This window comes from Bidens hawaiensis, unplaced genomic scaffold, assembly GCF_021521415.1.
Source record: "Bidens hawaiensis isolate Kalapana, Puna unplaced genomic scaffold, B.hawaiensis_p1.1 tig00012728_1, whole genome shotgun sequence".
Classification (NCBI taxonomy): domain Eukaryota; kingdom Viridiplantae; phylum Streptophyta; class Magnoliopsida; order Asterales; family Asteraceae; genus Bidens; species Bidens hawaiensis.
This window is the reverse complement of record NW_027492053.1, coordinates 203,171-274,869: the sequence shown is the minus strand read 5'-3', so window position 1 is coordinate 274,869 and position 71,699 is coordinate 203,171. Positions and strand designations below refer to the sequence as shown.

Sequence of the window (71,699 nt, the reverse complement as noted above, 5' to 3'; positions counted from 1 at the left end):
TCAGACGGTGTACGATGCCCCCAAAGGCAAGATAGGGGTATATGCTGCATTCTTCGTCTATGGGAATCTCAGGTTCCCATTGACGAAGTTTGTATACCGTGTTTTGGAGAGACACGGTGTGCACCTGACGGAGGTACACCCAATGGCGATCGCCAAGATCCGCCATTTTGAATGGGTGTGTCTCATTCTGGGTGTGGAGCCCCATGTCGACCGCCTGATGACCTTCTACTCCTGGAGGTGCATCCAAGGCTGGTACACCTTGGTCACCCGGATCAAGGGTTTGAAGATCTGTGCTACCGAGCGCAGTCTTCGGTCTTGGAAGCGGGAGTTCTACTACATCTCTGCCCGTGTCGTCCCTATTGCGATGACATTCAAGAACGGGAGAGCACTCCCCAACCTTCACGCCTCCAACTACCAGGAGGCGGAATGGTTTGCCAAGATCTCCCGGATCCAGACTCCGGTTTACCGCTTTGCGGAGTCTGGGATGGTGATGCTCGGTATGAGCCGGGTGTGGAAAGATGCTGGGGCGGAGGCGCCACAGATTCCCATCGTCCTCGAATACGGTTTGAACTCTATCCCTTACGGTATGCTTCATATTATTTGCTCATTTAGGGTTTTTGTTCTAACCATCTTTTTCTTTTATTTTCAGAGGAAAACAACTTGCAGTCTCTTCTGCAGCCGCGGGAAAGCGGTGGTCCCGCTCGGATGGGTACTCGTGCTCTTGATGAGAACGAGTTGCCCATCCTTGAGCAAACGACGGATCGGTTTGTGGAGGCCTACCCGCCAGGCCACGAGATACTGAGCGCCACGCGGCCAGGTAAAAGATTATTTAACCTTCGCCCTCTCAATGCTCAAACCTCTGCTGGAATTCCTCTAATTTTGTCATCTTCTGATGAGGAATCCGCAGATGGTCCTTTCTTCGCGAGGAAGAAGAAGGCTGCTGGCGGGAAGGGCAAGGCGAAGGTTGCCTCCACTGCCGATCAGGGGAATCGGTCTGAGTCGAAGAACGAAAGTAAAGAGGCGGCGGGGAACCTTGGTGATGGTGAGACCACTGCTCCGGAGGTTGAGACAGCTGTCACCTCCGAGCAGCCTAGGACGACGACGGTGACTGGCGTGAAGAGGCCGGCTCCATCGGGTTCGTCCCCGCCTGTCCGCACCTTCAAGCTCAAGAAAACTCGTAAGTATAAATTTCATTTACTTAAACTGCATACCTTTCCGCCATTATATTTAAATATGTTGTCTTCATGCAGGCGTGGATGCAACCGCATTCCAGAGTGGAGCGGGAAGGAGCAGCTCTGGACCCATGACGGTAGGTTTGGTCAACCTACCCGAGGCGATGACCCAGGCGGCTACGCCTGTTTGCAGTATTGGTTCAGTTGCTCATCCTGTTGAGGCAACTGTTCCAACTGTAACATCATCCCCCCCCGCTGTCAGTGCCATCTTCACGGAATCCTTCACTGAGCCGGCGGTGGTTTCTTCTGCGGGTTCTTCCGCAGCGACGGCCACGGTTGTGAGTTCACCACCATTGGTTTCCACCGCGGCGGCCTCCACCATGCCTCCTCCGGCGCCGGCGACTACGGCCGGTCCTTCAGGTATGTTTGGGGTTGGGGCGTCTAGCCAATCCTTGCCTCCTTCCCGTCTCCCTGACCTTTTGGATGGATATCCCTTAGGTGCAGGTGATGGGTTTGGTGGCTATCGGCCTGTTGTCGACCCTATAGGTGCGTAGGGTTATTTTGGCCTATATCCCTTTTATCATTTATTTTTCTCTCTTTAACTGTTTTTTGTTTTATTGCAGTTCGTGATTCCAACGAGGTGTACGCTCCTCGGTGGAGTATCCGCCGGGGAACGACCCTCCGGACTGCTGCGGATTGCGTCGAATGGGCGTGCCACGCCGCCCCAAGCGGTGCGTTGGGGAGGCAATGGCTAGCTACCAGGAGGGTAGGCTAACCAATGAGCTTAGAATTCTCCTTGCCCGGATGCAGCTGCGCGTCGAGTTGCTTTGTCGTGAAAACGACAAGTTAAAGACGGCGCGTAGCCTGGAAGTGGCTCAGGCGCGGGCTATCCGGGAGGAGAATAAGAGGCTTGCCGCCGTTGCTGCAGAAAAGGATAAGGCCTTCAAGGCCCTCGAGGTTGAAGTTCAGGCACGGCTCGAGGCCCGTTCCAAGGCTGCCCAAGCTGTTAACGAACAGCTTCGATTGGCTAAGGAAACTGCACGGAACGCAACTGAGAGGGCCACCAAGGCTGAAGCTGTTGCTGAGCCTCTACGCATCGAGAATGAGGAGCTTAAAGCCAAATTAGAGAGGCTCCAGCAGGCTCATGATGCCTTGGCCATGGAAGACGACAAGAAGCTCCAAGAGATCTTGGACCAGAGGGGCATGCTTGACCACACTGAGCGTAAGCTAAAGGGCGTTGAAGAGGCTGCAGCTAAAGATGTGTTGCTTGCCAACCTTACTAAAAACGAAGCCGAACGCGCCCGTGATGAAGCTCAAGCTGCCCTCCAGGAGGCTCTGGTTACCAAGGAATGGCTTCTTCGAGAAGCGTTGTCTCAGGTATGCGCAGTTTCACAATTTCTTTTCGCTTTTCCTTACACTTAGAAGAGTTTTTGATATACTTCTGTTTGTAGGTTGTGCATCGGGTTCTTACAAACACATCTTATGATGATGCCATGAGCGCAGCCCTCAACGCTTCTCATGAGGATGGGGAAAAGGCTGGCTTCCTGCTTGGTCTAGGGTTTGTTGAGAAGGGCATCCCGCCTTCCAACTTCCCTCTATATGATGTGGATACTGAAGCTGCTTATGACCAAGCAGTGAACCAGTATGCTGCCTTCCCGCATCCGGTGGTGGAGAAGGTGAACGAGATTACTGCTGCTGATGATGGGCTAGCTATCCTCAAGGCTTTCCTTGAACCGCCACACTCGACTGATGGTGCGGGTTCAAGTGGGAGTGGTCCTGAAGCTTGACCCTTTAGATCCCTTCCCACTGTTAGAATAGATTTTTATTTTTGTATAGATTTATATTCTTGTACGCGGGTATGTGCCCCGCAATTCTTGTAATACTTGAATTTTTATGGAATATAAATCTTTTGTTAATGCCTTGCCTTGTAAACCTTATATGTTTTGCTCATGCATATTCTAGTTTAATTTGGCACTTGTTTTGCCTCATAAACAATATATGATTCGCTCATGCATACTTTAGTTTAACTTAGCAATTTTCCAAGAGTTTTGGATAAGTTAACCTTTCGACGCGTGGTTGTCAATAAGTTAGTGTTCAGTTTCCTCTATCATGAGTGTGCGGGTAGGACCGTCACTTTCATTTAGTGGGATGACCAATCTTCACCTATAACTGACCTGCGTGAAGGTTTTCCTCATCTTTTCGTTAGAAATTTTTGCCGTTTTTTGTGTTTATGCGGGTTTTGCCGCCTTCCACACGCAACGACTTACTTCCCCACTTATTTATGCGGTGAATACCGGCATATCAGTGTTTTGAATAAGTTAGCCTTTCGACGCGCGGTTGTCAAAAGGTTAATGTTCAGTTTCCTCTATCATGATTGTGCGGGTAGGACCGTCACTTCATTTAGTCGGATGACCAAACTTTACCTATAACTGACCTGTGTGAAGGTTTTCCTTATCTTTTCTTTAGAAATTTTTATCGTTTTTGTGTTTATGCGGGTTTTGCCGCCGTCCACACGCAACGACTTACTTTTCACACTTATGCGGTGAATACCGGCATATCAGTGTGGAAAGTTCATAAGTATAAATGTAAGACCATCGGCGTCAATGTGATAAGGAGAATCATTTCCATTAGAAGTGGCTTTGGGCCTTTTCTTTACAAGTTTGGAATTGATCTACATGCAGCCTGTGTAATTGAGCTCCCTTCCATGCTCTTGGGATGGGAGTGTCATCGAGCCTTTCGAGCCGATATGCACTTGGTTCGGAATCTCGTTGTTTACGCAGTATGTAGTCTCCAACATTGAAGCTGCAGTTTCATTCGTGTTTTCCCCAACTGGGGTTCTACACGCATTAGCCTGCTTAACGTCCATTACGCCACGAGGTGCGTGAGTTTCCCATCCCTGACAAATGCTTCGACGACGTCCTTCAAGTCTAAGCATTCCTCGGTGGTGTGGCCTCTTGTCCTGTGGAAGTCACAGGATTTGCTTTGATCAGCGTTTGGACGCTGTCGGATAATTGGGGCCTCTGGCCATGGGAGCCTCTCGGTGGCGAATATCTCGGTGACGCTTTTGGTGAGTGGCGTCCATCTGGATTTCCGGTTCGACGACTGCATGTTATCCTTTCCGCCTAACCGAGGGCGAAAGCTGGATGAGGTGTCAAAGTTTACCCTTGACTGCCAAATGCCTAGCTTCCTCTTTTTGTTTAGTCGGGCGGTAAGGACGTTGTTTTCTCTTGTTTTCTGAGTGTAGAGGTTTGTGCTCTGAGGAAGATCTCTACCCAGTTGCTTTTCCGTTTCCGCGAAGCGTTTAGCTGCTGTCATGATGACATCCCATGTGGATGGCATGCCGTCTTTACCCGTCAATGTGCGGATAAGCTTTGGGTATTCGGCGCCTTGGATGAAAGCTACGCGAACAAGATCCTCGCTTATGGTACCCAGACTCAGCTTCTTTGAGTTGAAGCGAGTGATGAAGTCTAGTAAAGACCCATCTTCCTCTCGGATGCAGTTGAGGATCGTCCATTGCTCTTCGGTATACTTTCTTTGTTGACTGAAGTGTTGGCTGAACTTCTGTTGGAAGTCCGCCCAATCGTAGATGTGGTGGACCGGTAGACGGTCAAACCACGCTCTAGCCGCTCCAACCAGCGTCATCTGGAACATATAACACCACGTGGGTTCCGTCCAGTTGCTGACGGTTGCCCCCGCTATGAATTTGTTCAAATGATTGTCTGGGTCGGATATACCATCATAAGTGCCGATGTTGGGCATCTGCTTGGCACTCTTCGGGGCGATTGCTTCCGCAATGTCCCATGCAAACTTGGACGTTTCCGCATTTGCAACAGTTGGTCTAAAGGCCTTGGAGAAGTCACGTGGGTTTCCGCCCGCGTTTTTTTGGTTTGAAGGTTTCTCCAAAATTCCTTCTCGGTTGGAAGTCCGTTTCCTTACGCTTCCCTTTCGCCCTATGGCGAGGGTTTGCGTCGCTGTCGGATTCCTCCGAATCATCGTCCCAGTACTCGCACTCATTGCTCATGTTGAGCTGTTGTCGAGTGCTTCCGAACTCGTCAGCCTGTTGGAGTGAACGTAAGCGTTCATCCAACTCAGCTTGGAATTCCCTCTGACGTGCCTCCGCCCACGCTTTAACTTGATCAAGTGTTTGGCGGGGGAACCTCGTCTGTCGTCTCTCCACCTGGGTATCAATGAATCCCAGGGGAGGATTGTTTACTGCACTTGTCCCTGCTCGGGTAGCCGGGGTAGTGTTCGTAAAATTTACTGCACTTGCCCCGGCTTGGGTAACCGGGGTAGTGTTCGTAAAATTTGTGTATTCGCCGGTGTTCCCCCCATTAGTTGGGGTTGTGGTTACCGGGGTTTCTTGGTCACTTGCTGGCCTTGGCACCGGAGTAACCTTAACCATCTTTCCAGAAGTTTTGAAAAAAACTGAAAAAGAATTAGTTCTAGCTTTTATGCACGGATGGCGCCAATGAAGAAACACTAAGTGACCCCGGCAGATTACGGATAATCTGGGGGTTAAATAGATGTTTCCCACGAGGGTTAGGTCCGGCAAAGATGGTTGTTCTTCGGATGACCTGCAAAACAGACACCGTGAGCTCGTCACTGAGAAGGGGGGGTACCTCCTTGTGACCACCCTCCGGCGTGAGAATCAGACCAGATTGCTCTTGAATATAAGTGTATATTAAGAGAAATGACTAGAGCAGATATATGAGAAGATATGATAATAAGATATGATACCGTTCCAAGGTGTTGGAGTATTTATAGCCGAAGGTAGGTGTCCAAGCAGGTACAACCAGCTGTATAATATTCCTTTTCTACCAACTGTGGGCTACGCACGTGCCATGCTGGTGGTTGGTGGGTAGGCAGCGGCTGATAGTGACCAGGCCGGCTGTATACTATTCATTTTCCACCAACTGCAGGCTATGTACGTGCCACGACAGGGGTTGGTGAGTAGGCAGCGGCTGATAGTGACATTAAGTACTAGAGCGTGCTCCTCGTCGTACTGTTGTCAGTGAGCTGTCGCTGCTTTGGTCAGATCTTTTGTCCATACCTTGGCAGGTACAGTACAAAAGATCCTCCCGTAGCGTACGGACTGGCTCATTTGGGCGGGAGTATTCCCGGCTTTGGGCGGGAGTATTCCCGGCTTGCTCATTCCTTCTTCAGGTGACATCACTGAATTATTTAAGAGTTAGTGCCTTGTGCGTGTAGCCTTGCTGTTAGTGCGGGTAGCCTTCCCTGATGGCTAGTATTCGCAGCTGCGGGAACAGGCGGAGTACGTCACCATTGGGCAGCTTGCGTACTGCGCTTAAGGACGTCATCTCTCTGAGCATGGTGGGTCCTGCGGATCCAGTTGGTCTTTGCGCAGACGTCCCTCTTTAAGGTGAGTCTTGCGGGTTCAACTGCGCAGACGTCCCTCTTCGAGGAGTCTTACGGGTTCAACTGCGCAGATGTCCCTCTTCGAGGTGAGTCTTGCGGGTCCAACTGGGCTCTGCTGGGACCTACCTCTTCAGATACCATGACTTTTATACAACATGTATATTAATGTGACATTGAAAACATATGAAGAAAATGCAAACATATTCATCGTTAGATATGAATGCTTGCTTTTAAGCACTACATATTGAAGTTTACTTATTGATATTTTAATTGTCCATGCATTATTAACAATAAATAATATTAAAAAACACATTAAAATGGTAGCCTAGAGCAGTGATTCAATCCGTACACCAAGCAGCAAACCACGGATGCTTTGTGTAGGCGAAAGGTGATCTAAGAGCAAGGTATATGTGTCCTTTATGTAATGTTAGAATCGGTTGAACATCTCTTAACTTCTTGTTTTGTGGCATCGGTCATATGGCCATTCGTTAGTGTGTGGTGTACATTATCTTAACAGCATGTTGGTGTATCAACCGAATGGTGACTTTAACAACATGTTAGAGTATATGGAAGGCAAGGAATGAGACGTTATTCGACCATACAATGAGACGTTTCTATCAACCAAATCAAAGAAGATATAAAAAAGTGTACATTTCTATGGGTTTAAAATTTGGGAAATGAGATGAACTTGATTGGGAAACAATGTGTAATTTTTCTATTGTAATCAAGTGTTGTGAACTGTTTTAATAAATTAAAATTGGCTGTTCAAAAATAAAAGTAATAATAAAGGTAGTACATAAAAAAGAGTTATGGGCAGGAGGCACTTGAATGAGTTCATAATAACAAGCCAGAGAGGGACATGAATATCTGATCAGAGTTTTCTTTTATGGTTGTGTTTGGTTGGCACATAGAAATGGATCTCTTAATGTGTGTTTAAATGCATTTGCATCTTAAATGTGAGGAGGTTGTGAGATTAATTTAGGTTTCATGAATGAAGTCACATATGAATTCATGACATTTGACCCTCCTCAATTCTTAGTATAAGAATGGCAATTTCTACCTTGTCCTATCATTTTATAATTGTATACCCTTCACAATATTATATCTATAGTTTTCACACAGACTTATAAAACCCTATAACAACATATTTGAAAAGATTTAAACTTTTAATTATCAAATTAATTAATATTTATTGGCAAATCCTTGTTGATTTATTAGCATAGGTTAGTTTAAAACAAAGACTTGATAAAATCACCACGAGTGATAGTTTGATACTTTGAAACAGGGCAGGTATTCGGGCAACATCAATATAGATGACAATAAGGCATTAAAGCTTTTTAAAGATATAGGTTCAAGATGGTCTATAAACCTATATATGTACATGGGTTCCAAGTCGTTGGTTTACTATATATGAAAATAAAAAATAAAAGAACAATATTTTGACCTTTCCTTAGAAATGTTAGTACTCACACAAACCAAACGAACACGAAAACAACATGCTTCCGTATGTGTGATTGTTCGTTTAACTTTAACCGAAAAAACAAAACAACACAAACAATTAAACAGATGACTTTTGTTCGTGTCCGTTCGTGAAAAAACAAACGTGCCTGTGTTTGTTTTTGTTCATTCATTAATATTGTAAACGAACGGGTAACGGTTAGTCGATTATAAACAAATACAGAGGAACAAAAACAAATACAAATAAGCATAAATAATAAAGCACAAACGAACATAAATTGTACAAACATAAACAAACAATGATTAAAATAAAACGTAAACGTCCAAACATTAAACGTCAGATATCTTGTCATGTGACGTAGTTTTTGATGAGACTACCTAACCTTTCACCTTCTGGAATGCACCCAGTCATTCCTTTCATTTATCGCCAAATTCAACCCCTAACGCGATCTCTCCCCAACAACACTCAATGACTACCCATTCCATGACAAGTCATTTGAATCTAATAACCAAGTTCAGTCTCCATTCCACTCTTTCCTTCATTCATATACCTCGTAACCCGTCTGAATCTGTCCTTAACCACGATAAGAAGAGAGTCGTGATTGAAGAGTGTTGTTCCATTACTAAAAATCAGAAATGAGAGTTAGTGTTCAGCTGCCCTAATATGAATATTATCATATGCCAGTCCTAACATCTGTGAACTTACTGCTTCGACTGTAGGGGTATAGTAAGGTATATTATATATGTTACTTATATTGTAAAATCAACTATAGATCAATTATGATTCTGATATCATACTCTAGGTCAATTGTATCACTTATATATATCTATTGAGGTTGTGAATGGCCATATCATATAAAAAGTGAGTGTTTCTATTTATCGGGACTAAAGATATGAACAAATGCTCTTTTTATAGCCCGATATTATAAAATCGATTTACATATCAGCCTTCTCATTAAATTTTTTTAATACATTTTTTAACGATTCGAACACTCCACCTTAAAAGAAATTTGTAATTACTAGATTTAATATTCAACCAAACACTTAAGGTGCGAGTTGCTTATTGGACCAAAAGTTTTGTGTTTAAAGAGATGAACCAAACAACTTAATGGTGTTATATAAAAAAGTTTATTGGTATTCAATATGCAATCAATCAGCTGATAATTTGGTTGCAATTAAAAGATTTAATATGCCATCAAACAACAAAATGATGTGTCGACTGGTTTTTAAGGCCTAGCCGACCGGATGAACAAGTTCACAATTTAGCTAAAAGTGTCTAGCGGTGTAGTTGCCTATTTACGTTCTATCTTGATGAAAACAGTACATAAGATGTATATTTTCAAAAAAAATATTTATAAATCTACCATTAGTCCATTATGTATGCATGTTAAATTAAATGCTATTTAATCTCAAACTAAATTTCCAATAAATCCAACCACACACTCTCTTCTTAAATTTTTTAGTAACTACATATTTAATTCTCATTTATGCATTTTGGGCTTATAAAAATATAATATTCTACAACATCGAAGTCCAAGCCACGTATGACTTAAATTTAAATCTTATTGATTTAACTACCATGCTCAATCAGTCAACCACCATCCTGCCACCCCAAAAACAACATATGGATTAGTCATCGATACAATTATACAAATACACCTAACACCAACTTCAACTATGTTATATATAGCATGCTTGAAATTTAATATGTCATACGCAATTAAGCTACCACGCATTAGCCGAAACCGAACCGAACTTTATAAGTTGATTCAAGGGTTAACATGTTTGAACTATACAGAAAAGTACCATTTAAGAAAAAGAAGAAGCATAATTTGGGTTACGATTGGAGTTGTGGGGCCTGTAAACAGCGGACTTACGTAAAGTATTTTGACGAGTCTTCATATGACCAACTGTCATACTTGAGTTCCATCGGCTAGGGTTCAATTTTGTCACCCAAGATCCCCCAAATTTAACATATTCGTATTATTTTCTTTTTTGTGTAAAATACGTAAATCACTTGTACTCTTAATTTACATGTTTAGTAAATTCTAGAGTTTGTAAATTCCAGTGGCGAAGCTTGGATTGAGGCACAGGGGGGACTCAAAATGTATGCAAAATTTCACAAACGAGGGGGCCGGACTCAAATTTTCGGCAAAAAAAGGCTAAACTTATACTACGCATAAAAATTTTTGGACGAAAACAGGTAAATTTACACTAATGCGTAAAAAAACAGGGGGGGCCACCTGGCCCTCAATGAAGCTTCGCCCCTGGTAAATTCTATATAAAAATGCACCTCTTGTAATATTTTGATTATTCAATAACATATCAACTTTTTTTTAATAAAAATCACTATTTATTTTCTTGTTTTCGTTCTACTTCATATTTAAAACTTTATTATAATTTAATAAGTGTCAAATTACAAGAAAACAACGTTAATAGGGACACCAGTACTGTAGTACCGCCTTAATGCTCCCACATCAATATTATTATACAACCGGTCTCCCTTAATTTTCCACCGATATTGGGATGTTTCCAACAATTAATTCATTTCCTACCTTCACTTGATATCTGTCTATTTAACTCTTATTTAAGTTGCTATATATACATGGCCTTTGAGCCTCCAATGTCCAAACCAACAACCACATATCTCTAGCTTTATATCTATATATCTTCTTGGTAAGCATACTATCATGACTCTTAAGCATCTATTGATGAAAACTTTTGTTTATAGCAAAATAGTTTTGATCAACACGTGTTTATCCATTATGCTTTTGATACATCTGGTTTTCTAGCCTTGGAGGTTATGGATTTCATGAATGGTTACTTTTCGGCTCCTAAGACCTTAAGGGGTTGCGTTGCAGCTTGTTGCCTGCTTACATGCCACTTTATTATAGTCATATGAAAAGGTTATACCCTTAATACGATCGTTAAGTTTGATTTGTTTTATGATTGATTTGCAGGAAAGTTAGCATCCACAAAGGCAAATATGAGTCGGAGAAATAGTAGTGGTGGTGGTAGAGGGTCGAAGCTTGACTTGAAGTTGCATCTTTCACCGCCAAGAGCTCAACGGGCGATGGTAGAACCACCAAACCAATCAATCACTATGTCACCGACAAGCTCTTGTCTGTCTTCAGAGCTCGGGTTTGATGAGACAGGCCTCAGGTACTCGTCGAGCCCTGAGGCCCCATCTATGATGTTGGTCGGATGTCCTCGGTGCCTTATGTATATCATGCTCGCCGAGGAGTACCCTAAGTGTCCTAGATGCAAAAGCACGGTTCTACTTGATGTTGTCCATGGAAATGTTAAGAAAACAAAGAGTTAGAATGAATTGAAAAGGAAAAGGGCTTTAAAAATATGTAGGGCTTTTTTTTTTTTTTTTTAATATTTATTGCAATGGGTACTTCAGTTGAAACTTTAAGTTAAATGGATGGATTAAAAAAAATTACTCTTACCCTTCAATATTATTACTATGTTATTGTTGGTAATAATATATTGTTAGGATGCCATGTCAATTAAGTTGACAAAGAGATGGTCTATGCTTTTGACTAATAAGTACAAGTAAACATCTAGTTTAAGATGTTACTTAAAACAAAAACAAAAAAAGGAAAATATTTTGTTGTTTCCTATTTCATGACCAACGCTAATAATACCATTCCACAATGGCTTCCACATCGGGTTGGTGAATCAGAAGTTCAACCCGATAGCGCTACCCAAAAGACTTGTGGTGATGTTCCACGCTGCCCTGACCACCTTTAGGTTCTGTATTGTCGTATAGGAATTCGTATGCCCCACGGCCACCACAATTGATTTCGTACAAGGAGCAAAAGGTTTGTGATGTATATACTAGAAATCCAAATGTAAAGTCTTTTATATCTATGTGGTAATGTGACCGTTTATTTGTTTATCACTACCACAATCGTGAATTTCTAGATTACCCAATCAACTCTTTTTAATAAAAGTTAATTACCGCATAAGCACTAAAAAAGCGTTGCAAACATGTAATTGTTTTTGAATCTTATACACCAATTTTCTCTTTTTGTGAGCGAATATATGAAATTCTAGTAATGTTTCAAACTTTTATTTCGTTTGGACCGTCAAAAAGATTTGAGGTGTCTTTCCACTATCAAACAAATCCCAACACCGCTTTGCTTAACCATCGCCGACCAACACCTCCCCTCCTCGTCTTTACAATCACAACTCACAAACGTTATAGTGTCTACTCTTGTCATTGCACCTCACATCCCAGAGGATTACGAACCTAAACATCACCAAAGTACTACCTAAAATTAATTTGGCAACTACATGTAAAAACCTAACCAAGCCCCAACATTTAGGAAGTTTGTGTAACCCATATTGTAATAGATAGTGGTACCGATTCATGTTATGGGTTGACAAGTTGAATTATTCAACCCAAACACAAGTTGTATACTTATTTATGTCAAAAACATAAACCCAACATTGCATACACTTAAAATGTGTAATATGAACACGATTTGTTTAACTCATATAAGCTATGGCTAAAGTACGGCGAGTTTTAAGCAGGATAATGGGTTATAAACGGGTTAACTGATAAGTTGTTTGATAGATAAGTATGAGTGTATGTCAATATGGTTTTAATAAAAAAATTACACTATTTTAGCATGTCCCCAAATGAAATTTATCACAATATAATATTCATTACCTATTATTAATACATGTCATTACTTCCAATAAATATATTGTCCACCCATAGATATTCACAAGCAAGCAAGCATCAATTTTGTATTAAACAAGGATAGTGATTGTATATGTTCCACCGATTATTTGGATCTACAAAAAGTTGTGAATTCTGAATTTTTACATTCAAGGCTGAAAACAAATTAGTAATACTAAGATTTATGTTGAAATAATATTTATCAAAAACAAAATTAAACGGGTCAACCTGTTTTTTTAAACAGATAATTCAAACACGATCCGCTTAATAAACAGATTAACTCAAACACAACCCATTTTTAAACATGATGCATTGTACAACCTAAAACCTCATTATTTGCTTATTAAAGTTTGAATCATATTTGTGTCTCATGAATTTTCACCCATAGTTCACTCGCAAGTTCGAGGTGAGCACATAACTCTTTAACTCAAATTGATGATTATGGTCATTTTGCCCATACACAATTCACAATTACACAAATAAAATTAAACTTGTAATAAATAAGAAAATAACGGCACCTTAAATCAACTTGTTGGTAAGTTAAGGGCCGAAATTTATGATAACAATCGAAAGTAGCTATCTTCTTTTAGCAAATTAAAGAAAGTGACGGTATCATGGTATATATCAGCTCACCTAGATACATACGAATTTAATTTTCCTTCAATGTATTAAAATTTTCATTTTCACATTTATTCTTGACAGAATAGCAAAATTGGTCCTTTAAGTTTATACACTTTTTCAATAGTAGTTATTTAACAAATTTACTGACAAAAGACATCCTTTATATTTAAGAACTCTATCACGTTATGTCTTTAATCCTAACTCAGTTAACCTTTCTCGTTAAATCCGGTCATATACAAGGCACATGAGAGTAGTATTTTAATTTTACATAATTATTTAATAATTGAAAATAAAAACATAAATATATTTTAAAAGTAAAATAAATTTTAAAATGCATTGTTAAACGTACCTCCCGTCCAACCATTTTTTCACTGTCACCCCCTCCCCACTTAGGGGGTGTTTGGCCTAGCTTCTATTTTTAAGCTTATGTTTATATATAAAATTAGCTTATAGCTTTGATTCTATTATTTGATAAGCTCTTTTTAAGTGTTTGGATTAACTTATATTCTATAAGTTAATTATGTGTCTTAATAAGTTGTTAAATCCAACATTTTTTAATTTGTTAGAGTAATAATTACTAATCCATCACCATTTGAGAACAAATGAGTAATTTACACCCTTAAACAAATAAGCGTCTAACAAATAAGCTAAAAAACCATATTCAAATAAGCTTCTTCAAATGGGCTTATATAAGCTAATAAGCATAAGCTTAAAAGGCTAAGCCAAACACCAAATTAAGCTTATTTTGTAAAAAAAAAGCTATAAGCTTGGTTAAAAAAGCTATGCCAAACACCCTCTTAACCAAAAGTCGAACCGAAACCAACAAAACCAAAAATAAGTTGGACCGAAACCAACAAGACCAAAAAAAGAAAAATTAAACCGAATAACCCGAAAACCTAAAACACGTATATTAGCCCGTTTGCCTTGGATTAGATCGTAAGACCAATTTGTGTGTTTACAGTGAGTCAACTCATGACGCTTGGCTCTGGAGGATCCAGTGTAGTCGGTGAGTCTTCGATCTCATCTGCTTAATTAGTTTCATCGAGTTTACCTTTTGGGTATTTATGTTGTGGGTATAAATAATCTTGAATCTTGATTTGTATTACTCTTTATGTCAAGACTTCACTAGGGTTTGATTGTGTATTATTGTTCTTGATTCTTGTTGGACCACAAAAGAATGAGCTTTACAGTTGATTTTGGATATCAGTTTGTTATAAAATGATCTCATATGCAGATTTTGATTAGATTACCTGTCTGTGGCTATCTTCATTGTGTTCGGTTAATCGTTTATTTGTTTACGGGTTACGGGTCATCAAATACTCCATTTGAATATGTGTTAATGGTGTTGAAGGAGTATTTGGGCACTTGGTTTATGTCATCAAATACTCCATTTGAATAATCCGTGTGACTTGTTTATCAAGTCCGAGTCTTTAGTCGGTTGTTATTTGTTTGCGTTACTTGGTTCTCTGTTTTCGAGTTGTTTTTCTTTTCTTAGTTGGAATTCGTTTAAAGTTAGTGAATACACAGAAACTCGTCTGAATTGTGTGTGTTTCGTGTGTGTGTTTGTGTTGCAACCATGGCCTGAACCAACACATTGATAGTGATGTGAGTTTAACATTTAAATAATATTTATGCTACGATATTTGTGAAAGGTTGTTATGGATTCACAAACATAAATACTTGCTAGGATTGACCAAAAATCATGCAGTCGATATTTTGTTTTGTTTAGCCGTTGGCCTACATCCACTACCGTTAGGATTTGAGACTTTGAGTTGTGTTTTATCTCATACGTGTCAGATAAAATCTTTTAGCTAAACGTAAAAACTAATCAAATGACTCCTAACCGGTTGAAAAGGTTAAAACTTGAAAGTCACACGCTGCGTACTGCCTCCTTAATTGCTTTTACTAAAGATTTGACTTAATACTGTGACGATATTGTTTTTGTAATCATAACTGGCGCACGTGTTATCTAAAAGCTTTCTAAACTAGACAAATCGCAGTAAAATGACTTGTTTTATGTATGGATCGTTGATTAAAATGTGTAACTTATTCCAAACACGTGAAGTAACAACAATTATAAACACGCTGGTTGCTCAAGTTGTTTTATTTTGTTGCAGTACCTCGAAATTTCAGATTATTGGAGGAACTTGAGCGTGGAGAAAAGGGTATTGGAGATGGTACCGTGAGTTATGGTATGGATGATGGTGATGACATATACATGCGTTCTTGGACCGGCACCATTATCGGGCCCCACAATGTAACTTCCATTTATTGTATCAATAATAATATAATTCTTTTAAAATGGTTGAGAGGAGATTTTAGGCATTACGTGTTTATACTTTTAGTATTTCTGATGATTTTTGTGGTGTTCTTCAGTCTGTACATGAAGGCCGGATTTATCAGCTGAAGCTATTTTGTGACAAAGATTACCCTGAGAAGCCTCCTACTGTCCGTTTTCATTCTCGGGTCAACATGACTTTTGTCAACCATGAGACTGGAGTGGTAAAAGAATATTTAAATTTGCATCTTATTATTTTTTATTACTCTGTTATCCTTAAAAATAGTCTGTTTTTGACTTTTAAGAGTCAAACATAGTACTTGTTGGCTCATAATCAAATAAAAACCTTTTACTCTTTCAAAATTCTTTGTGTGTGTAGTTATACATGTAGTTATATCTAAAAGGTCAGATGTTGACCTTTTTTTTTTTTGAACACATGATCACTCTTTAAAGTCCCTAAAACGGCTGTGTGTGTTTGCACTTGAACCTTGAAAACGCATTACAAAATGTTGCTTTCATGAGTTTTGTAGTTTTAAAGATTCCATTTTCGAGATAGATTCGGGTCAAAGATGGTCAAACAGCTTTAAAGATTCGATTTTGAGGTGGGTTCGGGTCAAAGTTGTTGTTTGACCAAACTGTTTTGCAGGTGGAGCCAAAGAAATTTGGGATACTGGCGAATTGGCAGAGAGAGTACACAATGGAAGATATATTGACACAACTGAAGAAAGAAATGTCGGCCCCACACAATCGGAAGCTCGCTCAGCCACCGGAAGGCACATGTTTCTAGGTTTTATGTTATATGGATATGATTATTGCATGTGTTTATATGCAAAATTAATGGTTTGGTTGTAGAGGATGATGCTTTGGTAACTCTCATGGCTGTTTCAGTGTTTCTGCATGATGTTTGATTCATGGGATTCGTGTTTGTGTCAACTGTTTAATATATATGCAATTTCGTTTACTAGTTTTATCTAGACTTTATTAGGCTTGTGTTTATTGTGTTGTGGTGGCAGGGTAGGCGAGCAGACGGTCGCCTATCGTCACCTGCACAAAACACCTCCGATCATCATGGCCACAAACAATTCCTTTTGTTAGCATGTAATCTCATTATACAAAAACGTTGCCCGAAATTGGTTTTTGGTAAAATCGGTTAGAATACCACACACACATCAACATTATGTCACGAAAGTTTAGATTGAAGCGATATATTGATTCTAGTTAAGAAGACTCCAAACAATATTAATGCACCATTCATCAGTGAAGTACATTTGAGATTGAAAGAACATAATCCAGCCTTGAATAAACTAAAGTGAACCCATTTTAACAGGGATTTTCGGGTTATAATCACATTCCAACAAAACTCTTTTCATATTGTTTTTTTTTTCTAAGGCTCTAAATTAAAAAGACTGTAGCTTATACAATACTCTTGGATTCTTGTTCAAGACACTGCTTTCTCTAGGGCGCTCCTAATGGCTTTTCTTCATCATTTTTAGTGAATATTTTGTTAGCTTGATTTTACTTATTGTATTCTCTCCTTTACTTTAGTAATTTTAATAAGAGTTGAAGTCACTCTGGTCCCATTGTCTAACCGTCATAACGAACTTGAAATCAACCTTTATTCTAGCCATGTTTTATTTTTATGTTTCGTGGGCCGGTTATTGTGTTGGGCCCAATACTCTTCTACCCACACACACTTGGGTTTTTTCTCACCCTTCAACCTAGAGGTGCAAAAAAAACCCGTATCCGGAACCGGACCCGAAAAAATACCCGGTACCGGTTTTTTTATACCCGGGTATTCTATACCCGAAACCAGAACCGACGGGTATGGATAGGGTATGCATTTTGAGGTCAATACATGTACCCATAACCGTACCCGATTTATACCCGGTCATACCCTATACCCGATACCCAATTATACTCGATACCAATTTTCTAATACCCGAAATAATACATGATTTTTAATTTTTATAGTATATTTTTATGTTTACTTAACAACTTTTATGTTTAAGTTTTTTGTAAAATGCATATTACTAAGTAAATAATTTGTAATTAAGTGGATTTATGGTTTTTGTAATATAGTTTAATTTTTTTATTAAATTACAAAGCAAATTTAAATTTTAAACAAACTAAAAAATGTATAAAAAAATTACAAATTCAAAACCGGGTATTAATACCCGGTCGTACCCGGTTCTAATACCCGAGCCCGATCATACCCTACCCGGGTATATAAGGTTGAGTTTTTCTCCTCAATACCCTACTCGAACCCTACCCGATTTCTCTCAATACCCGATTTCCCAATACTCGATCATACCAGAAACCGGTTTCATACCCGAACCCCGGGTATTAGAAAAAACCCGATTTGTGCACCTCTACTTCAACCCTCATTGATTTATATTTACTTGATTTCCATCCCAGAGGCGTAAGACCATGTTCCCGAGTTTCATTTAAAGGAGGTAAATGAAGGAAAATATGGGATATAAAATATATATTGTGTTCCCGAGTTTCGTTTAAGAAAGGATAAATGAAGGAAAAATTAAAAGAAGTGTTTCCGAGTTTCATTAAATGAAAGAAAAGTAGGGAGTGAAAAGAAAATAATGAATAAAATAAAAGAATTTGTATCTTTCTAAATTGAAGATTTGGAAGGAAAATAAATTAAAGAAAAAAAAGAAGATACCAAAAGAAAATATAAGAAAATAAAACTTTCTTTTCATAAATGAACTCGGGAACACATCGTAAATCTAAAATCTTAGCCACGCTTTTCTTTTAAAGATGCCTCTCTTCAAATTTTGGGATGTTACAATTTTTATTATTACTCCATCATTTGGAATGTATGATATAGCAAATACTAGTGTGCAAACTCAATTTGACATTATACGGCTCGTATGATAGTAAAAGGATTGTTTACAGATTTGGAGTTGAGTATTAACACCATTTCAAAAGAAAAAAAAAAAGAAAATTTTTTTAGATAGAGGGTAGATTTTAGAACATTATTTACTTTATCTCAATTAACAATATTTGATTAAGTGTTTGTACTTTACAGAGTACTTTTAGGGGTTTGAACAATCGAATTGCCCGCAAGCTACTTAGATCGGTTTGTGAAAAAGCTTAATCGAATCAGGTTTAAACGAGCCTAAGTATAAGCTCGAGCCTAAAAATAAACTCATTTAATAACAAGCCCAAGCTCAAGCTTCACATTTTGAGCTCAAAATGACTCACGAACTTAAATGAGTATGTCTTTTATGTTATTTTTATAATGTATATATATAATAATAATAGAATATTGATTGTTATATATAGTTATGAATATATATATATATATTGTATATAAAATTATAATTGAAAAAATATATAAAAAATATAAAAATAGTTCTAAATATAAAATAATTAATTAATAAGTAGTAAATGAGCCAAACTCAAGTTTAAAAGCTACTCATGAAACGAGCTTGAACTCTAAAAGTAGATATTAGCTCGGCCTGACTAGTTTACACCACTACATATTTTTCACTAATATTTATTAATTATTTAACGTATCATTTAATGCTATACATTTACTCTTTTTTACATCTTTTTTTGCTATACATATATTATTCTTCGGCCTTAACCGATATGATATATAAATGTGTATATATACAATTAGTATAATATTTAATTCATTAGTTGTTTTAAAAAATATGTATGTGTAAAAAATTAGTATAATATTTTTTCTTCCGTTTAACAGCCCTGTTAGTACACATGGATCCTAGATTGTGTGGTTCATTCATTCAAACCGTTCATTAGCTATTTTTTCGCAATTACGTTTCGCGTACGTGGTTCAACGTTTTAACGTCTACTTTTCATTCAGTTTTATTTTTTCGTTTTCTATTTCTGTTTTTTTCTTATACGAGTCTTTTCCACTGATATTTATTAATTATTTAACATATCATTAATGCTATACATTTACTCTTTTTTACATCTTTTTCTGCTGTACATTTATTATTCTCTGGCTTTAACTGATACAATATATAATTGTATACATATACAATTAGTATAATATTTTATTCGTTAATTGTTTTAAAAAAATATGTATGTTTAAAAAATTAGTATACTTTTTTTTCCTGTTTCACAAGCCCTGTTAAAAGTTAAAACGCGTGAATCCTAGATAGTGCGTGGCTCATTCATTCAAACTGTTCATTAGCCATTTTTTCCTGTTCATATTTCGCGTACGTTTCTTCATTTTTATGTTTACCTTTTGTCATGTTATATGTTTCTTATTTTCTATTTCTTTATAATACGTGTTTTTTCGGTGTCGGTAGTCGCTGGCGGTGGCGTGACAAGGGTGCTACTTGGTACGATTTCACGCCTCCGCCACAACACGATGTCTTAATATTATAATTAAATATTAAATAATTATTTTATACAACACAACATTACCTTAATTAAGATATCAAATAGAAATAAAAACCAACAAACATAAAATATTTCCATGATATGATATAAGATTTGTTCAAATTAAAAACACTAAATACAACAATAACTTTTTTCAAATACACATTTATTTCCGGTAGTAACTTTCGGACAAAGGAAGGTATACATACATACATACATACAAAGTATATATATACGTACAAACACATAAAGCGTATAATACAACACCACATATAATCCCATTTCTCCCCACTCACTCACCACGTCCTTTATTTATTTATTATAAATAAATTACCAACCAAGAACCCTAAATCCCCAAATCACCAATCTCACATAACCCATCAAAATTGATCAGATCTGGATCTCCGGTGGCTGTTATGACGTCGATTAAGCCACCGATTGTGATTCGATCCGTCTGGAATCATAACCTGGAATCAGAGTTTCGTCTAATTAACTCAATCGTTGATGACTTCCCCTACGTTTCAATGGACACTGAGTTTCCAGGTGTCGTGGTTCGTCCTAATTACGAGCTCGTTCGTCACCAAGACCCTAGCGAACACTACCTGCTGCTCAAATCGAATGTTGATGTCTTGAATTTGATTCAGGTCGGGTTAACTTTCACCGACGCTGATGGGAATCTGCCCGATCTGGGTTCGGGTTCGCGAACTGGGTTTATCTGGGAGTTTAATTTCAAGGACTTTGACCCGGCGCGTGACCAGCACGCGCCTGAGTCGGTTGAGCTGTTGAAGCGGCAAGGGATTGATTTCGTGAAGAATGTTGTTCATGGGATTGACAGTGTGAGGTTTGCCCAGCTGATGATGTCATCCGGGTTGATCTGTAACGATGTGGTGAACTGGGTGACGTTTCACAGCGCGTATGATTTCGGGTACTTGATTAAGATTTTAACCGGCCGGGTTTTGCCCGAGGAGCTGGGTCGGTTTGTGGAGCTTTTGAAGTGTTTGTTTGGGGAGAAGGTGTATGATGTGAAGTATCTGATGAAGTATTGTGAAGGTGTTTATGGCGGGTTGGACCGTGTGGCGAAGACGCTGGAGTTGGAGCGGGTGGTTGGGAACAGTCACCAGGCGGGTTCGGATAGCTTGTTGACGTGGCATGTGTTTGAGAAGATTAAGGATCTGTGCGCGGGTGGACCCGAGAAGTATGCGGGCGTGCTTTATGGACTAGAGGTTATGTGAAAGCTTTTAGTTATGGTAGATGGTAGTGTTTGTTCTTGTTGATCATCGTTGTAGCAAGTTAACAGCTGTAAATTGTGGGCAATTTAATATCAGCTTCGTTAATCTTTATCGCCTGTGTTATATATAAATAACTAAGCATGCTAAATATACTATACACACATATACTGCACATATACATGCTAAATTGTCTGCAACTCTGCAAGTCAGATTTATGTGCTTTCTGGTTGATATTTACTGAGTATCATTTTTTGGTTGGTAAATAACTCATCTTTATAGCTTATAAAGTTTCGATTTTTATAGGTTTTATTGATTGATTCTCTATTAGTATTTTGATTTGTTTTTAAAGATGTTTGATTAGAGTGTTTTAGGGCAAAGTTTGGTGTCTATATGAGGATGGCAGATTGTGCTAATTATTATTTGTTTCCTATTTGTCGTTTTGATTTTGTTAAACCGTATAGTTGAGCATTCAAAGTATGTTATTTTTCAGACTATGAGTGTTTCATTTTGTGAAGCATGAAAGTGGTTTCATGTTATACAGAGTTACGAGATAGTTTGTGAAACTGTATTGAAGTTGTTCGATTGGGCTTTTGCTGATGTGGTGATGACTGTATATATACATATAAAAGTAAAGCTTACAAATTGACTAAAATGTAAGGGTAATACCTTCTGTTACAAACTATAACAAGCAGTCATCTATAAATATTCTTAAGTCTTGATTGTGTAAATTGGTGGCATTCTTGGCTTACAAAAAGAATTCTTTATTGCTGTCACTATGCTTGCGTCTTTACTACTTGTAGGCTGCTAAAACCCCTATAAAACAAGCTTTCAAATCAAATATTCAGGCACAAATGTTCATCTTCATATTTTTCCTTCTGTCTTATTTCCACTAATTTGATCACCCCTGTTAGCATAGCAGTATATATCACCATGACATTGCTGAGATTCTAACAGGCAACGGTTGCCTGGAATATGCAGTCATGAAAAACATTTGTGGGCTTTTCAATATCTGTTTCCTATTGATATCTCATTTACCTTTGTTATATGTAACTAAGCATTCTAAGTATACTAATATATATAGATACACATATATGCAATGAGAGTTTTAAGATATTCTTAGCAGAGAAAATTGCCTGCGTAAGTTGTTACGTGTATGCTGTAAGGGTAAATGCTGTGCACAAGGCTCCTGCATGTGCGGGCCCGAGAGGGTGTCGGCCAACTTAGACCTGATGTATGCATCCTTACCTTGCATTTCTGCAAAAGGCTGGTTCCATGATTCGAACCGTGACCTTCAGGTCACATGGCTGCAATCTTACTGTTGCTCCAAGGTTCATCACCCCTATGTGCATGCTGTGAGATTTATATGCTTTCTTGTGGATGTTGAACATTGATGTTTACAGAGTATCATCTTTATGGTTGGTAAATAATTTATCTTTACAGCTTACAAAGTTTTGTGCTTTCTTTTTATGTTGGATGGAGGGGATATTAAGCTGTCATTATAACATCTTATATAGACTCTAGTAGGATTTCGGTTCATTACAAAAGATGATTGATTAGAGTGCGTGTTTTAGGGTAAAGTTTATACTCCATGTAATGAATTGCAGATTGTGTTTTTATTATTTTTTATTCTATTTGTTGTTCTGTAAAGCGTAATTGTTGAGCGTTCATGGTAGTAGCAATCAGGGTGGTTTTAGGGGTTACATACTTACATGTAATGATGTACATGAATGAACTGTCATGATCCATGTACTGGTAGTAGCAATCTGGTCATGATACTTGCAGGAGGTAATGCTGTCTTTCTGATTGTAGTATAAATTGGAAAAGAGCAAATGGTTTTAGTTTCTGTTGTTCGTCTCAGTGTGTGCTTAACTTTACATGTTTGCAAAATATGAATAAGCCCAAGTCTGGATATCGTCGTGTTATTATTTCAAGCTCTGATGATAAACTATGTTAGCCAAGTCTTCTATTTCTACGCTTGATAATACAGAAGCTATTCAATTTGCGAAGCATGAAAACTAGTTTCATGCTATAGATGTATTTATTTTTCAGACTATAGCTTTTTAAAGTTGTATTCTAGTTGATACGGTTGGGCTTTTTGCTGATGTAGCGATAACTATATACTTACATCTAAAGGCAAAACTTAGAAATTGAGTAAAATGTAAGGATTGCCTTCTGTTCCAAACTGTATTGATGAATAAATCAAGCTTTCACATCAATTTTTCTGGTACACATGTTCATCTGCATATCCTCCTTTTTGTTTTGTTGTCTTGTCGCCACACAAATATTCTTTCTTGTTGACTACTTGACTTCAACAGTTATTCAATCCCATTAATGTGATCTCTTCTGTGGTTAGCATAGCAATACATCGTCATGATACTGCAGATGCCAAAAGGTAGTTACTTTCCTCCTTAATGGCCGCTTGGAGTATCAGTATGCAGTCGTGAAGATTATTGGTCTAGCTGGTATTTAGGTACACATTAGCTGAAGTTCTATTGTTATGATTATTCAAACAACAACTTTGTCTTCTAGAAGAAATTGCTAATGGTTTCTCACGTTCATTTATATTACCGTCTCTTAAACAATTACCTAACGATCTTGTCATTGTGTGCTAGATCGTTGGATACTTGGTTCACTGCTCGACACTATCAGATCAGGTCACGTGCCGACATGCTCTGGGCAATGGTAGGGTGCATGATACATCTCAAAGTTCCCTTAATTTTGAACGATAATCAGTCTTCTCAATACAACCAAACCTATATGTGATGATGGTGAGAAACTGTATGCATTAATGAGTTCAGTTTGTGTCTTTATCTGGTTGTACAGCACTACACCTTTATAACCAAATCTTGTATCATTGTTTGAAGTCATTGTGTTGATTTGATGGTAAACTGATCTCATTTTGTATGTTATAATTCATAAATAAATTTATGTTAGTTTTGATATCTGCGGTTTTTGCAAGTATTGTATTTGACTCAAGTAAACTGAAAGTTTGTGTGAAGATTTTCATTTGGTCAATATTTTGTCATTCTACATTCAATCCTATCCATCTTCGCATACACGAGTTCAGTGTTGTGGGGTGGCCAAAGAAGACAACGGTAAGGCGAGTGAAAGGTAGTTGGAGGCTCGGAGAAGATGAGGGTTGCCATGTTGGTAAGCGGGTGTTTTATACATTATTAGCCTTTAAAATGACATAGTTTCATACAAAATGTCAAATAAGATGTGGAATGTGTGTGTAACTTCTACATAAATTTTAGACCGTGTATAAAATGTGTGTAGACGATTGGTGATGATATTAGAATTGTTTACATTAAAAGTTTTCCAAATATCCTTCAATTAAGACCATGTGGTATACATGCATTAAAACTTTGCATAAGATGATTTGACAATAGAAACATGCTCATGAGAATGGAACACCACTCTTCTTTTTGGGTTGAGCGATACCGGCGAGATGAGCATGCTCCCTTATGTGAAGAAATTTAAGCATATCTCAGAAAAGCTGGAAGATCATTGAAACACCCTTACACATTCTACCGTCGGGACAAAAGATTGACGAAGAAAGGTTTAATTCCATTTACAGTTTTACAAACCAAATACAGATGCTAATTTACTCAAATTCTCACTTGAATTTCAATTTACTCGAATTTTAATTCCTTTTAAAAAAAAGTTCGTACATACATTATAAATAAATTCTTTCAAAAACATTCTACCTGCGAAACACCCTTTAATACATTTCGGGTACTACTAGAAACACCCCAGACACCCTTCCATACGCGACGTATAATGTACAGTTTTGTCTTAACTGTTATACTCTATACGCCGCGTAAAGAACTATACACGGCGTATATGGTACAATCAAACATAGGACTGGTTACGACAGTCCTGGCCTCCAAGGTTGCCAAGTCGTACCTTATATGCCCCGTATACTCGTAAAGTGTTATACGGTGCGTATAGAGCCCATTTGAGTTATTGAGCACACCGACTCTCCCTCCCTTCTCTTTGTTATTATATATCACAACATACACACATATCTCACAACATACACGAGAGAAGCAAACCCCCACCACATCTCTAGAAAATCCCTAATAATAATAATAATAATAATACTTTAATTAGACACACACAAATCCACAAACAAAAGAATCTAAGTTAAAAAAATACTTTTAATAGTTTTATGACTATTATCTTTAAACTTTTAAAATCAAAACTATTACTTAAATAATAATAATAATTCTGTAGTTCACCATTCCCAATTATATACCCCCTTCACTTTCTCTCTTCTACGTTTTACCCCTTCCAACACTCACCCACCATCACCACCACCATTGTTGCAGACACTCAACAACACCCATCTTTCTTCTTCTTCAATAACCCACCTCACATTTCAACTTTTCTCATCAATTTCATTTCTTCAATCTTATTCAATACCCAGAAACCATCTTCTTCAAAGGTAACTCTACAGTCTACATCCCGCTTATTAAGTTTCAAGATTCAAGATTCACCCATTAAAGATCTCTTCTTTATGTTTAAAACAAATTGGGTTTTCCATGCTTCATCTAAAGTTGATTCATTTCAATCTCTATTCAGATTCAATTTGGTTAATTTTGCTTAAATATTAATAATCTTGATCAATATTTATTAAATTAATTTTGGTATTTTACTTTTTGTATGCAGTTAATTTAGCTGGATATTGGAAGAAGATGCTGGGTGAGCTTATCATAAACAGTCTTGTGTAAGAAATTAAGCATCTTCTAATTATGAATTTGATTTGGGTAAATTGGGATTTTTGTTGAATTTGATGGTGTTTGGTTATGGGTTCAGGCTTATTCTTGGATATGCATATCCAGCTTTTGAGTGTTTTAAAACCATTGAGAAGCATGATGCAGGAAATCCAGAATTAAGATTTTGGTGTCAATATTGGTAAAGTTTCTTTTCACCTTTAACAGATTCAAAGAACTTAAAGTTTGACCTTTTTGGCTGTTTGGTCAACTATCTTTTTTAGGATTAGATCAAACCTGTTTTGTTTTGATTATTGAATGTGACATTTAAGTTCCATGATTGAGTTTTAGTTTCTTGTTGCTGTCTTAATCTTAGTATTCTACAGATAAGATAAAGATTGATAGGTAGATATCTTATTCAAAGAAAAATCTTGGTCAAACTTTGACTTTTGAAAAGTCAAACTTTTGATATATCATCCCAATAATTAAATCTTGGTTCTTTGGTTATGAATTATGATTACACAGGGTCATAATCGCGGTTCTTACAGTTTTTGAAAAACTAGGCGATATATTCGTTTCATGGTACGTATCAAATGTATGTATGCATTTTTCACATGAGAATTCGTTATAAATTATCGTGTGAAACATGTTTTGTAGGGTACCATTGTATAAAGAATTAAAGCTAGCTCTCATCATCTACTTATGGTATCCTAAAACTAAGGTAAAAGATGACCACATTTTAAATGTATATTTTTTGGTTTATGAAAATGGAAAGTTTGTGCGCGTTTTAGGGGACGGGGTATGTATATAATGCCATGCTAAGGCCATTCGTAGCACGACACGAGACTGATATAGAAAGGAGTTTAAAGGAAATGCGAGCAAAAGCGTGGGATGTGGCGGTTTATTATTGGCACAATTCCTCTGAGTTGGGTCAAACCAAGTTTTTGGAAATCTTACATTACTTGGCTTCAAAATCCTCGAGGCCTAGATCCGAGGTACCATTTTTGTCCTAGTTTTTTAAGTAAACCAAAAACCAAAGAACATGATAAGTGTAGATCCTGGCTGGATGGTCATCCCACTAATTTTGTTTTTCATGATTTAGGTGTTGCAAAACCATCAAAACTCCCGGGAAGGACATCCGCCGCCCGCTCCTCCTGCAGTTGATCCACCGTTGGTACCGACTGCTCCACCAATGCCAAACGTTAGTCACCACCAACCAGTACACCAGGAGGAATTGCATATTCCTGGGTCACCGGGTAGGACCGGTTTGAACCATATTCCTGGATCACCAAGTAGAGCCGGTTTGAATCATATTCCTGGATCACCGAGTAGATCCGGTTCGAATTTGGGTCAGAGAGAACCTGTTTGGCTAAGGTTCAAAAAATCAAGGGGACTATGAGTGCATTGTATGTTGTTTGCTTTAAGATGCTAATAATCAGGATTCAGGACACCTAAATTTTGTTAGTTAAACACTTAAACCAACAATAAGGTAAGTGTTTGTACAAAGTTACCATTGGCATCTTACATAACATTTACATGTTTAACCTTAAAAATTGCATTTTGACTATTATTTTTATGATAGCCAACGTATTGGTGAATATGGACCGCCCTTCAAGCCGTTGTCTCAAACCGCTGAAAAAGAAACTTTGGTCAACTCACATCCGAATCATGTCGGTTGTCCGTTGAAGAAATTTCAGGGTTCAACAACAAAACACAACAAAACAAAACACCATGGTCTATGTTACAGAATAAAACAGTGACTCTTTTCTCATTAGCTATATGGTGTCTTTGCAACAAGAAATCATAATTAACATTGCCACTCTTACTATTATTTCATATCTTAACAATTCCAAGAAAGACAATTTAGAGGGTAAAACTCGTTTATTACATAGGCTATTAACAAAATTAGTGGTCAACTCCTGGATCCAATAGTTATATTTTTTAGGGGAAAATAAAATTTTGACCAAAAGTCAACAACATATGAAGAAATTCTACTGTTATCTTTGACCCTGCATCCAAAGTCAACAACATATGATGCTATCATGTCAACAATTTGACATTTTGTGACACTCACTGTCACAGTGTCACTCACCATCAGCAACTACCTGATGGATCAAACCCATTAATTAATTAATTAATTAAAATTATAAACTCTTGTCCATCACAAACAAAGATGGATCAAAACTAAAAGTAAAAGTCAACAATGGCTTCTTCTTCATCTGCTGCTCTTCTATCTTCCACAGTTTCTCCTCTGCTGTCAACTTCCGATCCAAATCCCTCCGGTCAGCCGTTGCCGTTCGCCGATCCACTTCCCGTCCTACCGGATTCCTCGTCAAGGCCGTCAGTACTTCATTCTTCAGAGGTTTTTTCGTTCTTTTGCCTCGGCCACTAATGTATGGGAAGCTTGCTTAGGCGCTCCATTTTTAACTTTTACGTCTTTTGGACTTCTATGTAATAATTTCATTAGCTCGAGCCGAGCTTTGGCTCATTTAAGTAACTCGACGACCTCTAGCCGAGCTTAGGCTCGTTTAAAGTTTTTCTCAGGGTAAGGTAATTAATAAATAATAATAGTAATAGTAGAGCCGAGGCCGAGTTTGAAAAAAACAACTCATGGCCCAAGCTCAAACTATAGAAAAAGAGCTCGAAACAAGCCGTGCTCAAGCTAAAAACAAGTCGAGCTCAGGCTCAGATTGGCTCGTTACACCCCTAGTTAGATGTTTTAGGGTATGTTTGGCAAAACTAGCTGGTAGCTGATAGCTGTAAGCTGAAGGCTGAAGTCTGGAAGCTGAAGGCTGTAAGCTGAAGGCTGTAAGCTGATAGCTATAGCTTTTTAAATATTTAGGTGTTTGGCAGAGTAGCGGAAGCTTTTAATTAAACTACCTGGGTTCCCGTGTGGTGCGGCGGAACGGGCGCACAACCTAACATCAACCGCATAATCAGTGTCGGTACATGATTCACCTGATGACAGTGCATACATAACCTGAATGTAGACGTGTAATTCATGCAAAAGCAGTAAGCTTGTAAATGATGTCGAAAATCAAGAAACAAAGCTTAAATATACAGTAATTTCAAATAGATAATTTTTTAAACCAACATATTTTGATATGAATCACTTTTTGAACATGCATTGTTCTAATCTGAAACATGTTCTGACCTGACCCCTTTCAACTCAAAAGTGTACCGACACAAATCGAACTGATTTAACCCTTTTTGTATCGACTCGTTCTGACCCTAATTTGGTCTTACACATGGCTCAAGTTCGTCTGACTCGACTCCTAATTTGGTCTTACACATAACTCGAGCCCACCTAACTCGACTTTTTATCGATCCTACCCGATAATCACGTAGTATGTTAATTTTTTAAAGTTAAAGAAGTATAACAATATCATACTCAAATTAAAGAGAATAAAATGCTCGTTTTTATGATGTAATTTGTTTAAAAAATTATTAACGTGTGAAAAAGTTATGGCTTCTAAAAAAGTCGTGGGGTAATTAGTTTTGAATAAGGGTTGAATGTGTAACTATTATATAAATTAACAAAAGTTGATATAAGTTCAAGTGCTAAACTTGTAAATTTAAATGTAAAAGCTTGTAGCTAGCTTTTTCTCAAAGGCTACCAATACTAGCGTTTGAAAAATGAGTTTTTTCTACCAATCTAAAAACTTGAAGCTACTTCAACCAAACAAAGTTTTTTATTAAATAGGAGCTTTTTAATAAAAGCTTAAAGCTTGTAGCTTCTAAAAGCTTATAAAAGCTCCTTGCCAAATATACCCCTAGTCTTTTAAGATTGGCATGTATCTGTTCTTAGTGTGATAATTTTTGTGGCTTATAACATTAATATTAAAAATAAAAGGATCCAATTACAATAAAGATGCAGGTAAGCGGTCAACAAGCTGCGCCGCCACCCCCGTTTTGAATGTCAAAACCGATCCTACTAAAACAAAATTATTGTTCTTCGGCGTCGATGAGTTACTGTGCACGGCCCGCTGAACTCTTTTTAGAAACGTAGCAGCATTGGGGGCAAGAAACCCAAATGTGTCAAAAGCAAAAGGAATTAAGGCGTGTTGATTCTCCACACACGCCTTCTTAGTTACTGATTAGTCATCTGGACTTATGCATCATTGCATCTACATTGTGCAATATAATGATGATGTTGGATTGTTGGTTAATTTGATTGTGGAATTAGGGTATTCTGGTAGTATTTACCATTTAATAGCTCCAACTGTTCATTTCCTAGTGCAAATATTAACGCTTAGTGCACTCTGGTGATTATACATGATGCTTATTTACCTTTGAATGTCAACTGTTGTGTTAGGTTTTATCTTCAAGATGATTATACATAATATATGACATTCTGTATACAGTTGAACTATTATTATTATTACTTTTCAACATGCATAGTATAATCATCCTGAATGTGAAGAGTTAAGTGGGTTGACATTAAAAAGTTTCGTAACTAAAACAAGCGTATTAGCATTCCATATCTTTTATTTCACTATGTTTCTTTATGTAGGGACTACCACTAGTTGGAAATCAAGCACCCGACTTTGAAGCAGAAGCTTTTTTTGATCAAGAATTCATCAATGTAACTTAACTGATGCATACCTTGCCTTCATATTATTAATTCGGTCACAATAATTTGCAAAATGATAATAATTACAGGTTAAGCTCTCTGATTATATTGGAAAGAAATATGTCATTCTCTTCTTCTACCCTCTAGACTTCACTTTTGTTTGTCCAACTGGTGAGTATTTTCGTTTATTTTAATATTGTTTGTTAAACCAGTTTCTTATATCAGTGATTTGGTTTCTGATATGCAGAGATCACGGCTAGGCCTATAAACGAACCGAACGTTCGGTGAACTGTTCGTGAACCGCTTGACGGGAAGTTCGTTTGTGTTCGTTTATTTAATAAACGAACGAACATTAACAAAATATTTGTGTTTGTTTAATTAAATGAACGAACATGGACACATGTTTTGTTCGTGTATTTATGTTCATGATGATGGAGAAACAAGTTGGATTTGAATCTGAAGAGGTAGGTCCCAGCAGAGCCCAGTTGGACCCGCAAGACTCACCTTTAAGAGGGACGTCTGCGCAGAAACCAACTGGGTCCGCAGGACCCACCATGCTCAGAGACGTGACGTCCTTACGCGCAGTACGCAAGCTGTTCCCGCAGGAAAAGCCTCCCAATGGTGAAGTACTCTGCCTGTTCCCGCAGCTGCGGATACAAGCCATCAGGTTAGGCTACCTGCGCAGCAAAGCTACACGCACAAGGCACTTAAATAATTCAGTAATGTCACCTGAAGAAGGAGTGAGCAAGCCGGGAACACTCCCGCACAAAGCCGGGAGAACTCCCGCCCAAATGAGCCAGTCCGTATGATACTGGAGGATCTATTGTACTGTACCTGACGAGGTATGGACAAAAGATCTGACCAAGGATACGACAGCTCACTGACAACAGTATGACGAGCAGCACGCTCTTGTACTGTATGTCACTATTAGCCGCTGCCTACTCACCAACCTGTCGGAGGACGTGCGTGGCATGGCCTGCAGTTGGTGGAACAGGAATAGTACACAGCCGGCCTGGTCACTATCAGCCGCTGCCTATCCACCAACCACCAGCATGGCATGTGCGTAGCCTATAGTTGGCAGAACAGGAACACTATTCAACCGGCTGTACCTGCTTGGAAACCTACCTTCGGCTATAAATACTCCAACACCTTGGAATGGTATCATCTTATCTCATATCTCATATCTTGATATATTACCTGATATCTGCTCTAGTCATTCTCTTAATATACACTTATATTCAAGAGCAATCTAGTCTGATTCTCACGCCGGAGGGTGGTCACAAGGAGGTACCCCCCTTCTCAGTGACGAGCTCACGGTGTCTGTTTTGCAGGTTATCAAAAGAACCATCTTTGCCGGATCTAACCCCTCGTGGGAAACATCTACTTAACCCCCAGATTATCCGTAATCTGCCCGGGGTCGATTAGTGTTTCTTCATTGGCGCCATCCGTGCATAAAAGCTAGAACTTAATTCTTTTTCAGTTTTCTCAAAACTTCTGGAAAAATGGTTAATGGTACTCCGGTCCCAAAACCAACGAGTGACCAAGAAGCCCCGGTAACCACAACCCCAGCTACTGGGGGGAATACCGGCGACTGCACAGTTTTTACGAACACTACCCCGGTTACCCAAACCGGGGCAAGTGCAGTAAATTTTACGAACACTACCCCAGTTACCCGAGCTGGGGCAAGTGCAGTAAATAATCTCTCACTGGGATTCACCGATACCCAGTTAGAGAGACAACGAACGAGGCTCCCCCGCCAAACACTCGATGAAGTTAAAGCGTGGGCGGAAGCACGTCAAAAAGAATTCCAAGCTGAGTTGGATGAACGCTTACGTTCAATCCAACAGGCTGATGAATTCGGAGAGTACTTGGACGATGATTCGGAGGAATCCGATAGTGACGCAAACCCTCGTCATAGGGCGAAAGGGAAGCGTAAGGAAACGGACTCCCAACCGAGAAGGCATTTTGGAGAAACCTTCAAACCAAAAAACGCGGGTGGAAACCCACGTGACTTCTCAAAAACATTTAGACCAACTGCTGCAAAAGCGGGAACGTCCAAATTTGCAAGGGACATTGCGGAAGCAATCGCCCCGAAAAGTGCCAAACAGATGTCCAACATCGGCACTTACGATGGTATATCTGATCCAGACGATCATTTGAACAGATTCATAGCGGCGGCAAAACCCGCGTAAGCACAAAAAACAGATGAAGACAACCTTCACGCAGGTCAGTTATAGGTAAAGTTTGGTGATCCCACTAAATGAAAGTGCCGGTCCAAACCGCACAAATCATGATAGAGGAAACCGAACTAACCTATTGACAACCGCGCGTCGAACGGTTAACTTATAAAACACTTAGAAAATTTCTATCGAAAAGATGAAGAAAACCTCCACGCAGGTGAGATATAGGTAAAGTTTAGCCATCCTACTAAGTGCAAGTGACGGTCTTACCCGCACAATCACGAAGGAGGAAGCAAAACTTCAACCTATTATCTACCACGTTCAAAGGTTAACTTATTCTAAACACTTGGAAAATTTCTAAGGAAAAAATGAGGAAAACCTCCACGCAGGTCAGATATAGGTAAAGTTTAGCCATCCTACTAAGTGTAAGTGACGGTCTTACCCGCACAATCACGAAAGAGGAAGCAAAACTTTAACCTATTATCTGCCACGTTGATAGGTTAACTTATTCAAAATACTTAAGAAATTGCTAAGGTAAACTACAGTATGCACAAGCGAATCATACATTGTTTATGCGGCAAAACAAGTGCCAAATTAAACTATAGTATGCATGAGCACGTCATATAACGTTTATAAAGCAAGTCATCCACTGAAAGTAGCGGTCCTACCTGCACAAAGATTTGTATTCCATAATAATTCAAGTATTACAAGAATGGCCGGGTAACTACCCGCCTACAAGAATATAAATCTATACAATGTAAACATATCCTAACAGTGGGAGGGATCTAAAGGTTCAAGCTTCAGGACCACTCCCTCCAAACCCACTTGTACCCGCACCATCAGTTGGCTGTGGCGGTTCAAGGAAGGTCTTAAGAATGGTTAGCCCATCATCAGCAGCAGCAACTTCGTTCACCTTCTCCACCACCGGATGCGGGAAGGCGGCATACTGGTTCACTGCTTGGTCATATACAGCTTCAGTATCCACATCATATAAAGGGAAGTTGGAAGGCGGGGTGCCCTTCTCAACGAACCCTAGACCAAGCAGGAAGCCAGCCTTTTCCCCATCCTCATGAGAAGCGTTGAGGGCTGCGCTCATGGCATCGTCGTATTATGTGTCCGTGAAGACTCGATGCACAACCTACAAGAAAAAATACAAGTATCAAAACCTTTTCAATGTACAAAGAAATGCGTAAAGATATTATGAAATTACGCATACCTGAGACAACGCTTCTCGAAGAAGCCATTCCTTGGCAACCAGAGCCTCCTGGAGGGCAGCTTGAGCTTGGTTACGGGCGCGTTCGGCTTCACTTTTGTTAAGGTTGGCGAGCAACACTTCCTTAGCAACAGCCTCTTCAACGCCCTTTAGCTTCCGCTCAGTGTGGTCAAGCACGCCCCTCTGGTCCAAGATCTCTTGGAGCTTCTTGGCGTCTTCCATAGCCAAGGCATCATGAGCCTGCTGGAGCCTCTCTAGCTTGGTTTTAAGCTCCTCATTCTCAATGCGTAGAGGCTCAGCAACAGTTTCAGCCTTGGTGGCCCTCTCAGTTGCGTTCCGTGCAGTTTCCTTAGCCAGCCGAAGCTGTTCGTTAACAGCTTGGGCAGCCTTGGAACGGGCCTCAAGACGGGCCTGAACTTCAACTTCAAGGGCCTGGAAGGCCTTCTCCTTTTCCGCAGCCACTGCGGCAAGCCTCTTGTTCTCCTCCCGGATGGCCCTCGCCTGAGCCACTTCCAGGCTACGCGCCGTCTTTAACTTGTCGTTTTCACGACAAAGTAACTCGACGCGCGGCTGCATCCGGGCAAGGAGAAGCGCACCGGCGGGGGCGGCGTGGCGCGCCCATTCGACGCATTCTACAGGCGTCCGAAGGGTTGTTCCTCGGCGGATGTTCCATCGTGGAACATACACTTCATTGGAATCCGACACTGCAAAAGCAAAAAGCAGTTAGGAAAAGATGATAAAAAATATATATATATATAAAATAAAGGCCAAAATAACCCTACGCACCTGTAGGGTCGACGACAGGCCTGTAGCCGCCAAACCCATCACCCGAACCTAACGGATATCCATCCAAGAGGTCAGGCAGATGGGAAGGAGGCAGAGATTGGCTTGACGCCCCAACCCCGGACATACCTGAAGGACCGGCCGTAGTCGCCGGCGCCGGAGGAGGCATAGCGGAGGCCACCGGGGTAGAAACCAGCGGAGGTGAACTCACAACCGCGGCCGCGGCTGCGGAAGAATCCACAGAAACACTCACCGCCGGCTCAGTGAATGAATAGTAAATATGGCACTGACAGCCGGCGGGGACGTCGTCACAGTTGGAACAGTTGGCTCAACCGGGTGAGCAACTGAACCAACTGAAGCAGGCGCAGTCGCCTGGGTCATCGCCTCAGGTAGGTTGACCAAACCTACCTTCATGGGTCCAGAACTGCTACCTCCCGCTCCACCCTGGAATGCGGTAGCATCCACGCCTGCACAAAGAAAATATAAGTATAATGGTGGAAAGCTATGCAGTAAAAGTAAAGGAAGATTATACTTACGGGTTTTCTTGAGCCTAAAGGTGCGAACAGGCGGGGACGAACCCGATGGAGCCGGCCTCTTCATACCGGTCACCGTCGTCGTCCTGGGCGGCTCGGAGGTGACAGTCGTCTCAGCCTCCGGAGCAGTGGTCTCAACACCACCTGGGTTCCCCGCCGCTTCCTCGCTCTCGGTCTCCGAGTTTGACCGATTCCCCTGATCGGCGGTGGAGGCAACCTTCGCCTTGCCCTTTCCGCCAGCAGCCTTCTTCTTCCGCGTGAAGAAAGGACCGTCTGCGGATTCCTTATTAGAAGATGACAGAATTAGAGGAATTCCAGTAGAGGTTTCATCATTGAGAGGTCGAGGGTTGAATAACTCCTTACCTGGCCGCGTGGCGCTCAGAATCGGGTGGCCTGGCGGGTAGACCTCCACAAACCGATCCCTCGTTTGCTCCAGGATGGGCAACTTGTTCTCATCAAGAGCACGAGTACCCATCCGAGCGGGACCATCAGCCTCCCGCGGATGCAGGAGCGACTCCAAGTCATTCCCCTCTGAAATAAAAAAAAAAAGAAACAGTTAGAAGAAAAACCTATATCAACAAAGAAGACAGAGCATACCGTAAGGGACAGAGTTCAAACCGTATTCGAGGACGATGGGAATCTGTGACGCCTCCTTCCACACCCGGCTCATCCCGAGCATCACCATACCGGACTCCGCAAAGCGGTACACCGGAGTCTGGATCCGGGAGATCTTGGCGAACCATTCCGCCTCCTGGTAGTTGAGGGCGTGAAGGGCGGGTAGTGCTCTCCCATTCTTAAATGTCATCGCAAGGGGGATGACGCGAGCGGAGATATAAAAAATTCCCGCTTCCACGACCGAAGACTGCGCTCGGTAGCGCAGATCTTCAAACCCTTGATCCGATTGACCAAGGTGTACCACCCTTGGATGCACCTCCAGGAGTAGAAGGTCATCAACCGATCAACGTGGGGCTCCACGCCCAGAATGAGGCACACCCACTCAAAGTGGCGGATCTTGACGATCGCCATCGGGTGTACCTCTGTCAGATGCACACCGTACCTCTCCAAGACACGGTATACAAACTTCGTCAATGGGAACCTGAGATTCCCATAAACGAAGAATGCAGCATACACCCCTATTTTGCTCTTGGGGGCATCGTACACCGTCTGGTGTGGTTCCGGAAACTCAGGCTCGAACGGCTCGAGCATGAACTTCCGGACGACGTACTGATAGAGGTCGGCCGGAAAAGCACACTGGCACTCGCCAGCAGTATTCTTGTCATCCTTGTCCGACGTGGACGACGGATTCTCGGCGTACACGTCAGACTCCTCGGCAGTAGCCTGAACATCATGGGAAGAAGACATTATGGAAGGATGAAAGGCAACGATTTCAGAAAGAATATTCGCCGGAAATCGCTTAGAAGGAGAAGATAGAAGTGAAGGTGTGGATTACAAAGGACCCTCTCCCCCTTTATATACTCATCGCAATGAATGCGATGAATTTAATGCGGAGGAGAGAGAAAATAGCTGGTGCAATGAAACTATGACACGTGGAAAAAGCAAGCTGGCAACAGCTGTTGACGGGACGCGCGCCGTAAAATCCGCACCCACGCGCCCAAAAAATCGCGCCCACGCGCCTGAAAAAGCGTCTGGAATGACCATGTACTGTCACGTCGCCATAACTTCCTGCACGTCCTGACACTGTCAGAAGAAACCGTCGGACGACGTTTCAACAGTTTGGACTGTTCTTATCCTTTCACCAACTCTTCGAATTTCAAAAAGATTCAAAAGTAAGCGGGAATATATCCCTTACCTTGGCAACCAAGTAACTATAAGACATGTGCGAGTACAGTGTTAAGGCAAAACCCTTCACATACTTAGCACCTGCAGGGAATTAAAGCTAAGAATACCTCGGCAACCAAGTAACCATAAGACGGGTGCGAGTACAGTGTCAAGGCAAAACCCTTCACATACTAAGCACCCGCAGGGAATTGAAGCCAGAAATACCTTGGAAGTAAAGTAACTATAAGACGAGTGCGGGTACAGTGTCAAGGCAAAACCCTTCACATACCTAGCACTCCGCAGGGAATTGAAACCAAGAAGGATCTTCTGGGCCATGCTTGCGGAAACGGGAATGACATCCCCGCATAGCGGGAACGTCGAGAACTAGATTGTTTGAAGCTCCAAGATAGAATTGGTTGTTTAACATAATTGATCACTATTTCAAAACTACCAAAACCTCATGGAGAATCTACACAAGAGGTACTCAACGCTCCTGACTTGCGAGGAGGTTACAGACCTACCCGCATCATACCCAAAGATCAAGCAGAAAAGTCGGGAATTTCTGCACGTGACATTAGGACTTCCGCGGGAAGAATCCCCATGGAAAACCTTAAAACTAAACCCTTTTCAAAACCCTTTGCTTAAGTCCAAAAGTTCACCTCACTTATTAAATTCATGAGAAGAACATTGGACTGGGGGGACTTGAAGAGGTAGGTCCCAGCAGAGCCCAGTTGGACCCGCAAGACTCACCTTTAAGAGGGACGTCTGCGCAGAAACCAACTGGGTCCGCAGGACCCACCATGCTCAGAGACGTGACGTCCTTACGCGCAGTACGCAAGCTGTTCCCGCATGAAAAGCCTCCCAATGGTGAAGTACTCTGCCTGTTCCCGCAGCTGCGGATACAAGCCATCAGGGATGGCTACCTGCGCAGCAAAGCTACACGCACAAGGCACTTAAATAATTCAGTAATGTCACCTGAAGAAGGAGTGAGCAAGCCGGGAACACTCCCGCACAAAGCCAGGAGAACTCCCGCCTAAATGAGCCAGTCCGTATGATACTGGAGGATCTTTTGTACTGTACCTGACGAGGTATGGACAAAAGATCTGACCAAGGATACGACAGCTCACTGACAACAGTATGACGAGCAGCACGCTCTTGTACTGTATGTCACTATTAGCCGCTGCCTACTCACCAACCCGTCGGATGACGTGCGTGGCATGGCCTGCAGTTGGTGGAACAGGAATAGTACACAGCCGGCCTGGTCACTATCAGCCGCTGCCTATCCACCAACCACCAGCATGGCATGTGCGTAGCCCACAGTTGGCAGAACAGGACACTATTCAGCCGGCTGTACCTGCTTGGAAACCTACCTTCGGCTATAAATACTCCAACACCTTGGAATGGTATCATCTTATCTCATATCTCATATCTTGATATATTACCTGATATCTGCTCTAGTCATTCTCTTAATATACACTTATATTCAAGAGCAATCTAGTCTGATTCTCACGCCGGAGGGTGGTCACAAGGAGGTACCCCCCCCCTTCTCAGTGACGAGCTCACGGTGTCTGTTTTGCAGGTTATCAGAAGAACCATCTTTGCCGGATCTAACCCCTCGTGGGAAACATCTACTTAACCCCCAGATTATCCGTAATCTGCCCGGGGTCGATTAGTGTTTCTTCAGAATCTTAACACCAAATTGTGTTTTTGAATAATGGATACGGAATCGGAGTTTAAGTTGACGATGGGCAGTGTATGGCAAATATTTAGTTAAGGGTTGTTGAATAAAACAAGACTAATAATTCATGTGATGAATTATTATTGTGATGTTGAAATCGAAATAAGACACAGGAGGTTTTTTTGACTTCAAAACTTAACTCTCTTTTCTCTCCTTAATAATAAAAAACAACTTAAGTATTTATAACCCTAACAATCATACTTTGACTAGAACTAGGAAACTAAAAAGATAAACATAAACATTTGAATAAATAAAACTTAAATAATAAAATATTTGAATTTTGATCTCCTCCTTATCCTCCCCATGAGATCAACCTAGCCACCCCTCGGTTTATCTTTAACGAATCGGGATTATAATTATCATTCACCCCCTTAATCTTGATTCGTTTCTTTTAGATCTTCAATCCCGAGCAATTTCCTCATCTCTTCAAACTTCAACTTCGGTAGTGCATTTGTAAGAATATCCGCCTTTTGTTTCTCTCCACTAATGTGCTCAACTTGGACTTCACCACGTTCAATACATTCACGAATGAAGTGAAATCTAATATTAATATGCTTGCTTCTTCCATGAAACACGGGATTCTTCATCAGATCGATAGCAGATCTATTATCCACATGTAAAGTCACCACCTTTTCTTTATGCCCGGTCAACTCGCTTAACAATCCCCTTAACCATATAGCTTGTCAAGCCGCGGTTGCTGCTGCCATGTACTCAGATTCACACGATGACAAGGCTACGGTTTGTTGTTTTTGTGAGAGCCATGAGATCAATGCACCACCATAATAAAACGCCATTCCGGTGGTACCTCGTCCATCCGTTTGATCCATACCATAACTACTATCACAAAAACCAACCAACTCTCTACTACCGCATCCATACGTCAAACCATATCCACTCGTGCCTTGTACGTATCTTAATATATACTTTAGAATCTGCATATGGGATTGTTTCGGTTCTTGCATAAACCTACTAGCAACTCCAACTGAGTTACTCAAATCGAGCCTCGTGTGTGTCAAATACCTTAAGCTACCGATTATTCTTCGATATTTGGTTCCATCAACGGGTTCTCCTTCTTCATCTTTCGTCACTTGCAACCGATGTTCCATAGGAAATCGAGTCGGGTTGCACTCGCTTAAACCTGCACTCATTAATATTTTATTAGCATAAGCTTCTTGTTTCAACTTTATCTCATGCTTCTTTTAGGTTACTTCAATGCCCAAATAATAAGATAGCATTCCGAGATCTTGCATCTCGAACTCATTCTTCATTTGACTTTTGAATTTCTCAATCTCGGCTTGACTCGAACCAGTCACGATAAGATCATCGACATATACACCAACAATAAGAATGTCGGTTCTCGTATTCTGCTTGTACACCACCGGTTCTCTTGGACATCGAATAAAATCCAAACCTTTCAACTTCTTGTCGAGTTTTTCGTTCCAAGCTCGTGGGGCTTGGCGAAGACCGTATAAAGCCTTTCGTAACTTATAAACCATACCGTGTTTTTCGGGAACTTCAAATTCACCAGGTTGTTTCACATACACTTCTTCCTTCAACTCGCCATTTAAGAATGCCGATTTAACGTCCAAATGGTAAACGAACGATCCATAATTTGCCGCGATTGCTAAAATCAAACGTACGGTTTCCATTCTCGCCGCCGGGGCAAAAACCTCATCAAAGTCTACCCCGTGCTCTTGCACGTACCCATTCGCGACTAATCTTTCTTTGTACTTTGTTATTGACCCATCTGCCTCACGTTTGGTTTTAAACACCTACTTTAAACCAATCGCCTTGTGACCCGTTGGTAGGTTACATAAGTCCCACGTATTGTTTTGTTCGATTGAGACTAATTCGGATCTCATTGCTTCTCGCCATTTCTTTGAATTCTTTGCCTCTTCAAAGGTAGACGGTTCTTCATCAAGGAGAAGACATTCTCCTTCACTCAACATTACATAATCTTCAACTCTTTTCGGTGGGACCGATTAATGACCAGTTCTTCGCAGCTCAGGTTCGGAATTTTCATCCGGTTGGTCTTCAAATTCAGGTACGTTAAGGTTTGTTGGTCTTCAAATTCAGGTACTTTAAACCAGTCGTTTTGATTTTGTTAAACCGTATAGTTGAGCATTCAAAGTATGTTATTTTTCAGACTATGAGTGTTTCATTTTGTGAAGCATGAAAGTGGTTTCATGTTATACAGAGTTACGAGATAGTTTGTGAAACTGTATTGAAGTTGTTCGATTGGGCTTTTGCTGATGTGGTGATGACTGTATATATACATATAAAAGTAAAGCTTACAAATTGACTAAAATGTAAGGGTAATACCTTCTGTTACAAACTATAACAAGCAGTCATCTATAATATTCTTAAGTCTTGATTGTGTAAATTGGTGGCATTCTTGGCTTACAAAAAGAATTCTTTATTGCTGTCACTATGCTTGCGTCTTTACTACTTGTAGGCTGCTAAAACCCCTATAAAACAAGCTTTCAAATCAAATATTCAGGCACAAATGTTCATCTTCATATTTTTCCTTCTGTCTTATTTCCACTAATTTGATCACCCCTGTTAGCATAGCAGTATATATCACCATGACATTGCTGAGATTCTAACAGGCAACGGTTGCCTGGAATATGCAGTCATGAAAAACATTTGTGGGCTTTTCAATATCTGTTTCCTATTGATATCTCATTTACCTTTGTTATATGTAACTAAGCATTCTAAGTATACTAATATATATAGATACACATATATGCAATGAGAGTTTTAAGATATTCTTAGCAGAGAAAATTGCCTGCGTAAGTTGTTACGTGTATGCTGTAAGGGTAAATGCTGTGCACAAGGCTCCTGCATGTGCGGGCCCGAGAGGGTGTCGGCCAACTTAGACCTGATGTATGCATCCTTACCTTGCATTTCTGCAAAAGGCTGGTTCCATGATTCGAACCGTGACCTTCAGGTCACATGGCTGCAATCTTACTGTTGCTCCAAGGTTCATCACCCCTATGTGCATGCTGTGAGATTTATATGCTTTCTTGTGGATGTTGAACATTGATGTTTACAGAGTATCATCTTTATGGTTGGTAAATAATTTATCTTTACAGCTTACAAAGTTTTGTGCTTTCTTTTTATGTTGGATGGAGGGGATATTAAGCTGTCATTATAACATCTTATATAGACTCTAGTAGGATTTCGGTTCATTACAAAAGATGATTGATTAGAGTGCGTGTTTTAGGGTAAAGTTTATACTCCATGTAATGAATTGCAGATTGTGTTTTTATTATTTTTTATTCTATTTGTTGTTCTGTAAAGCGTAATTGTTGAGCGTTCATGGTAGTAGCAATCAGGGTGGTTTTAGGGGTTACATACTTACATGTAATGATGTACATGAATGAACTGTCATGATCCATGTACTGGTAGTAGCAATCTGGTCATGATACTTGCAGGAGGTAATGCTGTCTTTCTGATTGTAGTATAAATTGGAAAAGAGCAAATGGTTTTAGTTTCTGTTGTTCGTCTCAGTGTGTGCTTAACTTTACATGTTTGCAAAATATGAATAAGCCCAAGTCTGGATATCGTCGTGTTATTATTTCAAGCTCTGATGATAAACTATGTTAGCCAAGTCTTCTATTTCTACGCTTGATAATACAGAAGCTATTCAATTTGCGAAGCATGAAAACTAGTTTCATGCTATAGATGTATTTATTTTTCAGACTATAGCTTTTTAAAGTTGTATTCTAGTTGATACGGTTGGGCTTTTTGCTGATGTAGCGATAACTATATACTTACATCTAAAGGCAAAACTTAGAAATTGAGTAAAATGTAAGGATTGCCTTCTGTTCCAAACTGTATTGATGAATAAATCAAGCTTTCACATCAATTTTTCTGGTACACATGTTCATCTGCATATCCTCCTTTTTGTTTTGTTGTCTTGTCGCCACACAAATATTCTTTCTTGTTGACTACTTGACTTCAACAGTTATTCAATCCCATTAATGTGATCTCTTCTGTGGTTAGCATAGCAATACATCGTCATGATACTGCAGATGCCAAAAGGTAGTTACTTTCCTCCTTAATGGCCGCTTGGAGTATCAGTATGCAGTCGTGAAGATTATTGGTCTAGCTGGTATTTAGGTACACATTAGCTGAAGTTCTATTGTTATGATTATTCAAACAACAACTTTGTCTTCTAGAAGAAATTGCTAATGGTTTCTCACGTTCATTTATATTACCGTCTCTTAAACAATTACCTAACGATCTTGTCATTGTGTGCTAGATCGTTGGATACTTGGTTCACTGCTCGACACTATCAGATCAGGTCACGTGCCGACATGCTCTGGGCAATGGTAGGGTGCATGATACATCTCAAAGTTCCCTTAATTTTGAACGATAATCAGTCTTCTCAATACAACCAAACCTATATGTGATGATGGTGAGAAACTGTATGCATTAATGAGTTCAGTTTGTGTCTTTATCTGGTTGTACAGCACTACACCTTTATAACCAAATCTTGTATCATTGTTTGAAGTCATTGTGTTGATTTGATGGTAAACTGATCTCATTTTGTATGTTATAATTCATAAATAAATTTATGTTAGTTTTGATATCTGCGGTTTTTGCAAGTATTGTATTTGACTCAAGTAAACTGAAAGTTTGTGTGAAGATTTTCATTTGGTCAATATTTTGTCATTCTACATTCAATCCTATCCATCTTCGCATACACGAGTTCAGTGTTGTGGGGTGGCCAAAGAAGACAACGGTAAGGCGAGTGAAAGGTAGTTGGAGGCTCGGAGAAGATGAGGGTTGCCATGTTGGTAAGCGGGTGTTTTATACATTATTAGCCTTTAAAATGACATAGTTTCATACAAAATGTCAAATAAGATGTGGAATGTATGTGTAACTTCTACATAAATTTTAGACCGTGTATAAAATGTGTGTAGACGATTGGTGATGATATTAGAATTGTTTACATTAAAAGTTTTCCAAATATCCTTCAATTAAGACCATGTGGTATACATGCATTAAAACTTTGCATAAGATGATTTGACAATAGAAACATGCTCATGAGAATGGAACACCACTCTTCTTTTTGGGTTGAGCGATACCGGCGAGATGAGCATGCTCCCTTATGTGAAGAAATTTAAGCATATCTCAGAAAAGCTGGAAGATCATTGAAACACCCTTACACATTCTACCGTCGGGACAAAAGATTGACGAAGAAAGGTTTAATTCCATTTACAGTTTTACAAACCAAATACAGATGCTAATTTACTCAAATTCTCACTTGAATTTCAATTTACTCGAATTTTAATTCCTTTTAAAAAAAAGTTCGTACATACATTATAAATAAATTCTTTCAAAAACATTCTACCTGCGAAACACCCTTTAATACATTTCGGGTACTACTAGAAACACCCCAGACACCCTTCCATACGCGACGTATAATGTACAGTTTTGTCTTAACTGTTATACTCTATACGCCGCGTAAAGAACTATACACGGCGTATATGGTACAATCAAACATAGGACTGGTTACGACAGTCCTGGCCTCCAAGGTTGCCAAGTCGTACCTTATATGCCCCGTATACTCGTAAAGTGTTATACGGTGCGTATAGAGCCCATTTGAGTTATTGAGCACACCGACTCTCCCTCCCTTCTCTTTGTTATTATATATCACAACATACACACATATCTCACAACATACACGAGAGAAGCAAACCCCCACCACATCTCTAGAAAATCCCTAATAATAATAATAATAATAATACTTTAATTAGACACACACAAATCCACAAACAAAAGAATCTAAGTTAAAAAAATACTTTTAATAGTTTTATGACTATTATCTTTAAACTTTTAAAATCAAAACTATTACTTAAATAATAATAATAATTCTGTAGTTCACCATTCCCAATTATATACCCCCTTCACTTTCTCTCTTCTACGTTTTACCCCTTCCAACACTCACCCACCATCACCACCACCATTGTTGCAGACACTCAACAACACCCATCTTTCTTCTTCTTCAATAACCCACCTCACATTTCAACTTTTCTCATCAATTTCATTTCTTCAATCTTATTCAATACCCAGAAACCATCTTCTTCAAAGGTAACTCTACAGTCTACATCCCGCTTATTAAGTTTCAAGATTCAAGATTCACCCATTAAAGATCTCTTCTTTATGTTTAAAACAAATTGGGTTTTCCATGCTTCATCTAAAGTTGATTCATTTCAATCTCTATTCAGATTCAATTTGGTTAATTTTGCTTAAATATTAATAATCTTGATCAATATTTATTAAATTAATTTTGGTATTTTACTTTTTGTATGCAGTTAATTTAGCTGGATATTGGAAGAAGATGCTGGGTGAGCTTATCATAAACAGTCTTGTGTAAGAAATTAAGCATCTTCTAATTATGAATTTGATTTGGGTAAATTGGGATTTTTGTTGAATTTGATGGTGTTTGGTTATGGGTTCAGGCTTATTCTTGGATATGCATATCCAGCTTTTGAGTGTTTTAAAACCATTGAGAAGCATGATGCAGGAAATCCAGAATTAAGATTTTGGTGTCAATATTGGTAAAGTTTCTTTTCACCTTTAACAGATTCAAAGAACTTAAAGTTTGACCTTTTTGGCTGTTTGGTCAACTATCTTTTTTAGGATTAGATCAAACCTGTTTTGTTTTGATTATTGAATGTGACATTTAAGTTCCATGATTGAGTTTTAGTTTCTTGTTGCTGTCTTAATCTTAGTATTCTACAGATAAGATAAAGATTGATAGGTAGATATCTTATTCAAAGAAAAATCTTGGTCAAACTTTGACTTTTGAAAAGTCAAACTTTTGATATATCATCCCAATAATTAAATCTTGGTTCTTTGGTTATGAATTATGATTACACAGGGTCATAATCGCGGTTCTTACAGTTTTTGAAAAACTAGGCGATATATTCGTTTCATGGTACGTATCAAATGTATGTATGCATTTTTCACATGAGAATTCGTTATAAATTATCGTGTGAAACATGTTTTGTAGGGTACCATTGTATAAAGAATTAAAGCTAGCTCTCATCATCTACTTATGGTATCCTAAAACTAAGGTAAAAGATGACCACATTTTAAATGTATATTTTTTGGTTTATGAAAATGGAAAGTTTGTGCGCGTTTTAGGGGACGGGGTATGTATATAATGCCATGCTAAGGCCATTCGTAGCACGACACGAGACTGATATAGAAAGGAGTTTAAAGGAAATGCGAGCAAAAGCGTGGGATGTGGCGGTTTATTATTGGCACAATTCCTCTGAGTTGGGTCAAACCAAGTTTTTGGAAATCTTACATTACTTGGCTTCAAAATCCTCGAGGCCTAGATCCGAGGTACCATTTTTGTCCTAGTTTTTTAAGTAAACCAAAAACCAAAGAACATGATAAGTGTAGATCCTGGCTGGATGGTCATCCCACTAATTTTGTTTTTCATGATTTAGGTGTTGCAAAACCATCAAAACTCCCGGGAAGGACATCCGCCGCCCGCTCCTCCTGCAGTTGATCCACCGTTGTTACCGACTGCTCCACCAATGCCAAACGTTAGTCACCACCAACCAGTACACCAGGAGGAATTGCATATTCCTGGGTCACCGGGTAGGACCGGTTTGAACCATATTCCTGGATCACCAAGTAGAGCCGGTTTGAATCATATTCCTGGATCACCGAGTAGATCCGGTTCGAATTTGGGTCAGAGAGAACCTGTTTGGCTAAGGTTCAAAAAATCAAGGGGACTATGAGTGCATTGTATGTTGTTTGCTTTAAGATGCTAATAATCAGGATTCAGGACACCTAAATTTTGTTAGTTAAACACTTAAACCAACAATAAGGTAAGTGTTTGTACAAAGTTACCATTGGCATCTTACATAACATTTACATGTTTAACCTTAAAAATTGCATTTTGACTATTATTTTTATGATAGCCAACGTATTGGTGAATATGGACCGCCCTTCAAGCCGTTGTCTCAAACCGCTGAAAAAGAAACTTTGGTCAACTCACATCCGAATCATGTCGGTTGTCCGTTGAAGAAATTTCAGGGTTCAACAACAAAACACAACAAAACAAAACACCATGGTCTATGTTACAGAATAAAACAGTGACTCTTTTCTCATTAGCTATATGGTGTCTTTGCAACAAGAAATCATAATTAACATTGCCACTCTTACTATTATTTCATATCTTAACAATTCCAAGAAAGACAATTTAGAGGGTAAAACTCGTTTATTACATAGGCTATTAACAAAATTAGTGGTCAACTCCTGGATCCAATAGTTATATTTTTTAGGGGAAAATAAAATTTTGACCAAAAGTCAACAACATATGAAGAAATTCTACTGTTATCTTTGACCCTGCATCCAAAGTCAACAACATATGATGCTATCATGTCAACAATTTGACATTTTGTGACACTCACTGTCACAGTGTCACTCACCATCAGCAACTACCTGATGGATCAAACCCATTAATTAATTAATTAATTAAAATTATAAACTCTTGTCCATCACAAACAAAGATGGATCAAAACTAAAAGTAAAAGTCAACAATGGCTTCTTCTTCATCTGCTGCTCTTCTATCTTCCACAGTTTCTCCTCTGCTGTCAACTTCCGATCCAAATCCCTCCGGTCAGCCGTTGCCGTTCGCCGATCCACTTCCCGTCCTACCGGATTCCTCGTCAAGGCCGTCAGTACTTCATTCTTCAGAGGTTTTTTCGTTCTTTTGCCTCGGCCACTAATGTATGGGAAGCTTGCTTAGGCGCTCCATTTTTAACTTTTACGTCTTTTGGACTTCTATGTAATAATTTCATTAGCTCGAGCCGAGCTTTGGCTCATTTAAGTAACTCGACGACCTCTAGCCGAGCTTAGGCTCGTTTAAAGTTTTTCTCAGGGTAAGGTAATTAATAAATAATAATAGTAATAGTAGAGCCGAGGCCGAGTTTGAAAAAAACAACTCATGGCCCAAGCTCAAACTATAGAAAAAGAGCTCGAAACAAGCCGTGCTCAAGCTAAAAACAAGTCGAGCTCAGGCTCAGATTGGCTCGTTACACCCCTAGTTAGATGTTTTAGGGTATGTTTGGCAAAACTAGCTGGTAGCTGATAGCTGTAAGCTGAAGGCTGAAGTCTGGAAGCTGAAGGCTGTAAGCTGAAGGCTGTAAGCTGATAGCTATAGCTTTTTAAATATTTAGGTGTTTGGCAGAGTAGCGGAAGCTTTTAATTAAACTACCTGGGTTCCCGTGTGGTGCGGCGGAACGGGCGCACAACCTAACATCAACCGCATAATCAGTGTCGGTACATGATTCATCTGATGACAGTGCATACATAACCTGAATGTAGACGTGTAATTCATGCAAAAGCAGTAAGCTTGTAAATGATGTCGAAAATCAAGAAACAAAGCTTAAATATACAGTAATTTCAAATAGATAATTTTTTAAACCAACATATTTTGATATGAATCACTTTTTGGACATGCATTGTTCTAATCTGAAACATGTTCTGACCTGACCCCTTTCAACTCAAAAGTGTACCGACACAAATCGAACTGATTTAACCCTTTTTGTATCGACTCGTTCTGACCCTAATTTGGTCTTACACATGGCTCAAGTTCATCTGACTCGACTCCTAATTTGGTCTTACACATAACTCGAGCCCACCTAACTCGACTTTTTATCGATCCTACCCGATAATCACGTAGTATGTTAATTTTTTAAAGTTAAAGAAGTATAACAATATCATACTCAAATTAAAGAGAATAAAATGCTCGTTTTTATGATGTAATTTGTTTAAAAAATTATTAACGTGTGAAAAAGTTATGGCTTCTAAAAAAGTCGTGGGGGTAATTAGTTTTGAATAAGGGTTGAATGTGTAACTATTATATAAATTAACAAAAGTTGATATAAGTTCAAGTGCTAAACTTGTAAATTTAAATGTAAAAGCTTGTAGCTAGCTTTTTCTCAAAGGCTACCAATACTAGCGTTTGAAAAATGAGTTTTTTCTACCAATCTAAAAACTTGAAGCTACTTCAACCAAACAAAGTTTTTTATTAAATATGAGCTTTTTAATAAAAGCTTAAAGCTTGTAGCTTCTAAAAGCTTATAAAAGCTCCTTGCCAAATATACCCCTAGTCTTTTAAGATTGGCATGTATCTGTTCTTAGTGTGATAATTTTTGTGGCTTATAACATTAATATTAAAAATAAAAGGATCCAATTACAATAAAGAGGCAGGTAAGCGGTCAACAAGCTGCGCCGCCACCCCCCGTTTTGAATGTCAAAACCGATCCTACTGAAAACAAAATTATTGTTCTTCGGCGTCGATGAGTTACTGTGCACGTCCCGCTGAACTCTTTTTAGAAACGTAGCAGCATTGGGGGCAAGAAACCCAAATGTGTCAAAAGCAAAAGGAATTAAGGCGTGTTGATTCTCCACACACGCCTTCTTAGTTACTGATTAGTCATCTGGACTTATGCATCATTGCATCTACATTGTGCAATATAATGATGATGTTGGATTGTTGGTTAATTTGATTGTGGAATTAGGGTATTCTGGTAGTATTTACCATTTAATAGCTCCAACTGTTCATTTCCTAGTGCAAATATTAACGCTTAGTGCACTCTGGTGATTATACATGATGCTTATTTACCTTTGAATGTCAACTGTTGTGTTAGGTTTTATCTTCAAGATGATTATACATAATATATGACATTCTGTATACAGTTGAACTATTATTATTATTACTTTTCAACATGCATAGTATAATCATCCTGAATGTGAAGAGTTAAGTGGGTTGACATTAAAAAGTTTCGTAACTAAAACACGCGTATTAGCATTCCATGTCTTTTATTTCACTATGTTTCTTTATGTAGGGACTACCACTAGTTGGAAATCAAGCACCCGACTTTGAAGCAGAAGCTGTTTTTGATCAAGAATTCATCAATGTAACTTAACTGATGCATACCTTGCCTTCATATTATTAATTCGGTCACAATAATTTGCAAAATGATAATAATTACAGGTTAAGCTCTCTGATTATATTGGAAAGAAATATGTCATTCTCTTCTTCTACCCTCTAGACTTCACTTTTGTTTGTCCAACTGGTGAGTATTTTCGTTTATTTTAATATTGTTTGTTAAACCAGTTTCTTATATCAGTGATTTGGTTTCTGATATGCAGAGATCACGGCTAGGCCTATAAACGAACCGAACTTTCGGTGAACTGTTCGTGAACCGTTTGACGGGAAGTTCGTTTGTGTTCGTTTATTTAATAAACGAACGAACATTAACAAAATATTTGTGTTTGTTTAATTAAATGAACGAACATGAACACATGTTTTGTTCGTTTATTTATGTTCATGATGATGGAGAAACAAGTTGGATTTGAATCTGAAGAGGTAGGTCCCAGCAGAGCCCAGTTGGACCCGCAAGACTCACCTTTAAGAGGGACGTCTGCGCAGAAACCAACTGGGTCCGCAGGACCCACCATGCTCAGAGACGTGACGTCCTTACGCGCAGTACGCAAGCTGTTCCCGCAGGAAAAGCCTCCCAATGGTGAAGTACTCTGCCTGTTCCCGCAGCTGCGGATACAAGCCATCAGGTTAGGCTACCTGCACAGCAAAGCTACACGCACAAGGCACTTAAATAATTCAGTAATGTCACCTGAAGAAGGAGTGAGCAAGCCGGGAACACTCCCGCACAAAGCCGGGAGAACTCCCGCCCAAATGAGCCAGTCCGTATGATACTGGAGGATCTATTGTACTGTACCTGACGAGGTATGGACAAAAGATCTGACCAAGGATACGACAGCTCACTGACAACAGTATGACGAGCAGCACGCTCTTGTACTGTATGTCACTATTAGCCGCTGCCTACTCACCAACCTGTCGGAGGACGTGCGTGGCATGGCCTGCAGTTGGTGGAACAGGAATAGTACACAGCCGGCCTGGTCACTATCAGCCGCTGCCTATCCACCAACCACCAGCATGGCATGTGCGTAGCCTATAGTTGGCAGAACAGGAACACTATTCAACCGGCTGTACCTGCTTGGAAACCTACCTTCGGCTATAAATACTCCAACACCTTGGAATGGTATCATCTTATCTCATATCTCATATCTTGATATATTACCTGATATCTGCTCTAGTCATTCTCTTAATATACACTTATATTCAAGAGCAATCTAGTCTGATTCTCACGCCGGAGGGTGGTCACAAGGAGGTACCCCCCCTTCTCAATGACGAGCTCACGGTGTCTGTTTTGCAGGTTATCAAAAGAACCATCTTTGCCGGATCTAACCCCTCGTGGGAAACATCTACTTAACCCCCAGATTATCCGTAATCTGCCCGGGGTCGATTAGTGTTTCTTCATTGGCGCCATCCGTGCATAAAAGCTAGAACTTAATTCTTTTTCAGTTTTCTCAAAACTTCTGGAAAAATGGTTAATGGTACTCCGGTCCCAAAACCAACGAGTGACCAAGAAGCCCCGGTAACCACAACCCCAGCTACTGGGGGGAATACCGGCGACTGCACAGTTTTTACGAACACTACCCCGGTTACCCAAACCGGGGCAAGTGCAGTAAATTTTACGAACACTACCCCAGTTACCCGAGCTGGGGCAAGTGCAGTAAATAATCTCTCACTGGGATTCACCGATACCCAGTTAGAGAGACAACGAACGAGGCTCCCCCGCCAAACACTCGATGAAGTTAAAGCGTGGGCGGAAGCACGTCAAAAAGAATTCCAAGCTGAGTTGGATGAACGCTTACGTTCAATCCAACAGGCTGATGAATTCGGAGAGTACTTGGACGATGATTCGGAGGAATCCGATAGTGACGCAAACCCTCGTCATAGGGCGAAAGGGAAGCGTAAGGAAACGGACTCCCAACCGAGAAGGCATTTTGGAGAAACCTTCAAACCAAAAAACGCGGGTGGAAACCCACGTGACTTCTCAAAAACATTTAGACCAACTGCTGCAAAAGCGGGAACGTCCAAATTTGCAAGGGACATTGCGGAAGCAATCGCCCCGAAAAGTGCCAAACAGATGTCCAACATCGGCACTTACGATGGTATATCTGATCCAGACGATCATTTGAACAGATTCATAGCGGCGGCAAAACCCGCGTAAGCACAAAAAACAGATGAAGACAACCTTCACGCAGGTCAGTTATAGGTAAAGTTTGGTGATCCCACTAAATGAAAGTGCCGGTCCAAACCGCACAAATCATGATAGAGGAAACCGAACTAACCTATTGACAACCGCGCGTCGAACGGTTAACTTATAAAACACTTAGAAAATTTCTATCGAAAAGATGAATAAAACCTCCACGCAGGTGAGATATAGGTAAAGTTTAGCCATCCTACTAAGTGCAAGTGACGGTCTTACCCGCACAATCACGAAGGATGAAGCAAAACTTCAACCTATTATCTACCACGTTCAAAGGTTAACTTATTCTAAACACTTGGAAAATTTCTAAGGAAAAAATGAGGAAAACCTCCACGCAGGTCAGATATATGTAAAGTTTAGCCATCCTACTAAGTGCAAGTGACGGTCTTACCCGCACAATCACGAAAGAGGAAGCAAAACTTTAACCTATTATCTGCCACGTTGATAGGTTAACTTATTCAAAATACTTATAAAATTGCTAAGGTAAACTACAGTATGCACAAGGGAATCATACATTGTTTATGCGGCAAAACAAGTGCCAAATTAAACTATAGTATGCATGAGCACGTCATATAACGTTTATAAAGCAAGTCATCCACTGAAAGTAGCGGTCCTACCTGCACAAAGATTTGTATTCCATAATAATTCAAGTATTACAAGAATGGCCGGGTAACTACCCGCCTACAAGAATATAAATCTATACAATGTAAACCTATCCTAACAGTGGGAAGGGATCTAAAGGTTCAAGCTTCAGGACCACTCCCTCCAAACCCACTTGTACCCGCACCATCAGTTGGCTGTGGCGGTTCAAGGAAGGTCTTAAGAATGGTTAGCCCATCATCAGCAGCAGCAACTTCGTTCACCTTTTCCACCACCGGATGCGGGAAGTCGGCATACTGGTTCACTGCTTGGTCATATACAGCTTCAGTATCCATATCATATAAAGGGAAGTTGGAAGGCGGGATGCCCTTCTCAACGAACCCTAGACCAAGCAGGAAGCCAGCCTTTTCCCCATCCTCATGAGAAGCGTTGAGGGCTGTGCTCATGGCATCGTCGTATGATGTGTCCGTGAAGACTCGATGCACAACCTACAAGAAAAAATACAAGTATCAAAACCTTTTATATGTACAAAGAAAAGCGTAAAGATATTATGAAATTACGCATACCTGAGACAACGCTTCTCGAAGAAGCCATTCCTTGGCAACCAGAGCCTCCTGGAAGGCAGCTTGAGCTTGGTTACGGGCGCGTTCGGCTTCACTTTTGTTAAGGTTGGCGAGCAACACTTCCTTAGCAGCAGCCTCTTCAACGCCCTTTAGCTTCCGCTCAGTGTGGTCAAGCACGCCCCTCTGGTCCAAGATCTCTTGGAGCTTCTTGGCGTCTTCCATAGCCAAGGCATCATGAGCCTGCTGGAGCCTCTCTAGCTTGGCTTTAAGCTCCTCATTCTCAATGCGTAGAGGCTCAGCAACAGCTTCAGCCTTGGTGGCCCTCTCAGTTGCGTTCCGTGCAGTTTCCTTAGCCAGCCGAAGCTGTTCGTTAACAGCTTGGGCAACCTTGGAACGGGCCTCAAGACGGGCCTGAACTTCAACTTCAAGGGCTTGGAAGGCCTTCTCCTTTTCCGCAGCCACTGCGGCAAGCCTCTTGTTCTCCTCCCGGATGTCCCGCGCCTGAGCCACTTCCAGGCTACGCGCCGTCTTTAACTTGTCGTTTTCACGACAAAGTAACTCGGCGCGCGGCTGCATCCGGGCAAGGAGAATCCGCAGTTCATTCGACAGCCTACCCTCCTGGTAGCTGGACATGGCTTCCCCCAGCGCACCGGCGGGGGCGGCGTGGCGCGCCCATTCGACGCATTCTACAGGCGTCCGAAGGGTTGTTCCTCGGCGGATGTTCCATCGTGGAACATACACTTCATTGGAATCCGACACTGCAAAAGCAAAAAGCAGTTAGGAAAAGATGATAAAAAAAAATATATATATATATATATATATATAAAATAAATGCCAAAATAACCCTACGCACATGTAGGGTCAACGACAGGCCTGTAGCCGCCAAACCCATCACCCGAACCTAACGGATATCCATCCAAGAGGTCAGGCAGATGAGAAGGAGGCAGAGATTGGCTTGACGCCCCAACCCCGGACATACCTGAAGGACCGGCCGTAGTCGCCGGCGCCGGAGGAGGCATAGCGGAGGCCGCCGCGGTAGAAACCAGCGGAGGTGAACTCACAACCGCGGCCGCGACTGCGGAAAAATCCACAGAAACACTCACCGCCGACTTAGTGAATGAATCAGTAAATATGGCACTGACAGCCGGCGGGGGCGTCGTCACAGTTGGAACAGTTGGCTCAACCGGGTGAGCAACTGAACCAACTGAAGCAGGCGCAGTCGCCTGGGTCATCGCCTCAGGTAGGTTGACCAAACCTACCTTCATGGGTCCAGAACTGCTACCTCCCGCTCCACCCTGGAATGCGGTAGCATCCACGCCTGTACAAAGAAAATATAAGTATAATGGTGGAAAGCTATGCAGTAAAAGTAAAGGAAGATTATACTTACGGGTTTTCTTGAGCCTAAAGGTGCGAACAGGCGGGGACGAACCCGATGGAGCCGGCCTCTTCATACCGGTCACCGTCGTCGTCCTGGGCGGCTCGGAGGTGACAGTCGTCTCAGCCTCCGGAGCAGTGGTCTCAACACCACCTGGGTTCCCCGCCGCCTCCTCGCTCTTGGTCTCCGAGTTTGACCGATTCCCCTGATCGGCGGTGGAGGCAACCTTCGCCTTGCCCTTTCCGCCAGCAGCCTTCTTCTTCCGCGTGAAGAAAGGACCATCTGCGGATTCCTCATCAGAAGATGACAGAATTAGAGGAATTCCAGCAGAGGTTTCAGCATTGAGAGGTCGAGGGTTGAATAACTCCTTGCCTGGCCGCGTGGCGCTCAGAATCGGGTGGCCTGGCGGGTAGATCTCCACAAACCGATCCCTCGTTTGCTCCAGGATGGGCAACTCGTTCTCATCAAGAGCACGAGTACCCATCCGAGCGGGACCATCAGCCTCCCGCGGATGCAGGAGCGACTCCAAGTCATTCCCCTCTAAAATAAAAAAAAAAAAAGAAAACAGTTAGAAGAAAAACCTATATCAACAAAGAAGACAGTGCATACCGTAAGGGACAGAGTTCAAACCGTATCCGAGGACGATGGGAATCTGTGACGCCTCCTTCCACACCCGGCTCATCCCGAGCATCACCATACCGGACTCCGCAAAGCGGTACACCGGAGTCTGGATCCGGGAGATCTTGGCGAACCATTCCGCCTCCTGGTAGTTGAGGGCGTGAAGGGCGGGTAGTGCTCTCCCATTCCTAAATGTCATCGCAAGGGGGATGACGCGAGCGGAGATATAAAAAAACTCCCGCTTCCACGACGAAGACTGCGCTCGGTAGCGCAGATCTTCAAACCCTTGATCCGATTGACCAAGGTGTACCACCCTTGGATGCACCTCCAGGAGTAGAAGGTCATCAACCGATCAACGTGGGGCTCCACGCCCAGAATGAAGCACACCCACTCAAAGTGGCGGATCTTGGCGATCGCCATCGGGTGTACCTCCGTTAGATGCACACCGTGCCTCTCTAAGACACGGTATACAAACTTCGTCAATGGGAACCTGAGATTCCCATAAACGAAGAATGCAGCATAGACCCCTATTTTGCCATTGGGGGCATCGTACACCGTCTGGTGTGGTTCCGGAAACTCAGGCTCGAACGGCTCGAGCATGAACTTCCGGACGACGTACTGATAGAGGTCGGCCGGAAAAGCACACTGGCACTCGTCAGCAGTACTCTTGTCATCCTTGTCCGACGTGGACGACGGATTCTCGGCGTACACGTCAGACTCCTCGGCAGTAGCCTGAACATCATGGGAAGAAGACATTATGGAAGGATGAAAGGCAACGATTTCAGAAAGAATATTCGCCGGAAATCGCTTAGAAGGAGAAGATAGAAGTGAAGGTGTGGATTACAAAGGACCCTCCCCCCCTTTATATACTCATCGCAATGCATGCGATGAATTTAGTGCGGAGGAGAGAGAAAAGAGCTGGTGCAATGAAACTATGACACGTGGAAAAAGCAAGCTGGCAACAGCTGTTGACGGGACGCGCGCCGTAAAATCCGCACCCACGCGCCCAAAAAATCGCGCCCACGCGCCTGAAAAAGCGTCTGGAATGACCATGTACTGTCACGTCGCCATAACTTCCTGCACGTCCTGACACTGTCAGAAGAAACCGTCGGACGACGTTTCAACAGTTTGGACTGTTCTTATCCTTTCACCAACTCTTCGAATTTCAAAAAGATTCAAAAGTAAGCGGGAATATACCCCTTACCTTGGCAACCAAGTAACTATAAGACAGGTGCGAGTACAGTGTTAAGGCAAAACCCTTCACATACTTAGCACCTGCAGGGAATTAAAACCAAGAATACCTCGGCAACCAAGTAACCATAAGACGGGTGCGAGTACAGTGTCAAGGCAAAACCCTTCACATACTAAGCACCCGCAGGGAATTGAAGCCAGGAATACCTTGGAAGTAAAGTAACTATAAGACGAGTGCGGGTACAGTGTCAAGGCAAAATCCTTCACATACCTAGAACTCCGCAGGGAATTGAAACCAAGAAGGATCTTCTGGGTCATGCTTGCGGAAACGGGAATGACATCCCCGCATAGCGGGAACGTCGAGAACTAGATTGTTTGAAGCTCCAAGATAGAATTGGTTGTTTAACATAATTGATCACTATGTTCAAAACTACCAAAACCTCATGGAGAATCTACACAAGAGGTACTCAACGCTCCTGACTTGCGAGGAGGTTACAGACCTACCCGCATCATACCCAAAGATCAAGCAGAAAAGTCGGGAATTTCTGCATGTGACATTAGGACTTCCGCGGGAAGAATCCCCATGGAAAACCTTAAAACTAAACCCTTTTCAAAACCCTTTGCTTAAGTCCAAAAGTTCACCTCACTTATTAAATTCATGAAAAGAACATTGGACTGGGGGGACTTGAAGAGGTAGGTCCCAGCAGAGCCCAGTTGGACCCGCAAGACTCACCTTTAAGAGGGACGTCTGCGCAGAAACCAACTGGGTCCGCAGGACCCACCATGCTCAGAGACGTGACGTCCTTACGCGCAGTACGCAAGCTGTTCCCGCAGGAAAAGCCTCCCAATGGTGAAGTACTCTGCCTGTTCCCGCAGCTGCAGATACAAGCCATCAGGGAAGGCTACCTGCGCAGCAAAGCTACACGCACAAGGCACTTAAATAATTCAGTAATGTCACCTGAAGAAGGAGTGAGCAAGCCGGGAACACTCCCGCACAAAGCCGGGAGAACTCCCGCCTAAATGAGCCAGTCCGTATGATACTGGAGGATCTTTTGTACTGTACCTGACGAGGTATGGACAAAAGATCTGACCAAGGATACGACAGCTCACTGACAACAGTATGACGAGCAGCACGCTCTTGTACTGTATCACTATTAGCCGCTGCCTACTCACCAACCCGTCGGAGGACGTGCGTGGCATGGCCTGCAGTTGGTGGAACAGGAATAGTACACAGCCGGCCTGGTCACTATCAGCCGCTGCCTATCCACCAACCACCAGCATGGCATGTGCGTAGCCCACAGTTGGCAGAACATGAACACTATTCAGCCGGCTGTACCTGCTTGGAAACCTACATTCGGCTATAAATACTCCAACACCTTGGAATGGTATCATCTTATCTCATATCTCATATCTTGATATATTACCTGATATCTGCTCTAGTCATTCTCTTAAAGAACCATCTTTGCCGGATCTAACCCCTCGTGGGAAACATCTACTTAACCCCCAGATTATCCGTAATCTGCTCGGGGTCGATTAGAGTTTCTTCAGAATCTTAACACCAAAATGTGTTTTTGAATAATGGATACGGAATCGGAGTTTAAGTTGAGATGGGCAGTGTATGGCAAATATTTAGTTAAGGGTTGTTGAATAAAACAAGACTAATAATTCATGTGATGAATTATTATTGTGATGTTGAAATCGAAATAAGACACGGGAGGTTTTTTGACTTCAAAACTTAACTCTCTTTTCTCTCCTTAATAATAAAAAACAACTTAAGTATTTATAACCCTAACAATCATACTTTGACTAGAACTAGGAAACTAAAAAGATAAACATAAACATTTGAATAAATAAAACTTAAATAATAAAATATTTGAATTTTGATCTCCTCCTTATCCTCCCCATGAGATCAACCTAGCCACCCCTCGGTTTATCTTTAACGAATCGGGATTATAATTATCATTCACCCCATTAATCTTGATTCGTTTCTTTTAGATCTTCAATCCCGAGCAATTTCCTCATCTCTTCAAACTTCAACTTCGGTAGTGCATTTGTAAGAATATCCGCCTTTTGTTTCTCTCCACTAATGTGCTCAACTTGGACTTCACCACGTTCAATACATTCACGAATGAAGTGAAATCTAATATTAATATGCTTGCTTCTTCCTTGAAACACGGGATTCTTCATCAGATCGATAGCAGATCTATTATCCACATGTAAAGTCACCACCTTTTCTTTATGCCCGGTCAACTCGCTTAACAATCCCCTTAACCATATAGCTTGACAAGCCGCGGTTGCTGCTGCCATGTACTCAGATTCACACGATGACAAGGCTATGGTTTGTTGTTTTTGTGAGAGCCATGAGATCAATGCACCACCATAATAAAACGCCATTTCGGTGGTACCTCGTCCATCCGTTTGATCCATACCATAACTACTATCACAAAAACCAACCAACTCTCTACTACCGCATCCATACGTCAAACCATATCCACTCGTGCCTTGTACGTATCTTAATATATACTTTAGAATCTGCATATGGGATTGTTTCGGTTCTTGCATAAACCTACTAGCAACTCCAACTGAGTTACTCAAATCGAGCCTCGTGTGTGTCAAATACCTTAAGCTACCGATTATTCTTCGATATTTGGTTCCATCAACGGGTTCTCCTTCTTCATCTTTCGTCACTTGCAACCGATGTTCCATAGGAAATCGAGTCGGGTTGCACTCGCTTAAACCTGTACTCATTAATATTTTATTAGCATAAGCTTCTTGTTTCAACTTTATCTCATGCTTCTTTTAGGTTACTTCAATGCCCAAATAATAAGATAGCATTCCGAGATCTTGCATCTCGAACTCATTCTTCATTTGACTTTTGAATTTCTCAATCTCGGCTTGACTCGAACCAGTCACGATAAGATCATCGACATATACACCAACAATAAGAATGTCGGTTCTCGTATTCTGCTTGTACACCACCGGTTTTCTTGGACATCGAATAAAATCCAAACCTTTCAACTTCTTGTCGAGTTTTTCGTTCCAAGCTCGTGGGGCTTGGCGAAGACCGTATAAAGCCTTTCATAACTTATAAACCATACCGTGTTTTTCGGGAACTTCAAATTCACCAGGTTGTTTCACATACACTTCTTCCTTCAACTTGCCATTTAAGAATGCCGATTTAACGTCCAAATGGTAAACGAACCATCCATAATTTGCCGCGATTGCTAAAATCAAACGTACGGTTTCCATTCTCGCCACCGGGGCAAAAACCTCATCAAAGTCTACCCCGTGCTCTTGCACGTACCCATTCGCGACTAATCTTTCTTTGTACTTTGTTATTGACCCATCTGCCTCACGTTTGGTTTTAAACACCTACTTTAAACCAATCGCCTTGTGACCCGCTGGTAGGTTACATAAGTCCCACGTATTGTTTTGTTCGATTGAGACTAATTCGGATCTCATTGCTTCTCGCCATTTCTTTGAATTCTTTGCCTCTTCAAAGGTAGACGGTTCTTCATCAAGGAGAAGACATTCTCCTTCACTCAACATTACATAATCTTCAACTCTTTTCGGTGGGACCGATTAATGACCAGTTCTTCGCAGCTCAGGTTCGGAATTTTCATCCGGTTGGTCTTCAAATTCAGGTACGTTAAGGTTTGTTGGGTCTTCGTTTTCAACTAGAATTTCTTGTTGAACTTCTTCTTGGACATGCTCGATTATAAATTCAACCCATTCGGGTCCGGTTCCGACTTGAAACGAGTCGGTATGTCGAGACCAGTTGTCACACCCCCTTCCAGGGCCTAGGAGTGCGACCCACAACTTGGTATCCTGTTTGTAAATAAATCAGAGTTGCATTAGTTTGCGGAAGACTTATAAAACTTTAAGGATCAAAAGTGTAATATTTATATGTATTCATAAGACGGGATTATAAACACCCGTTTAAGTTATCAAAAGATTATTTGTTTATAATTACAAACCACCATTTAAGATATTAAGTTCACAAAAGAATCCGAGCCATCGGATATCATGGTACTTCGTCATTTCCAAGCTCTAACTTTGTTCACCTGCAAAATGTAATAACATACGTCAGCAACGAATGCTGGTGAACACGCTGACGCAAAAAGATTTCTTTTACTTTATCACCCCTCGAGACTACGCCTGCCTTGGCCCAACGTGGCTTAGGAATAACAAAGTCAAATAACACATTATAAATATGAGCCTCTACTCTAGGTCATCTCAGCAAACACCGCAGCGTTCGACTTAGTTAAGTACCCGTAAATATACACATAAGGCCGTACTCCCTGCAGGAAAGCATCCTACGACCAAGGGTGGTGCGATCTTGCCCATACATCGCATAGTACCACCTATGTAAGGATCCAGACATACGTATACCATAGCCTGAGGGCTAGGTTTATACCCTTTATTTATAACGGTTTTAGGAACAAATAGTTCCTTGTAAACAATTTCAAATAACATGTTTGACTCATTTTAAAATAAGTAAAAGTTTGGGGGCGTAATCACCTTGTCTCTTTAGGATCGGCTTCACTCACCATCCAAGGGTCTTTCCCTTTCTTTATCTCTCACCTATAGTACGAGTATAAATATTTGTTAGTCGGATACACGATCCGGCTTAATACCTTTAATCTTATATCTCAATCCTCGATTGAACCTTTAGTTCAATTCTTTGTTTACTTAAAAACCTTTAGTTTAAAAGTAAATTATAAAACTTTAGTTTATATAGAAACCCGACGTTTCTTCTATAAGAAACGTATTCATTTTCTTTTATTATTTAAGAATACTCTTTATTCATTAAATAATATTTCATAACAAAGAATATTTACATATATACTTACACACATATATACGTATTCAACAATATTCATAATCAATCTTTTAATCATTTCTTTGTTATGTTTTCTTTTCTTTTATCAAGGTATCGAGTATATCCTCGACTTAAGGCTTAAGCCTTGAATATAATATTAAATTATATTGAATTCGATATTACGCCTAACCTTAAGTGGCGTATAGAAACCCTAGAGAATTGAGCAGCACTCCGACCCCGCTTTACTTTTCTCGATCAACTTTGATATGTCAACTTCAACACACGTCGGCACGTCTTTCGGGACTCATTGCCATAACAACGCCTTCTTGATGATTGAGGGTGGAGGGTGGCACAAACTTCGAGGAAACGGTGTACACAAACAAAGGATCAGGCACGCTTATCGAGGCAAATCGTTTATATGATTGTCAGGTTTTTAGAGAGAGACTAGAGAGAAGTGAAAACTGAGTTTGGGACGATGAAAATGAGCATCCCTTGGCCGCTATTTATAGGCAAAATATTGGCTCCCATCGCGCTACGCGATAGGTCCTTGAGCAGGCCTATCGCGTATCGCGATATAGGCTTGATGACGCAGAGGGTAGGTCTGCCACGTGTCGACACATGGCAGTCACCGCTCCACGTGGCAACACGTGGCGGCAATGTTGCCACGTGGTGACACGTGGCAGCACATTGTGCACCGTGGCACACGTGTCACACTGTGTCAGACTCCCCATCGCGATACGCGATGGGTGTCTCCTCTGACTCATCGCGTAGCGCGATGGGTCAGGAAAACAGAATTTTCAAATTAAACCCTCAACTTTGGAATTTGGCAATTTTAGTCCCTATACTTTGGAAAATTGATACTTTGAACTCGAAATTTTCACGTTGTTACACCAGTCAAACTTTTGACTTTCTTCGAAACGGATATCCCGGCTCACATAAATACGGTTTTGAGCCGGGTCGTACAACCTATAAGCTTTTGATCCCGGTTTGGTTCCGAGATGTACAACCTCCATACTCCGATCATCTAACTTTTGAAGGTTGACGTTGGGTATCTTCATGTACGTTAAGCACCCAAACACTCGTAAGTGTGTTATGTTAGGCTTTTGGCCCATCAAGGCTTCATAGGGTGTTACCGTCTTCAACGCTTTAGTTGGTACCCGATTCAATACGTAAACCGAGTGTCTCGCCGTTTCTCCCATAAATTCTGTGGAAGGTCCATAGCTTTCATCATACTTCTTGTTGCATTTAGGACAGTTCGGTTTCGCCTTTCGACTACACTGTTTTGTTGAGGAGAGTAAGGAGCCGTAAACATTCTTTTTATTCCTTCTTGATCACAAAATTCGGTGAAAAGTTTGTTGAGAATCTCGCCACCTCGATCACTTCTTAGAGCTTTAACTTTTAACGAATGCTCTAACTCCACTTCCTGTTTAAACTTTTTGAAAATACCCAAAGCATCATTCTTATTTTTAATGGTATAAACCCACATGTACCTCGTATGATCATCTACAAGAAGCATAAAATACTGGTTTCCTCCTAACGTAGGAGGTGAGATTGGTCCACATAAATCGGTGTGAACCAACTCGAATGGTCTCGTGGCACGAAACATGGTTGTTTTAGGAAACAGGTTTCTACTATGTTTCCCTAGCATACATGCGTTGCAAACATGCTCACCATGCAATGTTTGAATATCACCACGTACCATATTTTTAGACTTCATATTAGTTAATGTTTCAAAACTAACATGACCAAGTCTAGCGTGCCATAGCCATCCTTGGTCTTTAACGGAAGCCAAAAGACATACCGGGGTTCCGATTCTGAGCTTGATCTTATAAAGACGGTTTGGACTTCTCGGGACTCTCATTAGCAAGCGATCCCCTTCCTCGTATGACCACAAGTGGTCGTTTGCTATCCAAACCTTACACCCTTCTTCGGTTAACTGACCGATGCTCAATATGTTGCTACATAAGTCGGGTATGTAATAAACATCATTCATAACCCGCTGCTCACCATTCTTGCAATCGAAAATAATGGAACCTCTCCCTTTAATATTCACTTTGGACCCGTCTCCAAATTTCACCACACCGCTCACTCTATAATCAATTTGGGCAAAGTGGGCTTCACATCCGGTCATGTGATTAGACGCCCCATTATCTAAATACCAAATTGAATCGCTTACCGATTCGTTTGCGTAACGGATTGGATGAACCTTCTCTTCGTTTAACATAACTTAATCTTTATCAACTTCAATTGAGGCCATCATAAGAGTTGGCGGCTTAGCCTCGGCTTGGTTAAGATTCGCTTCTTGAGTCGGCGGACTCAGACAGTCCCACGCAAAGTGGCCCAAAACATTGCAATTATAACACCGAACAGCGCTTTTATCTCTACCATGATTTTGATTATTATGATTATTACCTTGATTGCCATCTCTGCCTTGGTTGTTCGTGTTCGGTTGGTTACCATCTCTTCGGTTATCATTGCTTTGATTAAACCGACCCCTTCCTCTACTTGAACCTCGACCACGGCCTCTTCCACGGCCCCGTTGGTCATAACCCGAGGAGCCACGACCCCGAGCATAACTTTTTCGGTCATGATCGGTGTCTTTTTTTCCTTGATTATCGTTTTTGGCATACAATAACTTTCCCATCTCGACCATAGCTTCCTTGCCTTTGATTCTCTCTTCAAAAGCTTTTAACCTTGCTATAAAATCTTCAAACACCATAGTGTTAAGATCGGCCCATTGTTCGATAGTTGCTACAATAGCAATAAAACGGTCTGGAACGCTATCGAGTAATTTTTTTACGAGTTCATGTTCTTCCATCGGACTACCCAAACTATCAAATTGCGAGGCGAATTCCGTTACCTTCCCGGCAAAGTCTTCAACGGATTCCTTTTCTCCCATCTTCAATTGATTAAAATCTCGCTTTAACGAACGTAAGCGAGCTTGTTGCACTCGATCGGCACCGAGAAATCTAACCCGTAGTGATTCCCAAATCTCATGAGCATCACGGGTTCTTGCAACTTGCATTAACACGTTTTCCGGTAAGGCTTGAAAAATAATTGCCCTAGCCACCTTGTTTTTTCTCTCGTCTAGGGCTTCACCGGACACCACCTCCCATAATCCTTGAGCATCAAGGATCGATTCCATAATTACAACCCACGTGTTGTAATTTGTTTTTGTCAACTTCGGACACTGAAACGAAGTTGAACTTGGTTCCCTTGCTTGCACAACTTGGTTCGCACCCAATACCGCGTCTCCCATAGTCACCGTCTTCTTTGTTGATTGATCGGAAACGTGAACCGTACTCCTTACGGCTGAATTGTTTCCCGTCAGTCGGATGTGGTTATTCGCCTCACACCGCTCTTTCCCAAAGATCGTAGATCGCCTACGCTCTTGATACCAATTGATGGAGAAACAAGTTGGATTTGAATCTTAACACCAAGTTGTGTTTTTGAATAATGGATACAGAATCGGAGTTTAAGTTGACGATGGACAGTGTATGGCAAATATTTAGTTAAGGGTTGTTGAATAAAACAAGACTAATAATTCATGTGATGAATTATTATTGTGATGTTGAAATCGGAATAAGGCACAGGAGGTTTTTTTTACTTCAAAACTTAACTCTCTTTTCTCTCCTTAATAATGAAAAACAACTTAAGTATTTATAACCCTAACAATCATACTTTGACTAGAACTAGGAAACAAAAAAGATAAATATAAACATTTGAATAAATAAAACTTAAATAATAAAATATTTGAATTTTGATCTCCTCCTTATCCTCCCCATGAGATCAACCTAGCCACCCCTCGGTTTATCTTTAATGAATCGGGATTATAATTATCACATGAACGTTCATTTATGTATTAATAAAAAATAATTAAATATTATATGGGTAGGTCATCTCCTTAAAGGTTTTATATTTTTGTTCATTTATGTGTTTTCATTTAAGTTTGTTTATGTTTGTTTGTGTTCATTCATGTTCGTTTATCTTTGTTCAGTTATATTCGTTTAGATTTTAAACAAACGAACATAAACGAACACATATGTCCATTTTTAAATAAACGAACATGAACATAAATATTTGTTCGATTAAGTGCCTGTGTTCTTTTAAAGTTAAATGAACGAACACGAACTTGTCGTTGTATGTGTTCATTCGATTCGTTTACAGGCTTTCATTATTCCCATTGATGAATACATCGGTCTCAATCCATAGGCTCTGCCGATTTTTTTTTGTGTTTGTTTGTGCTCGTAAACCGTTCGTGAACACATTAATTTCCTTAATGAACGAACACGAACGTCAAATCTCGTTCGGTAAGCGTTCGTGAACCGTTCTTGAACACATTACTTTCTTAACGAACGAACATGAACAAGGCCTTGTTCGTGTTCGTTCGGTTCGTTTACCGCCCTAATCACGGCTTTCAGTGATAATACTGAAATATTGGGGATTTCTGTAGACAGTGTGGTATGATACTATGCATTACAATTTAAATATTTCATTGTCACATTATGCATCAATTAATATAATCATGATGGTTTTGTATTATAGTTTTCCCATCTTGCATGGGTTCAAACAGACAGAAAATCCGGGGGCCTTGGTGATCTGAATTACCCGTTAGTATCCGATGTAACCAAATCAATTTCAAAAGCTTTTAACGTGTTGATTGAAGACCAGGTTTGCAATCTTTTTATAAAATATAATATTATAGCACTCGTTTATTTGCTAAAAATGTGATCATGATATATTTTAGGGAATAACATTGAGAGGGCTTTTTATAATTGACAGAGAAGGCGTTATTCAAAACATTCCACAATTAATAATCTTGCAATTGGTAGAACCGTAGAAGTGTAGATGAAACGATGAGAACGCTTCAGGTAGATAATTACCGCTTTACCCCTTCGTCGGATAAAATATGAGGACTAGCGATTAATCGACACGTAGTTGGGATTTTTACAGCCATGAGTATAATAAAAGTCGGTTCGTATTAAAATAATTAAGTGTCTTTATTCAATAACTAATCTATTTAATATTTTGTCGAGAATTCTATTATCAGTTTTTAATTTTTTAATAAGTTTGATTAAAATATAATGTTAAAATATAACATAAAGTTTGATGCATTCAAAAACATTATTTATTATAATAAATTGGATTTGAAGGGTGTAAATGTGTAATGAAAACGGTTGCTCCAAAATTGGCTAAGTCTTGGAAACAAGGCCCCTACTCTTTACAAATTACAAGGTCTTTCATTGAAAGAGATACCCACCCACCCATTTATCTACCATCCTTTTGTAAGAAAGCAACATCAATATCCATGTTTTAGATATTTGTAAAAACTAACCTAATAAGGTAAAACCAAATTGTACTAGACTAGAATGTTGTATTTGGTTTGATTCTTGGTTCTATAGTGTTTATTTAAGAAACTAATTTGGTTCTTGGTTCTATGGTTTTTTGAAGTTCTTTCAAACGGATCTAAGCAAACTAAAATCAGTTGCTGACACTTTTTTGGTCTTTCATAATCGCCTATTGCTCGTCACTGCCACCTGCATTGCCACTTCCAGTACTAGTCACCTCCGGATTCCTCCTTAACCATTTTGTATGCCAAATGTTGTGTTTGTACTTTGTGATCATGGTTGATCAACATTTTATGATTTTGTTAGTGTTCATATTTCTCGAATTTTGCTAGGTTGACAACGTCTAAGGTGGTTGCAATATACGTTAATGATAGTATGTACATACACTTCTTGTTTTCTCAAGATTAAGAGTGTTGATGGAAAAGACCAAAAATAATCACATTACTACAAATTTATACCATGTCAAACTGTTTGGTACAAGCTTCTACTAAGTTTTTACTTCATGTCTTTACCAACAACACATTTTCTTTCGGTAGGACATGCAATTTAAACATTTAATGCCATCAAGGCCGCTTATTTTGATATACTCGTCGCTATATGAATTAGGTTAGAATAGCTTATTGACACTATAAATCTAACACAAGGCATTTATGTTTATCTTTACAACAAAGTTTTATACAACACTGTTAATGCATGCTTCGAAAGATAGTTAAACTAGATGTGCAATTACAATCAAGATAATTTACTATTGAAAGAAAACGTGATATATGACACTGCTTTATATCATGTATCATTGTATTACCGTTATATATTATCAACCAAATATTATAGTATACACCTATAAGACGATAAGCAAACACTGTTCCTATTCTTCCTTAAAGTGTCGAACCCACGATTTTTTCTTTCACTTACTTCCTTATAGTGTCAAACGCAAACACTGTTCCTATTCTTCCTTAGAGCATTCTCATCCAATCTCTTATCCCTAAATCCAAAATTACACTAAAACACATTACATTTTCTCTCTTCGTTTCAATTAAATAATATTTTTTTATATCTTTATCATTATCATTTCTCTCTCCTTCACTCACAACCGCTTTCAAAATATATTAAAAATTATAGGGGGTGAACATTAACTTTTCAAATATACAGAAAAATCACTATGTTTTTGAAAATATAAAAACTGTTCACTCACAACACCTTAAATCATTCTCTAAATTATAAAAACACTCCTCACCTTGTATAGGGAATTGGATGAGAATGCTCTTATACGACACAACATTGACTTTAATGATATTTAAGTTACTTACGTGCATGACTTAAAAGTAGTTAAAGTGGACTTAAACTTAAGAGTGTTTAGGGGGTGTTTGGGATTCCTTATTTTACCTCCTTATAACTTTTCATTAAGTTAATAAGTTACAAAAGTGTAACTTATGAAACTTTTCCTCCCACATCAAAAACAATCCCAAACACCTTATTCTTTTTTCAAAATGTTATAAAGTTATAAGTCGGTGAAAATAAACAATCCCAAACACCACCTTAATGTGGTCTCTTATTACTCTTTCCATCCGCCAACATAATTCAAAATCTTGTTAACACATAAAAGACAAAACCCGGTATCCCACCGGTTACCGGTTTCCCATACTACAAAACACATCTTCATTTTTTATTTTATTATCTTTTGTCATATTATTATTTAAAGCGTATACACCAAAATGAGTGTCAGCAAGCTCGCCACTGCTCTAACCGTCACCTTTGCCGTCGCCGCCGTCGTCTTCCTCCTCCTCCTCTTCATCCTCCGCCGCCGCCGTCGTCCAACCCATCTCCGGCCACCACAAACTCCCATCTCATCCACCAAACATTTACTCAATCTCTTCTGCTTAAAACCCAAGACCCGGGTCGAACCATCCGAAGCCCCGACCCAAAACCCACCCGGGTCCTCACCAGAAGATCCGGTTATCGACGTCTTCAAGCTGTTGGAAGCAAACGGGCCTTCAAGGATATTATGTACTATCAAAGAGGATGATGATGATGATAGTGAGTCAACGATGTCCGGCGAGACTGAAAAGGTGACGACGTTGAGAGTGTTTCTTGACTCAGAGTTGGCGGCGGAGAAAGCTGACGTGGCGGGGTCTCCGTGTGATTCGCCGGGGTTTTATACGCCGGTTGGTTCGCCGTCACGGGATGGTTTTGGTTCTCCAGTGACCGGTGTGTCAGTGGGCTGGTGAAGAGCAGTTATGACAGGTAAACTTCATGCTTGAAAAAACTGAAAAGTGTGAGCTGACTAGTCTTGTACTGTTTTAGATATTATTAATTTGTATGTTTTATTATATTTGGATTATTTTATTTTATTTTAGTTGTATTCATATTTTTAGAATTTTGTTATTTACGTTTTCTCATTTTTATATTTACCAAAATTTATCCCATATTTTATTTTATAGCTACTTAATTTGGGTTCGTGCACTATTTTTAAATAATTTATATTAAGAAAACATTTTTTTAAATAAATTTTGGTCTTAAGTGCCTTTGTAAATTAGTAATTTATCTTATTAGTAATGATGTAATAAAAATAGAATTTTGTTTAAAAAAAAAACAGAAAGAAACTGTTAAAAAGCCATCCATAAGGTTTTAACATATGTTTGAGAACTAATATTGTATAAAATGTTAAAAAGAAAATCACATAAAGTTGTTACAAATGATATACTGTTAATATTACTTTACGTAAAATGTTGATTTAAGTCAAGCCACATGAGCTAAAACCGTATCTAACTCTAATATCTTTGTACTTATCACCAAAATGTGTTACAAGTTGCTATTTATGTCACCAAATTAGTGTTTTTTTAGTCATTTTATAACCCGGAAAATAACTACGCAAATAAAAATATTTGCCATGTGGTACCGGTGTAATATGTATTTACTGTTATTGACACTCACTTCTTTAATAACATTGAAGTGACCCGAACATGACATTTCCACATAGATATTAAATTAACATTATATATAAAATATATCACTTCCATTTAATATTCTTATATATAAAGTTCACTATTCTATAAAAAGATGATCATATGTACATTACATTATATAAAATTAATTTTATATAATGGGTCTAAAGTAGAAATCCCAAAGTAGAGGGTTGCCTAAGGCTTGCCATCACCGACGGTGACACCAACCACTTACGCTCTCAACTCAAGCGCAGTAACGGATCTTGAAGAAAAGTTGAGGAGTAGCACAGGCTAAAAACAATCTTGTTTATGGGTGTCCAATACATAAAACAAAAGAAAGAACAAAAATGGCATTAAAAATGTATTCGTCAAGAAAGTTGAAGCGTGCACGAGCTTTCCCTTAACAAATGTTAGATCCGCCACAGCGTGCATTCAATTTTCAGTCCAAGTAGATAGAAATTGAAGTTTGTTGGGGCCGTCTTATATATTAACTATTGACTTTTATAAAAACAATCATTGTAGCTTGAACCAGTAAATCAGTCGCTTCATTAACCGACCCAACTATTGAAACAGGTAGGAAGGACATCTAATCATCTACTTAGACTGAGGGGTGTGGGGGCTTCAGCGGGGGCGCTAGAGCCCCTCCGCTCGCGCCCCCAGGCGCTAACACCACACCACTAAGGGCGCTAGATGGGCGCTAGAGGGAGGCTAGAGGGAGGCGTGAGCATGGTAGCGGGAGAAGAGAGAGAGGAGGGCCCAAAAAAAGAGCCGTTGGCTCATTAATAATTTAAAAAATATATATATATTTTCTATATAAACTATACTCCATTTCACCCATTTTTATACCAAAACTTCAAACCTTCACCCAAAATCAATTCATCTTCTCAACTTTTTTTAAAAAAAATGGCTGGAAATTGGTTCCCAAACCTTGATTCAAATTATCTTGACGACAATTCATTTTATTTTTAGATATTAATGTGTTTTTTTATTAATGTGTGTTTTTTTAATAATTTATGTGTTTTTTAATAATATGTTGTTTGAATATATTTATAAAAAAAAAATAAAAAAAAAATCGCTGGATCCTCTGCTAGAGCCCCTCTACACCAGGGGCCAGGGGCTCCACCAGGAGCTCCAACACCCCCCTTATCCAGTTTCTCTCTCTGCCACACGTCATAATATTATTGATTCTTGGCTCCGCTGGAGCCCCCACACCCCTCAGTCTTACAAAATACAATTTAATATAAAAGCGTAATGTATATAAATAAATGATTGATTATGTAGACAAAATACAATATAGATTGACTAGCAGAAAGTATAGATTTTAAATGAGTTTTGAGTTGAATTCAAACTTTTGATAAAAACTATATGTGTGTGTATACATACATATACAAACATGTTAGGACTATAATACGTGCTAGCTTAAATGGTATAGGCGTCGGGTTTGCAATTGTAAGTGGGAGGGGGTGGTTCGAAACTCGTCATGTGTTTTTTATATTGTTATTCATCAGTTTGTAGATTAGCCATTGCTAGTTTTTTAACCCACAACTATAAACAATGAATAAAGAAAAACAATATTTGTCAAGGTCGCATTCAGACAACAAGCATTTAATTTTCTCCAAAAAGCAGTTCAAATTTATCAATCAAATGCATTTTCAGCAACATACCAATTATTTGTAAGGAAAAAAATAAACTATTTTTATGACTTGCTTTTTACAAAATTTGAGTAGAATCAAACATCTATTATTAAATATCCTAAACTAAATCAATTAAAAGTTAGAAAAAATGAAAAATAACCTGCAGAAAATGTGATTGCAAGGGAGCATAACCAGTAGCTTATATTCATCGGAAGCCACTCCTGATAGGCATAACAAATTTTAACCATCAGATACATTAAATACATTGTGATTCATATGTATGTAGAGGTGCACAAAAAACCCGCACCCGGGACCCGAAAAAAAATACCCGGAACCGGTTTTGTTTATACCCGGGGTATTCTATACCCGAAACCGGAACCGACCCTACCCGTAGGGTATGGATAGGGTATGCATTTTTAGGTCAATACCCGTACCCGGAACCGTACCCGATTTATACCCGTAAATACCCGGACCCGATCATACCCTATACCCGTTACCCGGTTATACCCGATACCAATTTTCTAATACCCGAAATAATACATGAGTTTTTATAGTATACTTTTATGTTTACTTCACAACTTTTATATTAAGTTTTTGTAAAATGCATATTACTAAGTAAATAATTTGTAATTAAGGGGATTTATGGTTTTTATAATATGTTTAATTCATTACAAAGCAAATTTAAATTTTAAACAAATTAAAAAATGTATTAAAAATTCAAA

The 71,699-nt window shown here is 39.9% G+C and overlaps 4 protein-coding genes, 3 long non-coding RNA genes and 3 pseudogenes across 7 annotated transcripts; 8 read left to right on the top strand and 2 right to left on the bottom strand.

Moving 5' to 3' along the window:
• Positions 1-10,992: 10,992 nt before the first annotated feature.
• LOC143541946 (protein GL2-INTERACTING REPRESSOR 1 pseudogene) lies at positions 10,993-11,328 on the top strand (annotated as a pseudogene).
• A 2,917-nt stretch (positions 11,329-14,245) lies between these two features.
• On the top strand, positions 14,246-16,578 carry LOC143541957 (ubiquitin-conjugating enzyme E2 variant 1D-like). The gene is made up of 4 exons (XM_077034630.1): positions 14,246-14,326; positions 15,438-15,577; positions 15,697-15,822; positions 16,245-16,578. The coding sequence occupies exons 1-4, from the start codon at positions 14,293-14,295 to the stop codon at positions 16,383-16,385; spliced, it is 441 nt and encodes a 146-aa protein (XP_076890745.1). The 5' UTR covers positions 14,246-14,292; the 3' UTR covers positions 16,386-16,578.
• Positions 16,579-20,231: 3,653 nt separating this feature from the next.
• On the top strand, positions 20,232-21,303 carry LOC143541956 (putative CCR4-associated factor 1 homolog 9 pseudogene; annotated as a pseudogene).
• A 4,125-nt stretch (positions 21,304-25,428) lies between these two features.
• On the top strand, positions 25,429-27,462 carry LOC143541955 (putative HVA22-like protein g). Its single transcript, XM_077034628.1, has 7 exons — positions 25,429-25,639; positions 25,864-25,921; positions 26,011-26,109; positions 26,433-26,489; positions 26,565-26,628; positions 26,699-26,902; positions 27,010-27,462. The coding sequence occupies exons 2-7, from the start codon at positions 25,890-25,892 to the stop codon at positions 27,304-27,306; spliced, it is 753 nt and encodes a 250-aa protein (XP_076890743.1). The 5' UTR covers positions 25,429-25,639; positions 25,864-25,889; the 3' UTR covers positions 27,307-27,462.
• Positions 27,463-28,148: 686 nt separating this feature from the next.
• Positions 28,149-30,651, top strand: LOC143541954 (uncharacterized). The gene is made up of 3 exons (XR_013136832.1): positions 28,149-28,247; positions 30,421-30,492; positions 30,570-30,651. It is a non-coding gene; the product is annotated as an uncharacterized LOC143541954 (long non-coding RNA).
• An 8,738-nt stretch (positions 30,652-39,389) lies between these two features.
• LOC143541945 (secreted RxLR effector protein 161 pseudogene) lies at positions 39,390-39,854 on the bottom strand (annotated as a pseudogene).
• A 4,739-nt stretch (positions 39,855-44,593) lies between these two features.
• On the top strand, positions 44,594-46,631 carry LOC143541953 (putative HVA22-like protein g). The gene is made up of 7 exons (XM_077034627.1): positions 44,594-44,808; positions 45,033-45,090; positions 45,180-45,278; positions 45,602-45,658; positions 45,734-45,797; positions 45,868-46,071; positions 46,179-46,631. The coding sequence occupies exons 2-7, from the start codon at positions 45,059-45,061 to the stop codon at positions 46,473-46,475; spliced, it is 753 nt and encodes a 250-aa protein (XP_076890742.1). The 5' UTR covers positions 44,594-44,808; positions 45,033-45,058; the 3' UTR covers positions 46,476-46,631.
• Positions 46,632-47,313: 682 nt separating this feature from the next.
• On the top strand, positions 47,314-49,894 carry LOC143541979 (uncharacterized). The gene is made up of 3 exons (XR_013136835.1): positions 47,314-47,416; positions 49,593-49,664; positions 49,742-49,894. It is a non-coding gene; the product is annotated as an uncharacterized LOC143541979 (long non-coding RNA).
• A 13,386-nt stretch (positions 49,895-63,280) lies between these two features.
• LOC143541944 (uncharacterized) lies at positions 63,281-64,312 on the bottom strand. The gene has a single exon (XM_077034623.1). It carries the CDS (start codon positions 64,310-64,312, stop codon positions 63,281-63,283), a length of 1,032 nt encoding a protein of 343 aa, XP_076890738.1.
• Positions 64,313-65,478: 1,166 nt separating this feature from the next.
• On the top strand, positions 65,479-65,925 carry LOC143541980 (uncharacterized). Its single transcript, XR_013136836.1, has 3 exons — positions 65,479-65,514; positions 65,599-65,724; positions 65,801-65,925. It is a non-coding gene; the product is annotated as an uncharacterized LOC143541980 (long non-coding RNA).
• The last annotated feature ends 5,774 nt before the right edge of the window (positions 65,926-71,699 follow it).

What these genes read in the sequence shown, in the direction of transcription:
- LOC143541955 (XM_077034628.1), top strand. Translation starts at nt 25,890, where the DNA reads ATGCTGGGTGAGCTTATCATAAACAGTCTTGT. An exon ending in CTTATCATAAACAGTCTTGT is followed by an intron (nt 25,922 to 26,010) that starts GTAAGAAATTAA and finishes TTATGGGTTCAG; the next exon opens with GCTTATTCTTGGATATGCAT. An exon ending in GGCGATATATTCGTTTCATG is followed by an intron (nt 26,490 to 26,564) that starts GTACGTATCAAA and finishes CATGTTTTGTAG; the next exon opens with GGTACCATTGTATAAAGAAT.
- LOC143541953 (XM_077034627.1), top strand. Translation starts at nt 45,059, where the DNA reads ATGCTGGGTGAGCTTATCATAAACAGTCTTGT. An exon ending in CTTATCATAAACAGTCTTGT is followed by an intron (nt 45,091 to 45,179) that starts GTAAGAAATTAA and finishes TTATGGGTTCAG; the next exon opens with GCTTATTCTTGGATATGCAT. An exon ending in TATGGTATCCTAAAACTAAG is followed by an intron (nt 45,798 to 45,867) that starts GTAAAAGATGAC and finishes TGCGCGTTTTAG; the next exon opens with GGGACGGGGTATGTATATAA.
- LOC143541944 (XM_077034623.1), bottom strand. Translation starts at nt 64,312, where the DNA reads ATGGGAGACGCGGTATTGGGTGCGAACCAAGTTGTGCAAGCAAGGGAA.
- LOC143541957 (XM_077034630.1), top strand. Translation starts at nt 14,293, where the DNA reads ATGACGCTTGGCTCTGGAGGATCCAGTGTAGTCG. An exon ending in TGGAGGATCCAGTGTAGTCG is followed by an intron (nt 14,327 to 15,437) that starts GTGAGTCTTCGA and finishes ATTTTGTTGCAG; the next exon opens with TACCTCGAAATTTCAGATTA. An exon ending in CCATTATCGGGCCCCACAAT is followed by an intron (nt 15,578 to 15,696) that starts GTAACTTCCATT and finishes GGTGTTCTTCAG; the next exon opens with TCTGTACATGAAGGCCGGAT.